Source organism: Triticum dicoccoides, chromosome 6B (genome assembly GCF_002162155.2).
Source record: "Triticum dicoccoides isolate Atlit2015 ecotype Zavitan chromosome 6B, WEW_v2.0, whole genome shotgun sequence".
Classification (NCBI taxonomy): domain Eukaryota; kingdom Viridiplantae; phylum Streptophyta; class Magnoliopsida; order Poales; family Poaceae; genus Triticum; species Triticum dicoccoides.
Genome location: NC_041391.1, coordinates 105,982,186 through 106,054,274, shown reverse-complemented (window position 1 = coordinate 106,054,274; position 72,089 = coordinate 105,982,186).

The following is a 72,089-nucleotide window of genomic DNA, read 5'->3' as shown; positions in this document are numbered from 1 at the left end:
CCTTCTTCTACTCGGAAGGTCAAGAAGGAGGCCCCTTCCTCTGGATCGCCGCCCACAGCCTCCACGACGCCGGCGCCCGAGAAGGCCGTGTCGGCACCCCCGGCTGCCCTTGCGCCGGACTCGCCGCCCGCGCCCAAGCTCAGGCCCGCCCCCACGCCCTACGATGTGCACCACCGGCCGACCAAGTCCAAGACGTCCCCGTCCCCTCCACCGCCGGACTACGCGCCGCCCCGCCGCCTAAGCCCAAGCCGGAGCCTAGGCTATCCAAGCTCGAGGTATCCCCCTTTTTCTTCTCTTGTGTATGATTGCGAATAATTGACTTTGCAATGCTCGTCTCTGTGTTCGTCCGATTGCCTATAATTCTTAGAATAGTCGAATCTGAACTGCATCTAAGAACCCATGGTTGTGCTTATTTCTGAAGATGGAATGAACTATGACCTCCTGATCACAGAAAACAATTTGTGTAGCTGATAGCTTTCTTTCTGAAGACGGAATGAACTATGACCTGATGATCGTAGAAACATATTTCCCTTCAGTTTGGTAGCATGATTTCCCTTTCAGTTTGGTAGTTTCAGTGTCTAGCTAGCTTAGTGCATTTTGATCTTGGAGGTTTCTTTCAGTGTGTAGCTACTGCAGATGCTGAGGTTAGAAAATGTATTCTGTGTTCTCTGTTTTTGTTGAAGGAAAGCTAAATACTCCTTGTTCCCAAACCATCAAGCTGCATTTTACTCCATCTCTCTCCAAACTGTCAACTCAATTTCGCTCACTGAAATTTTACAGTGGAGTACTGTCCAAACTGTATGCACTGTCTAAATTTCAATGATGTCAAATTTTATTTATGTATCAAGTCTGACATCAACTTGTAAGAAGAATAAGGGTGAGTCCAAGATCAGGTGAGCGAGTGAGTGATGTGGTTGCTGAAGTTCAGACATGTTCAATGAGAACGACTACTACGGAGATTAAATTCAATGAGAAAAAATTCAAATACATCCAAATAAAACGATCATGTCAGGATTGTTGATCAAAGACCCACATAGGAGTAGTTTGTCATTGTTAAACACAAGTTTAAAATGAATATGCTTCTTTTGCTGTGATAATCCAAAATGCTACTTTTGAGTACAGTAGCTATAAAATTAAGTCTATCTTGAGCTTGAGCTTGGGAGCTTCTTTAGCAAGATCACTGAATACAGTGATTTGTTGCGTAGGAGTAGCTGTAAATGCTTAAGATTATTTCCCCCACAATGCATAGCAATTGTTTGCCAGCAGTCATGTGGCTTCACGTTGCTGGCATCGGTTGTGTTGTGTCACATGGCCCAGATACGAGTGTTGCTTTGCTTTGAATGTGGTGATGAAGTAGATATAGATAGGCTCTCTGCATTTTGTCACATTTGCTTCAAGTAGATAGGCTTTGCACATTTCGTGTTGTGATAGGTATGTGGTGGCCGTTGTTGCACTTGTTGGATGTACGCAATTCTGTTGGTCTCATGTGTGATGTGTAACGTTCCTCTAGTGAATTGGGCAGCTGTATTGTACTAGTGTGTCTCTTCTTGCCAATCTGAATGCTATTGAATAAGAAAACTAAAAGTCCGGGAACCGATCTTTTGAATTTTACTGCCAATTTGATAATCTGAATGTTGCTGGATAAGAAACATACAAGTTTGGAACTTCTCTCTCTTGTGAGCTTTGTTGTCAAACTGAATGTTGCTAAATAAGAAACGTACTACAAGTTTGGGACTTCTCTTATGAAACACAAGATGCTTCATCTTTTGCTTTGGATCAGATGGAATAACATGATCATGATGTTTCTTTTAAATCAGTAAACCTAGGTGTTCGTCACCTGTGGCCTTAAGATCGATAGAAATGTATGTTGCTATTTTCTATTGATTCTTTCTAGCCAGTTCATTCATCATTTAGGGCTTGATGTATGGAGACTTGTCTACTTGCTGCTAATACAACATAATATTTGATATGAGCAAGGTGAACAACCTTCAGGTCCCGGGAATCTACTCAAGGCTGCAGACACTTCTTGTCTCACTTCTTTTATCATCGGTATAATATTCATATTAAGGAGTTTCTATAAGTTCATTGTTCTTATAAGCATCAGGACTTTTTTAATGGAAATTTACAGTATGTTTGAGGGTGAACATTAAGCAATGTTTGTTGTCAAACAAATTAAGAATTTTTTTAATTTATGTATTTACTATTTTTTTATTTTACTGATCAAGATGGTGTATTTGAGCTCGGGAGCAGAGACTCCACGTCCTGAACTCCTGATTTGTCCCTCTATGCATGGTGTGCGTATACTATTTGCCTATTTGGTTAAAAAACAGTTTAGTTGCCTATTTGGTATGCTTGTCATGTCACTTGTAGTACGAGCTTAGTTAGGAGTACTCCATCTAGTAGTAATTAATTTGTGTGGCTGTGGAAGTCACTTGCCTTGGCATAGTAATGTTTTTATTCCAGTATTATTTTGTTGTGGTGTGGGTAGTAAGGTGCATGCCAGTTGTGATGATGCTACTTGTGATCTTCTGAAATGACCCATTGGGGACTTCATTACGCGGGGATAATGATTTTGCAGGTACCCCGAGAGGCCCTTGAGTGTGCCGGAATTCATCATTTAGGGCTTGATGAAACCTTAGCTTTTAGGGTGCCTCGGTGTCGATGAGAACCTAAATGACGTACGCTTAGGCTTTTAGGGTGCCTCGGCGTCGACAAAACCTAAATGATAAAAGCTTAACTTTTAGGATGCCTCTGTGTCGACAAACCCTAAATGATGAGACCATGATCTTGTTCCTTGACAATAACCAACTTTTTGACCAAACTTTTTTCCTATTTAGAGCGAAACATGGCCCACAACGATGAGGCCGGCGGTTCGGGCGGCAAGCAATTCTGGGAGCTGTCCCAGGAGTTGGAGGAAGAACCTCACTGCTATAAGGACTCCGCGGAAGACACCGATCCTGACTACACAACCACTAGTGGCGTCGGGGATGACACCACTGATGGTGCTGCCGAGGATGCCACCACTGATGATGGCGGCGCACGCACAGATGGCAGCCAACCGAAGAGGCAACGGAAGGACGGGCGCCCGAACATGCTCGGCACCGTCAAGGAGGAATTTACTGAAGTGAACTCCGCTGGGCATCCGACGGCGCCCAAAGAAGTAGTCAAGGGGTACTCGGTTCAGCTCGGGTGCATTCCCCGGAGCACCGTCTCGATCAACACCGAGAACCTAAGGCATAAGGACCGAGGGAATTTGCGCAACCTCCTCTTGACGAAGCTGCAGGAATGATACAAGTTCCCCGCTGAATTTGCAAACACACGCCTCTCAGGGAACAAAGTGAACAATGCCGCCCTCACGAGGATGAGCACGACCCTGTCTACTTGGAGAAACACGGTGAAGGCAATGATTGAAAAAGGTAATAGTTATGAGAAGATCAAGGCGAAATATCCTTTGATGGGCGAAGATGACTACAAGGAGTTTAAGATCAAGTGCGAGAGCAGCGCAACCTCCGAATCAAGTCAGTGGGGGAAAGAAATGCGGCAGTTGAACTTAGGGGTCCACCAACTCGGTCCCGGCGGTTACAGAGTGGCGGAGCCTATATGGGACAAGGAGGACGTGGAGCATGCCGAGCAAGGCCTACTGCCCCGCTTCGAGAAATACCATGACAAGCAGACCAGGAACTTTCTCAGGGCCCGGTACAAGGAGGACCCAGTAACAAAGGAGCTTACCGCGAATCCGAAGACCAGGGCGCTTGAGCTTGTTCTGGTAAGGAATACACCCCCGCGAAATTAGCTCCATATGGTTGCATTCTAATTAATCCCCAATATTTTTAAATGGTTCATGTTCCTTCCGCAGGACACTGAAAGTAGTAGCTCGGGGTCGTGTCAGAGCTCCCCTTTCGACACCCCTTGAATAGGGCATTGAACATAATGAAAAACAAGGATAAGCTCAATAAGCCGACGTCAGCTGGTCGTGTGGCCGGCAAAGGCTTGTCCACAAAATGGTCGTCATACTATACCGCTGGTGGGCGAAAGGAGAAAAAGACCATCTCGGAAAGCCAGTTGCGCGAGGTTGAAGCACTCAAGGCACAAGTGGCGCAGATTCCGGAGATTGTCCAAGAGCAAGTGCAACAACAACTAGGAACAATGCTCACCGCCATGGTGCCTATGTTGATTCATGGGTTGACGACGTGGATTGCGAGCGGCCAATAGGGGCCTCCCCCAGTTCCCAGCTTCACGACCAGCAACTCGCACAACGCGCAGGCGGCGCCATTGGTGTCTCCGGCGGTGCCATTGGTGTCTCCAGCGGAGGCGGTATTTGTGTCTCCGGCGCCGGCACGGGCATTGGAGCTTAATGCACCAGGGTGTACGCTGGCCGGCACCTCGCCAGCAAGCGGCCCCTCCATCAGTTGCACGCCCCCGTTGGCGGTGCCTCGACATTAGCCGAGCTCGACGTCATCACGGTAACTAAGCCTCTCGGCCGATGACTTCATCTCCTTGCCTTTGACTGGGTATCCCTGACACCCTACATGTTTTTGCAGGGTGCCGCCGACATTCCTTGCACTCTCCTGCACTTCGTGGGCAGCGAGTTGGTCGATGTTGCCAAGGGAAGAATCATTCAACCCAGAAACCCCGTGTTCCACGGTAATCCGATGCCACCCACCTTGTATAGGGTTGAACTGGTTCAGGTGCTTCCAGGCTGCGACGAGCTGTTACCTCTGATTCGACCCACTGGGGCCGACGAAGAAGATGAGATGACCCTCAGCGCCTGCATAAGCTGGCCCCTGCTTTGGCCGAAGAGCCAGATTCGTTTGGGGGCGGGGGACACCACCCCACAGACAAGACCGCCAGTCGTGCCATTGCCAAGCCATGGCAAGAATGCCGCAACGCCACCGGACATGTCGGACATCCCTATGGCACAGGATCCGTACATGCATATGGCACTGGATCTGGATGACGATGACAACAACGATGGTACATTTACCAACGCCAATAAGTACTTTGCCGAACATGGGTACGCTGATGAGTTCTGCGGGCCTCCTTCTCAAGAACCCAACCAAGACAACCGCGATCTAGCTGGTACGGCGGAGAAATCCAATTGCAATAGGCGTCATCTGGCGTTCAGTTCTCAGGAGACGCCTCCAGCTCCCGTCTTCACCGAGCCTCAGATAGCTGAGGTGCGAAATATTATCAGCCCCAACACGCTCAAGAAGGCGGTCTGTGAGCAGAAATTAGTCCCATTACAGCTGATCAAGAAGAAGGGACGGAAACGAAAGACTAACAAGGGCGCCGGTGCGAGTCAGCCGGCACCGAGTACGATCTGTGCTTAGGACGGGCCACCTTCACCTAAGGATATCTCGTGGAGGTGCATGTGGCGGGTAGGGCGATGGTACCGACAAATATGCTCAATGCTGCAAATGGTGCTATGCGGAGTCTGCATGACAGTGTTCTTTCTTTGGAGAAGCAGCGTCTCTCCCAGAATGATGTCGTATACCCGGTTTTCGCGACCAAGGTGCCAGAGGGCAAGGGCTTTGTGGATGGCTCCATCGGGGGTACGATCGTCCTGTGTTTTGATGACATCTTTGCTATGTTTAACCTTCATCCGCTGCACTACACCTTCGTTCGGCTGTTTTCGCTAAGTATGGAGATGCGGATCATTCGAGACAAGACCCTGTACATCATGATAGTCAGCCCCTTCTACATGCGTGCCAAGATCTTGGGCAGTGCTGGGGACCGGCAAGTCGCGAGTTCACCCCTCGAAGGCGTCATTCTGGTAAACCCAGATAAGGATAACTTCCTCGTGCCTTACTTTCCTGAGTTAGTCATCCCCTCACCGCCCCGTAACATATGATTTCTTAGATTTCGATCATTTTTTTCTTACATTCCGTGTTCTGTGAAGTTACACACATTGCACACTCATCCTCTTAAGCCCGAAATATTCCACGGCCACGTATTTTGACCCGGACCGTGACTCCAAGATAGACTATACAAATATCAAGAAAGTTCTTGATGATGCTCTCCCCGGCTACGCCAAATCTAGAGCACCTTTAAGAAGCCAGTTCGTAGGTACGGCAGGCACGTGTTCACCCACAATACGATGTTCCCCTGCATCAAAAAGCCGCCTCGCGGTCAGAAGGATGCCTACTACGCCCTCCATCACATGCGGGCGATCGTACGGGAACATAATCACCTTCTTCTACTAAATAATGTCAAAGGTTGGGCCGCAAGCTTGGCAGCAATCCAGGACGCGGACCTCCGACAAGAATTCTTTCGCATCCAGTCAGAGTTTGCAGAAATCATCCATCAAGATGTCCTTCGTACCTCGGGGCAGTTCTACCTCAGATATCAACCGTCCAACACTGAGATAGACACAACGCTACAAATGTAGGCTGGCAACGCCCACGACTTCATGACCATCACGAAAGACAACGACTTCATCCACGCTCCGGTCCCATGAGTCGAGTCGAAAGTAGTGATGCTATTTGTAGTTCTGAAACATCGATTAGCTCATGTTGTAATTAAACATTAATGAACTTGTATGTCTCTTTGGTTTGTACAGTCGTTCAACTTAGATGTAATCGATGCTATTTATTAGTAGGACCATGAATCATGTTATTAATGTCTTGCTTTTCTCTTTCGATCCTTTTGTTGCATACTTATATATTGCTTATGTATCGTCTGTTGTTTGGCTTGTGCATAGAGATGCCGTCGTATGTCATGTACAAGGGTAAGGTTCCCGGAGTCTACGACGACTGGGAGGAGTGTCGGAGACAGGTTCACCGTTTCAGCGGTAACAGTTACAAAGGGTACACCACTAGGGTGGAGGCGGAATCTAGATACACCCGCTATCTAGCGGGAGAGAGGAGGGAGCGTTGGAGGAACCAGATGAAGACCAGTTTCATCTCGATGATGCTCATTGTGATGACCGCGGCTCTCTTCTATGTGATGGTAGTTTAGATGATCGATATTGACTTGTACTGTGAAGACAAACTCGCTACTCGCGGTCTCTGAGACTTGTAATGTTCTGTCTTTGTTCGGTCTTTTGAATTCGGAGACTAATATGATGAATTGTATTCAGAGACTAATCTTCTATTGTATTCGATGAATCTATTGTTGTTGTGTGGTGCTGTCTATATTCTATCCAATAATACATTTTGTAACCTGTGCAAAAATCAGAAAAGTAAAAAAAAACTAATATACATACTAATGGCGCATCACCACAAAGTGCTCCATTAGTATGCCTAAGGATACTAATGGCGCATCACCCTATAGTGCGCCATTAGTATTCCAAAGGATACTAATGGGGCAGTATACCAAAGTGCGCCATTAGTATGCCAAAGCACCTGGGTAAATATGGCCCCCTGGGAGGCATACTAATGGTGCACCGTGGGTTATACTAATGGCGCACCTGTGGTGCGCCATTAGTATACCAGATACTAATGGCGCACCACAGGTGCGCCGTTAGTAAAAAATACTAGTGGCGTGGTACTAGTGGCGCACCAGTAGTGCGCCATTAGTAGGCAAAACTGGTGCGCCACTAGTAGCCCTTTTCCTAGTAGTGTGAGTCTGGTGTATGACCAGGTAGAGTTAGCCGAAAAGTATTCCCAGCAGGATTGTAAGCTAGATAGCCTGTTGGATGGTATAGAGGAGGAATATAGTCAGTCCATGTGACTGTGTAATTTCAATGGACATAAGTAGTCCCTAGCCGGATTAAAATCATTTGTCATGGCGGACCTTTTCGCTTCACACTTCGGATCTGACAGTCCGGGGTGTATCCGAATACCCGCTCAGTTATACAGAACCGGGGTATGCATGGAAACCAGGCATAGGGGTCATAGGTGCTTGAACAGACAAGTACCCAACTAGTTATGTTATACTAAATGGATAGTAAGAAACATCTTCCAGGGAGAATAGTTCCGTTAGGGGTTCCTTTCCCTGGGTACGCATGCGACGATGCACATGTCCGGACTGTGAACAAGGACGCAGGATACAAAACTTCTGGGGATTTGCGTTGTAATAAACGAAAAACATCTGTTGTTCACCGACCGAATACTCCCTTAAGAACGCTAACTTTCGGCTTCACCCAGTCTGAGGTACACATCCGGCTGAACCGGTAGTAACAATCGCAGAGGTGCTCCCCTTATGCCCTAGCCGAATTAACGGGAACGTAGGGCATAAACACAAGAGCCAGGCAACCCAGCATGGCCACATCTTAAGTCATATCGATGCATATAATGGTGAAGAAAAGGCACATATGGAAAAAAGAACGCATATGTGATGGGATAAAGCCGTTAGAGTAATTATATTTAGCTTCCGTATAGGAAGCCCCCAGGTATTTCTTACACAGATAGTGCGGCCGGAGTGATCCGGTCGTCCGTACTGTATTAAATACTTTGTGTGAAGAGGAAAAAAGGTCGAGAAAGGAAAAGGGAGGGAGCATAATTAAAAAGTAGGGGGTAGGGAGACGAACACTAAGTTTGGCGCTAGGCGTAGAATCTCCGGAGTCTGGCCGCGTTCCATGGGTTCGGCTCGAGTCTGTTATCGGATGCATAATGTAAGCGGTACGCTCCTCCGGTGAGAACTTTATCAATGACGAAGGGACCTTCCCACTTAGGTTTGGGCTTGTACTTCTTCTTCTCCGATAGGCGTAGAACGAGTTTGCCAATATTATAAGTTTTGTCCCACACTTCTCTGCTTTGGTACCGTCGAGCCTACTGCTGATAGAATGCGGAGCGGGCTTTTGCGATTTCGCGCTCCTCCTCCAGGGCATCCAAGTTATCCTGCCGATCTAACTCGGCTTCCTTCTCTTCGTACATGCGTACACAAGGTGAATCATGTATTATGTCGTAGGGTAATACTACTTCCGCGCCGTACACCATAAAAAATGGTGTATATCCGGTGGTGTGATTCAGCTTGGTCTGCATCCCCCAGAGTATGGAGTCGAGCTCTTCGACCCAGTGCATGTCCGATTCTGTCAAGGATCGCACTAGTCTGGGTTTGATGCCGCTCATGATGAGACCGTTTGCACATTCGACCTGGCCGTTTGTTTGGGGATGGTAGACGGAAGCGTAGTCGAGCTGAATGCCCATTTTGCCGCACCAAGTTTTCACTTCATCGGCTCTGAAATTTGAGCCATTATCAGTGATGATGCTGTGGGGAACATTGTATCGGTGTAAAACCCCGGATATGAAGTCTATCACTGGTCCGGATTCGACCGTTTTGACTGGTTTAGCTTCTATTCATTTGGTGAACTTGTCCACCATGACCAATAAGTATTTTTTCTTATGGCTTCCCCCTTTAAGAGGTCCGACCATATCCAGCCCCCAGACCGTGAAGGGCCAAGTTATGGGGATTGTTTGGAGAGCGGTAGGGGGCATATGACTCTGATTGGCAAAGAGCTGGCAACTGACGCTGTGTTGGACAAGGTCCTATGCGTCTGCTCGGGCTGTTGGCCAATAGAAGCCTGTACGGAAGGCCTTGCTGACTAGTGTTCGAGCTGCGGCGTGGTTCCCGCCTAGTCCGGCATGGATTTCAGCCAAGAGTTGCCGCCCTTCCTCTTCGGAGATGCACCTTTGGAGCACTCCAGTCGCACTTTTCTTATAGAGTTCCCCTTCATGGAATTTGTAAGCTTTAGAACGCCGCACGATGCAACGTGCATCATTTTGGTCTTCGGGGAGCTCCTGCCTATTTAGGTAGGCCAAGAAAGGCTCAGTCCACGAGGCGATTACAACCATGATTTCGTGGGCCGAAGATGTTATTTCGGTGGTGGAGCCTCCGATTATGTTTGATGGTTCGGAATCTGGGGGTGTATTCGGATCCATGCTAGTGTTGCGGGATTATCTTCCCATACCACGGATGGCTCGAACAGCCTTTCCAGGAATATGTTAGGTGGGACAGGGTCGCATTTAGCGCCGATGCGGGCTAGAATATCTGCCGCTTGATTGTTTTCTTGAGCCACATGGTGGAATTCGAGCCCCTCGAACCGAGCTAACATTTTGAGGATGGCATTATGGTAGGCCGCCATTTTCAGATCCTTGGCATCAAAGTCTCCATTTATTTGTGATATTGCGAGGTTTGAATCCCCGCGCACTTCTAGGCATTGAATGCCCATAGAGACTGCCATCTGAAGACCATGCAACAGAGCCTCGTATTCGGCTGCATTGTTGGAGTCTGTGTATAATATCTGGAGTACGTATTGGACCATGTCTCCGGTGGGAGACGTCAGGACTACACCTACTCCCAATCCGGCCAGCATTTTAGAGTAGTCAAAGTGCATGATCCAGTTAGAGTATGCCCCATACTCTTTAGGGAGTTCGGCTTCTGTCCCTTCGGCAACAAAGTTAGCCAGTACTGGCGACTTGTTGGCCCGCTATGGCTTGTATGTTATGTCAAACGGAAGGAGCTCGATGGCCCATTTAGCAATCCGGCCCGTAGCATCGTCGTTATTTATTATGTCATTGAGTGGTACTTCGGAGGCCACCGTAATCAAACACTCTTGAAAGTTGTGACGTAGCTTCCGGGATGCCATGAAGACCGCGTATGCTATTTTTTGATAGTGTGGGTATCGGGATTTGCATGGGTTGAGGACCGTGGATACGTAATATACCGGCTTCTGGAGCAGGAATTTGTATCTGTTAGCCTCTCGTTCGACGATGAGCACTGCGCTTACAACTTGATGTGTTGCAACTATATACAATAGCATGGGTTCGCCAATATATGGCGCTATTAGGACTGGATTACTGGCCAATAAGGTCTTTATTTCGTCCAGTCCGGCCGCGGCTGCATCCGTCCACACGAAGTGTTCGGTGCACCGAAGAAGGCAGTAAAGAGGTAATGCCTTTTCTCCTAGCCGGGAGATAAAACGGCTTAAGGCAGCTGTCGGTGTCAAAACCGGCGGATCTCGGGTAGGGGGTCCCGAACTGTGCGTCTAGGCGGATGGTAACAGGAGACGAGGGACACGATGTTCTACCCAGGTTCGGGCCCTCTTGATGGAGGTAAAACCCTATGTCCTGCTTGATTGATATTGATGATGTGGGTATTACAAGAGTAGATCTACCATGAGATCAAGGAGGATAAACCCTAGAAGCTAGCCTATGGTATGATTGTTGTTCATCCTACGAACTAAAGCCATCCGGTTTATATAGACATCGGAGAGGGCTAGGGTTACACAGAGTCGGTTACAATGGTAGGAGATCTACATATCCGTACTGCCATGCTTGCCTTCCACACCAAGGAAAGTCCCATCCGGACACGGGACGAAGTCTTCAATCTTGTATCTTCATAGTCTTGGAGTCCGGCCGACGATGATAGTTCGGCTATCCGGACACCCCCTAGTCCGGGACTCCCTCAGTAGCCCCTGAACCAGGCTTCAATGACGATGAGTCCGGCGCGCATATTGTCTTTGGCTTTGCAAGGCGGGTTCCTCCTCCGAATAATTTATAGAAGATTATGAACACCATGATAGTGTCCGGCTCTGCAAAATAAATTCCACATACCACCATAGAGAGAATAATATTTACACAAGTTTGATCTGCTGACGTATTTTGTGGCGCGGCGTCATACCACAGCCAAGTCTTTATTCGAATCATTTTTATTATACCACCTCTGCGCGTTTAGCGAAGCGGTTTCCTTGGCACGTCCTGTCGAAGCAGAGATCGTGTTCCCCTTATTCCGGGATTCTCATCAATACAGACGTGGGTAACCCAACCGCGCCATTGATTGCGGTGCTTGGGTGATAAACGAGTTTTATCAGGCTGGTGGGGACACATGGTTTCATCCGCACATATAAGGGGATAAAGATCCACCCTTTTACCTACGCCTTCTTCCTCCTTTGCCTATCCATCTCTGCAAACTCGAGCTCCAGCGCCCAAGTCCGCACATCTCACCTCAACCTTCTCCAACTATGTCCGGAGCGGGAGGCAAGTGGATGGCCTCCTCCGTTACGGAGGGGCATATCCAAAAGCTGCTCAGTGCCGGATACCTGTCCAGCGACATTGCGTCCCGGCTCCCCGATGAGGGGGAGCTCATCCCCACCCCCAGGCCCCATGAGAGGGTAGTATTTCTTTCCCATTTCCTCCGCGGACTGGGCTTCCCACTCCATCCCTTTGTCCGGGGGCTCATGTTCTACTACGGCCTGGATTTCCATGATCTGGCCCCGAATTTCATCCTCAATATCTCGGCGTTTATCGTCGTGTGTGAGGCCTTCCTCTGCATCAAGCCCCACTTCGGCTTGTGGCTCAAGACCTTCAGTGTCAAGCCGAAGGTTGTGAAGGGCAGCCAAGCGGAGTGCGGAGGCGCCATGGTGGGCAAGATGCCCAACGTTGCTTGGCTTGAGGGCACCTTCGTGGAAGACATTAAGGGGTGGCAATCGGGGTGGTTCTGTTGGAAATATGCCCTAGAGGCAATAATAAAAGTGTTATTATTATATTTCTTTGTTCATGATAATAGTCTTTTATTCATGCTATAAATGTATTATCCGGAAATCGTAATACACATGTGAATACATAGACCACAATATGTCCCTAGTGAGCCTCTAGTTGACTAGCTCGTTGTGATCAACAGATAGTCATGGTTTCCTAGCTATGGACATTGGATGTCGTTGCTAACGGGATCACATCATTAGGAGAATGATGGGATGGACAAGACCCAATCCTAAGCCTAGCACAAAGATCGTGTAGTTCGTATGCTAAAGCTTTTCTAATGTCAAGTATCTTTTCCTTAGACCATGAGATTGTGCAACTCCCGGATACCGTAGGAATGCTTTGGGTGTACCAAACGTCACAACGTCACTGGGTGGCTATAAAGGTGCATTACAGGTATCTCCGAAAGTGTCTGTTGGGTTGGCACGAATCGAGACTGGGATTTGTCACTCCGTGTAAACGGATAGGTATCTCTGGGCCCACTCGGTAGGACATCATCATAATGTGCACAATGTGACCAAGGGGTTGATCACGGGATGATGTGTTACGGAACGAGTAAAGAGACTTGCCCGTAACGAGATTGAACAAGGTATCGGTATACCGACGATCGAATCTCGGGCAAGTAAAATACCGCTAGACAAAGGGAATTGTATACGGGATTGATTGAGTCCTTGACATCGTGGTTCATCCGATGAGATCATCGTGGAACATGTGGGATCCAACATGGGTATCTAGATCCCGCTGTTGGTTATTGACCGGAGAACGTCTCGGTCATGTCTACATGGTTCCCGAACCCGTAGGGTCTACACACTTAAAGTTCAATGATGCTAAGGTTATAAAGGAAGTTTGTATGTGGTTACCGAATGTTGTTCGGAGTCCCGGATGAGATCCCGGACATCACGAGGAGTTCCGGAATGGTCCGGAGGTAAAGATTTATATATGGAAAGTTGTTGTTCGGGTTCCGGAAAAAGTTTGGGTTTTTTCGGTATTGTACCGGGAAGCTTCCAGAAGGTTCCGGAGTCCGGAGGGGTCCAGAGGTCCGGAAATTGTTCCACCAAGTCCAATACAGCAGCATGGGCTGTAAGGGGGCACCCTAGCCTTAATGGGCCAGGGGAACCAGCCCCCCAAGGCCCATGCGCATGGGAGAGGGGAAACCCTAAGGGGGAGGGCCTCCACTTGACTTGGGAGGCACTCTCCCCCCCTTGGCTGCACCCCTTCCTTGGAGAAAGGGGCAAGGCTGCGCCTCCCCCCTCTCCCTTACCCCTATATATAGTGGGGGGAGGGAGGGCAGCCATACCTGAAGCCCTGGCGCCTCCCTCCCTCTCGTGACACCTCCTCCTCTCCCGCAGGTGCTTGGCGAAGCCCTGCAGGATTGCCACGCTCCTCCACCACCACCACGCCGTTGTGCTGCTGCTGGATGGAGTCTCCCTCAACCTCTCCCTCTCTCCTTGCTGGATCAAGGCGTGGGAGACGTCACCGGGCTGTACGTGTGTTGAACGCGGAGGTGCCGTCCGTTCGGCACTAGGATCTCCGGTGATTTGGATCACGATGAGTATGACTCCTTCAACCCTGTTCTCTTGAACGCTTCCGCTTAGCGACCTACAAGGGTACGTAGATGCACTCTCCTTCCCCTCGTTGCTAGTTTCTCCTTAGATAGATCTTGGTGACACGTAGGAAAATTTTGAATTTCTGCTACGTTCCCCAACAGTGGTATTAGAGCCAGATTTATTGCATAGATTCTTTGCACGAGTAGAACACAAAGTAGTTGTGGGCGTTGATTTTGTTCAATATACTTACCGTTACTAGTCCAATCTTGTTTCGACGGTATTGTGGGATGAAGCGGCCCGGACCGACCTTACACGTACTCTTACGTGAGACAGGTTCCACCGACTGACATGCACTTGGTGCATAAGGTGGCTAGCGGGTGCCAGTCTCTCCCACTTTAGTCGGAACGGATTCGATGAAAAGGGTCCTTATGAAGGGTAAATAGCAATTGGCATATCACGTTGTGGTTATGAGTAGGTAAGAAACGTTCTTGCTAGAAACCCATAGCAGCCACGTAAAACATGCAACAACAATTAGAGGACGTCTAACTTGTTTTTGCAGGGTATGCTATGTGATGTGATATGGCCAAGAAGAATGTGATGAATGATATGTGATGTATGAGATTGATCATGTTCTTGTAATAGGAATCACGACTTGCATGTCGATGAGTATGACAACCGGCAGGAGCCATAGGAGTTGCCTTAATTTATTGTATGACCTGCGTGTCATTAAACAACGCCATGTAAATTACTTTACTTTATTGCTAAACGCGTTAGCCATAGAAGTAGAAGTAGTCGTTGGCGTGACAACTTCATGAAGACACGATGATGGAGATCATGATGATGGAGATCATGGTGTCATGCCGGTGACGATGATGATCATGGAGCCCCGAAGATGGAGATCAATGGAGCTATATGATATTGGCCATATCATGTCACTACTATTTGATTGCATGTGATGTTTATCATGTTTATGCATCTTGTTTACTTAGAACGACGGTAGTAAATAAGATGATCCCTTACAACAATTTCAAGAAGTGTTCTCCCCTAACTGTGCACCGTTGCTACAGTTCGTCATTTCGAAGCACCACGTGATGATCGGGTGTGATAGATCCTTACGTTCACATACAACGGGTGTAAGACAGATTTACACATGCAATACACTTAGGGTTAACTTGACGAGCCTAGCATGTACAGACATGGCCTCGGAACACGGAGACCGAAAGGTCGAGCATGAGTTGTATAGTAGATACGATCAACATGAAGATGTTCACCGATGATGACTAGTCCATCTCACGTGATGATCGGACACAGCCTAGTTGACTCGAATCATGTAATCACTTAGATGACCAGAGGGATGTCTATCTGAGTGGGAGTTCATAAGATGAACTTAATTATCCTGAACATAGTCAAAAGACCTTTTTCAAATTATGTCGTAAGCTCGCGCGTTAGTTCCACTATTTAGATATGTTCCTAGAGAAAATATAGTTGAAAGTTGATAGTAGCAATTATGCGGACAGTAGAAAGCTTATGTCCTTAAGGCACCACTCAGTGTGCAGAACCCCAAACGTCGTCTGTGGATGTTGCGAACATCGGACATACACGTTTTGATAACTACGTGATAGTTCAGTTAAATGGTTTAGAGTAGAGGCACCAAAGACGTTTTCGAAATGTCGCGGAACATATGAGATGTTTCGAGGGTTGAAATTGGGATTTCAGGCTCGTGCCCATGTTAAGAGGTATAAGACCTCCGACGATTTTCTTAGCCTGCAAACTAAGGGAGAAAAGCTCAATCATTGAGCTTGTGCTCAGATTGTCTGAAGTGCAACAATCACTTGAATCGAGTGGGAGTTGATTTTGCAGATCAGATAGTGATGTTTCTCCAAAGTCATTGCCACAAAGCTGCTAGAGCTTCGTGATGAACTATAACATATCAGGGATAGATATGATGATCCTTGAGGTATTCACGATGTTTGACACCGCGAAAGTAGAAATCAAGAAGGAGCATCAATTGTTGATGGTTGGTGAAACCACTAGTTTCAACAAGGGCAAGGGCAAGAAGGGATACTTCATGAAACGGCAAATCAGCTACTGCTCTAGTGAAGAAACCCAAGGTTGAACCCAAACCCGAGACTAAGTGCTTCTGTAATAAGGGGAACAACCACTGGAGCAGAATTACCCTAGATACTTGGTAGATGAGAAGGCTGGCAAGGTCGATAGAAGTATATTGGATATACATTATGTTAATATGTACTTTACTAGTACTCCTAGTAGCACCAGGGTATTAGATACCGGTTCGGTTGCTAAGTGTTAGTAACTCGAAAGAAAAGCTGCGAGATAAAAGGAGACTAGCTAAAGGTGAGCTGACGATATGTGCTGGAAGTGTTTCCAAGTTTGATGTGATCAAACATCGCACGCTCCCTCTACCATCAAGATTAGTATTAAACCTGAATAATTGTCATTTGGTGTTTGCGTTCAGCATAGACATGATTGAATTATGTCTATCGCAATACGGTTATTCATTTAAGGAGAATATTGGTTACTCTATTTTTTGAATAAGACCTTCAATGGTCTTGCACCTAAAGGAATGGTTTATTGAATCTTGATCATAGTGTTACACATTTTCATGCCAAAAGATATAAGATAGTAATGATAGTACCACTTACTTGTGGCACTGCCATGTAGGTCATATTGGTATAAAACGCACGAAGAAGCTCCATGTTGATGGATCTTTGGACTCACTCATTTTGAAAAGTTTGAGACATGCGAACCATGACTGTTGGTGTATAAGCATGAAGAAACTCCATGCAGATGGATCGTTTGGACTCACTTGATTTTGAATCACTTGAGATAAGCAAATCATACCACAAAGGCAAGATGACTAAAAAGCCTCGGTTTCAGTAAAATGGAACAAGATAGCAACTTGTCGGAAGCAACACATTTTGATGTGTGCAGTCCAATGAGTGCTGAGGCATGCAGTGAATATCGTTATGTTCTTACTTCACAGATGATTCGAGTAGATGTTGAGTATATTTACTTGATGAAACACAAGTCTGAATTATTGAATGGATCAAGTAATTTCAGAGTGAAGTTTAAGATCTTCGTGACAAGAGGATAGAATGTCTATGATATGATCATAGAGATGAATATCTGAGTTACGAGTTTTGGCACACAATTAAGACATTGTGGAAATTGTTTCACAATTAATACTGCCTGGAACACCATAGTGTGATGGTGTGTCCAAACATCATAGTAGCACCCTATTGGATATGGTGCATACCTTGATGTCTCTTATCGAATTACCACTGTCGTTCATGGGTTAGGCATTAGAGACAACCGCACTCACTTTATATAGGGTACCACGTAATTCCGTTGAGACGACACCGTTTGGAGAAACCTAAGTTGTCGTTTCTTAAAATTTTGGGGCTGCGACGCTTATGTGAAAAAGTTTCAGGTTGATAAGCTCGAACCCAAAGCGGATAAAATGCATCTTCATAGGACACCCAAACAGTTGGGTATACCTCCTAATTCAGATCTGAAAGCAATAGGGATTAATTCTTGAATCGGGTCCTTTTTCGAGGAAAGGTTTGTCTCGAGAATTGAGTGGGAGGATAGTGGAGACTTGATGAGGTTATTGAACCATCACTTCAACTAGTGTGTAGCAGGGCATAGGAAGTTGTTCCTGTGGCACCTACACCAATTGAAGTAGAAGCTTATGATAGTTATCATGAAGTTTTCGATCAAGTCACTACCGTACCTCGTAGGACGACAAGGACGCGTACTGCTTCGGAGTGGTACGGTGACCCTGTCTTGAAGGTCATGTTGCTAGACAAGAATGAACCTACGAGCTATGGAGAAGCGATGGTGGGCCCAATATCTGAAATATGGTTAGAAGCCATGAAATTCGAGATAGGATCCATGTATCATAACAAAGCATGGACTTTGGTGGACTTGCCCAATGATCGGCAAGCCATTGAGATAAATGGATCTTTAAGAAGAAGACGGACGTGGATGGTAATGTCACCGTCTATGAAGCTCGACTTGTGGCGAAGAGTTTTTCACAAGTTCAAGGAGTTGACTACGATGAGATTTTCTCATCCGTAGCGATGCTTAAGTCCGTCGGAATCATGTTAGCATAAGCTGCATTTATGAAATCTGGCAGATGGATGTCAAGACGAGTTTCCTTACCAGTTTTCGTAAGGAAAGGTTGTATGTGATACAATCAGAAAAGTTTTGTCGATCCTAAGGATGCTAAAAGGTATGCTGGCTCTAGCGATCCTTCTAAGGACTGGAGTAAGCATCTCAGAGTTGGAATGTGCGCTTTGATAAGATGATCAAAGATTTTGGGTTTATACAAAGTTTATGAGAAACTTGTATTTCCAAAGAAGTGAGTGGGAGCACTATAGACTTTCTGATGAGTATATGTTGTTGACATATTGATGATCGGAAATGATGTAGAATTTCTGGAATGCATATAGGGTTATTTGAAAGGTGTTTTTCAAGTGAAAACCTGGATTAAGCTACTTGAACATTGAGCATCAATATCTATGAGGATAGATCAAAAACGCTTAATGGTACTTTCAAATGAGCACATACCTTGACATGATCTTGAAGGTGTTCAAGATGGATCAGTCATAGAAGGAGTTCTTGCCTGAGATGTAAGGTATGAAGTTAAGACTTAAAGCTCGACCACAGCAGAAAAGAGAGAAAGGACGAAGGTCGTCCCCTATGCTTGAGACGTAGGCTCTATAGTATGCTATGCTGTGTACCGGACCGGAAGTGTGCCTTGCCATGAGTCAGTCAAGGGGTACAAGAATGATCCAGGAATGGATCATTAGACAGCGGTCAAAATTGTCCTTGTAACAAATAAGGACATGTTTCTCGATTATGGAGGTGATAAAGAGTTCGGCGTAAAGGGTTATGTCGATGCAAGCTTTAACACCTATCCGAGTGACTCTGAGTAGCAAACCGAATACGTATAGTGGAGCAACCATTTGGAATAGCTCCAAGTGGAGCGTGGAAGCAACATTTACAATATGACCTAGAGATTTGCAAAGGACATACGGATCTGAATGTTGCAGACCCGTTGACTAAAACCTCTCTCACAAGCAGAACATGATCAAACCCCAGATCTCATTGAGTCTGCATCACATGATGATGTGAACTAGTTTAATGACACTAGTAAACTCTTTGGATGTTGGTCACATGGTGATGTGACCTGTCAGTGTTAATCACATGGTGATGTGAACTAGATTATTGACTCTAGTGCAAGTGGGAGACTGTTGGAAATATGCCCTAGAGGCAATAATAAAAGTGTTATTATTATATTTCTTTGTTCATGATAATAGTCTTTTATTCATGCTATAACTGTATTATCCGGAAATCGTAATACACGTGTGAATACATAGACCACAATATGCCCCTAGTGAGCCTCTAGTTGACTAGCTCGTTGTGATCAACGGATAGTCATGGTTTCCTGGCTATGGACATTGGATGTCGTTGATAACGGGATCACATCATTAGGAGAATGATGTGATGGACAAGACCCAATCCTAAGCCTAGCACAAAGATCGTGTAGTTCGTATGCTAAAGCTTTTCTAATGTCAAGTATCTTTTCCTTAGACCATGAGATTGTGCAACTCCCGGATACCGTAGGAATGCTTTGGGTGTACCAAATGTCACAACGTAACTGGGTGGCTATAAAGGTACATTACAGGTATCTCCGAAAGTGTCTGTTGGGTTGGCATGAATCGAGACTGGGATTTGTCACACCGTGTAAACGGAGAGGTATCTCTGGGCCCACTCGGTAGGACATCATCATAATGTGCACAATGTGACCAAGGGGTTGATCACGGGATGATGTGTTACGGAACGAGTAAAGAGACTTGCCGGTAACGAGATTGAACAAGGTATCGGTATACCGATGATCGAATCTCGGGCAAGTAAAATACCGCTAGACAAAGGGAATTGTATACGGGATTGATTGAGTCCTTGACATCGTGGTTCATCCGATGAGATCATCGTGGAACATGTGGGAGCCAACATGGGTATCCAGATCCCGCTGTTGGTTATTGACCGGAGAACGTCTCGGTCATGTCTGCATAGTTCCCGAACCCGTAGGGTCTACACACTTAAGGTTCGATGACGCTAGGGTTATAAAGGAAGTTTGTATGTGGTTACCGAATGTTGTTCGGAGTCCCGGATGAGATCCCGGACGTCACGAGGAGTTCCGGAATGGTCCGGAAGTAAAGATTTATATATGGAAAGTTGTTGTTCGGGTTCCGGAAAAAGTTCGGGTTTTTTCGGTATTGTACCGGGAAGCTTCCAGAAGGTTCCGGAGGATTCCGGAGGGGTCCGGAGGTCCGGAAATTGTTCCACGACGTCCAATACAGCAGCATGGGATGTAAGGGGGCGCCCTAGCCTTAATGGGCCAGGGGAACCAGCCCCCCAAGGCCCATGCGCATGGGAGAGGGGAAACCCTAAGGGGGAGGGCCTCTACTTGACTTGGGAGGCACTCCTCCCCCCCTTGGCCGCACCCCGTCCTTGGAGGAAGGGGCACGGCTGCACCTCCCCCCTCTCCCTTACCCCTATATATAGTGGGGGGAGGGAGGGCAGCCATACCTGAAGCCCTGGCGCCTCCCTCCCTCCCGTGACACCTCCTCCTCTCCCGCAGGTGCATGGCGAAGCCCTGCAGGATTGCCACGCTCCTCCACCACCACCACGCCGTTGTGCTGCTGCTGGATGGAGTCTTCCTCAACCTCTCCCTCTCTCCTTGCTGGATCAAGGCGTGGGAGACGTCACCGGGCTGTATGTGTGTTGAACGCGGAGGTGCCGTCCGTTCGGCACTAGGATCTCCGGTGATTTGGATCACGATGAGTACGACTCCTTCAACCCCGTTCTCTTGAACGCTTCCGCTTAGCGATCTACAAGGGTACGTAGATGCACTCTCCTTCCCCTCGTTGCTGGTTTCTCCTTAGATAGATCTTGGTGACACGTAGGAAAATTTTGAATTTCTGCTACATTCCCCAACAGGTTCTACATCACCGAGCCGCGTGACCCTGAATGGGCAGTAGCCCCCGAATTCAGATCTGGCATCCCCATACGGCTCACCTCCTGGAAGGAGAGTGGCCGGATATGGGGTGATTCGGAGGAGGTAACGGACTTCAAGCCTGCATCCAAAAGCTAGTGAAAAAGAAGCTCAAGCTTGTCAACGTAGTCCAGGTCATGCTCATCCGCCGGATTCTCCCGTGCCAACAACGGGACTTCAATATGTGGGAGTTCAATCCGGTGCAGCACCATACTTTGAGAGGGCTCTTTGACACTACGTACGAAGAGGCCTGGAGGGTGCTGTTTAAGGGCGCCGAGGTTCCCGCATCCGACACCGAAAATCGCGGATTCAGCTCGCAGCGTCCGGCTAGCGAGGTAAGCGATTTTGCCCTTTACGGGATACTTTTTCCGTAGTTTGACTCTATGCGGGATCTAAACTCCCTCTCCTTTGACATGACTGGATGAAGAAGGCCGAGCAGACTATCTGTCCGGCCCCATTGCCAGAAGACCCAGTGGACACCCGCTTAACGGGGCTGCTGGCTCCGGCACCCCATGTGGTGCCGGAGAAGAAGGCCAAGAAGAAGGCCATGGGTACTCGAAAGAGTTCCCGTTTTCAGGTGTCATCGGACGATGACACCGAGGCGGACTCCTCCCACGAAGGAGAGGAGGAGAAGAAAGAGGCCTCTCCCCCAGCAGGGGGAGGGAAGAAAAGGAAGGCCTCCCCAACGAGGGAGGCCGATGGGTCCAAGAAGGGAAGGACTCTTCCCCCGGACTGCTCTGCCAACGCCAGCAACGACGACGAGGATTGGCGTCCAAGGGCCAAGCCCTTGGCGAGATTGTAAGTATCCGGACTCCCGAATAACTTCATGATTTTTATTTTCGCCACGTGGTGTCTTTCTAATGCCGCATACAACCCTGTAGTACGCCCAAGGAGGATCTTCCCGCTTCGTCGAGCGGGTCCTTGGGTGCGTCGGATATGGATTCCCTTCCGACCACCTCCTCCCCTCGTGATGCGGACGATGCCGAGGTGGGATCCCGGGAAGGGACCTTCCAGGAGGAGGAGGCCCCGGAGGTGCCGCAAGGAAACCTCCCGGACTTTGCACCGGACTCCGCACCGGAACCTGTAGTGGCTCCGGAGTCCGGAGGGCGGCCCCTTCGTAAGAAGGGCAAGACCGTGATGCCGGTGGCCTCCGTCAAACCGGAGGCGCTGGATAGCTTGTTGGAGGCGCTCAACGGCGCTTCCATTGAAGAGGAACATCGCACCGTCATGGGTGCAGTGATTCAGAAGGTTCAGCTCGCCCAGAGCGGGCTGACCGAAGCCTGCAGCAGCCTTCTAACAGGCTTTGAGGTAAGGATTGTGATGTATGTAAAATAGTACCGCATAGACAGTAGCCCCTGATGCTTGGTTCGGTGTTCGTAAGGAAAAGCCGGATTGAGGATCTAAAACGATATACGCAGGAGTCATAAAAATATGTCAATATGGGATTGCAGGCTGTGCTGCTGACCTCTGCCGCACTGACTGCGGAGGTCAATACTTTGAAGCAAAGCCTCGAGCGGTCTGAGAACGAGCTCGACCGTGCCAAGAAGCAACTCGAGGACAAGGAAGGTGAGTAACACCTTCTTAAAATTGTACCTTACAGAAAACGATTTGGTTGCAAGAAAAATGACAAGGATAACGTGGGTATTGCAGGGGCCACGAACGAGGTGGCGACCCTGAAGGAGGCGGTGGCCGTGGCCGAACGCAATGCGGCCGCAGAGCGCACCGAACGAGAGAAGCAGGAGGCACGGGTGGCGGAGGTACAGCAAGAGCTCCAGGCTCTCATGGAAAAACATGAGAGTTTGGGGCGCGACTCAAAGACTCGAGAGTCCGAGCTTGCAAATCGGCTCTTGAGAGTGCCAAAGCCGCTAAGGACGAAGCCTACAAGGCCCTCCAGGAAATCGAGGCGTTGAAGAAAATAGCGGCGGGTAAGGCATTTTTCATGCAAAGTAAGCATGTGAGTGTGAAGTACCTGTCACTTACCCGAATTCGAAGCTCTCCAGGAGCGTTCGCAGATCTGTCCTGCAGCGTGTCCGATGCTGCCGCTTTCTACAGGGCCGAGGAGGGGAGCACGACGGAGAAGGTCTTCTGGTCTCAGTATGCTGAGGCCGGTCATCCGGTGCCCCTTAGCGACCAGCTGAAGCAGCTGGTCGAGCTCCACAAGGTGGCCGAATAGGCCATGAAGGGCCTCATAGTTCGGCTGTGGCCCAAGGAAGCCATGCCTGGGAGCTACTTCGGCCTGGTGCGGTGGCTGGTGGATGCGTGTCCATGGGTTGAAGTCATCAAGCACTCCGCCTGTATTGAAGGTGCCCGTCGGGCCCTTGCCCATGCAAAGGTGCAATGGGGCAAGATGGATGCTGAGAAGCTTGTGACGGACGCGCCACCGCCGGGCAAGGAGTATCGCACGCCCGAGATGTATTATAAGAGTGTCCTGAAGGGTGCCCGCATTATTGCGGGTGAGTGCTCCAAAGATGTAATATTTGAGTAGACTCGCATTTGGTTATCCTGTGTGCTGAAAACTTTGTTCATATGCGCTAAGCAACGCTTGTTAATTTAAAATATTACCTTCTGTGCGGCTGTTTATCAAATCTAAGAGATGGCAAGTCGTCGGCTTCAGCCCCCATGCCACGAGTGCTGGGGTGTTCGGGATAAATTTGAGCAATCTTGTTCCCATTTTTGGGTCCATCTAGGGAGGCGCTTAGCACAACGAACAAGGCAACCGTACTTATAATGCTTGAAAACTCTCACTTAGCCATAGAATTCTATAATTTTAAATTTCGGCGAAGCCCCTAGTCTTTGGAAGGCCGAATTTGGGGCGCTATCCACGCCTGGGCTGGACAAAGCCGGTTCCACGCTCTAAACGGCATAAGTCTTTAGGGACTCGAATAAAAAAACCTCTCGAACAGCGACCGGCTCTCGCCTCATCATGACGGTCAGTTTTAGCTTTCTCCACTGAGGCGCTCGCCAAGCTCAACCAGGGCGCAATCGCAGTGGTTCTCCTAGTGCTACCTTAGCCGATACAACGGAACGTAAGGTACCAAAACATGGGAGCTGGGCAAACCCAACTATTTACCCAAGACATGATTCGGAGCCGATGCATATAATGCTATAAGTTCGGGGTGCCGCACTTGTGAAAGTGTTCGGACTTATCACACCATGATGCGGGAAACATAAGCCCCTGGTGTTATTTAGCCGTACCAAAGTGTATGGATGCAACATGTCATAAATGAACATATGTATGATAAAGAAATGCAATTATGGGCAAAAAGGTGCATTGTTTATTCAAGTAATACTGCTGTGAATGCAGAACGATACAAATAGTGTGATAAGCAAGGGATGGGACTATTAAACATGTCCCCCTCCAGGGGTAGGCTGCGGGATGGTGTATAAAACAGATTTAATGCTCGTAATGGAGACCACCTGGATATTCGTCGTAGCCTTTATCCTTCCCTGGCTGTTGCATCATGAGTTCGGCAGGTCTACTGCTGGACAGGGCCTCTGATGAACGGAGTCCTGTGGGTAAAAAAAGTAAAATAAAAAAAGAACGACACACTTGAGAGCCCCTGGTGTGGTTAAGCCGCATTCTGGGCCTATCGTGGTCGTGCCCCATGGTATCTTCAGAGCATAATGATGTACGTGAAGGGCCAGTCTTGCAATTTTGCAGGGGCTGGGGATGGGGCCGCCTTGCTACGCATGCTCGGAACACGCCGGGTGGTCTTGTTGTAGGTTACTCCGGGCGCGTTTAGCCGTGTCCGGTTTATCGGCCAGACTCGAGAATTGCCTTAAGAGGCTGCACTGTACTTCTGCCGTTCGGAGAGAGCGTTCAGTGTTTCCGTTGACCGTGATGACTCCTCGAGGGTCTGGCATCTTGAGCTTCAGGTATGCGTAGTGCGGCACCGCGTTGAACTTTGCAAACGCGGTACGTCCGAGCAGAGCATGATAACCGCTGCGGAACGGAACTATGTCGAAGATTAACTCCTCGCTCCGAAAGTTATCCGGGGATCCGAAGACCACTTCTAGTGTAACTGAGCCTGTACAATTGGCCTCTACACCTGGTATGACGCCTTTAAAGGTCGTCTTTGTAGGTTTAATCCTTGAGGGGTCTATGCCCATTTTGCGCTCTGTATCCTGATAAAGCAGGTTCAGGCTGCTGCCACCGTCCATCAGGACTCTGGTGAGGTGAAATCCATCGACGATTGGGTCTAGAACCAATGCGGCAAATCCGCCGTGGCGGATGCTGGTGGGGTGGTCCCTTCGATCAAAAGTGATCGGGCAAGAGGACCATGGGTTGAACTTCGGGGCGACTGGCTCCATCGCGTATACATCCCTAAGTGCATGCTTCCGCTCCCTCTTGGGTATGTGGGTTGCTTATATCATGTTCACCGTCCGCACTTGTGGGGGGAAACCCTTCTGTCCTCTATTGTTCGGCGATCGGGTCTCTTCCTCGTCATCGCTATGCAGCCCCTTGTCGTTGTTTTCGGCAATTAGCTTGCCTGCCTGCTTGAATACCCAACAGTCCATGTTGGTGTGGTTAGCTGGCTTGTCGGGGGTGCCGTGTATCTGGCACGAGCGATCGAGTATTCGGTGCAAATTGGACAAACCCGGAGTAGTTCTTTTGAATGGCTTTTTCCGCTGACCGGATTTAGAGCCTCTGAATCCGGCATTGACTGCCGTATCTTCATTATTGTCGCCGTTAATGCGGCGTTTGTTCTTGTTGCGACATGACCTGCCATTGTGGTCCTTGATATCCGGACTGCCAGAATTTTTGCTGAGGTTGTTGCTGTGGGCTAGCCAGCTGTCTTCTCCCGCGCAGAAGCGGGTCATGAGTGATGTGAGGGCTGCCATGGATTTCGGCTTTTCCTGCCCCTGGTGCCGGGAAAGCCACTCGTCACGGATGTTATGTTTGAAGGTCGCGAGGGCCTCTGAATCCGGACAGTCGGCGATTTGATTTTTCTTAGTTAAGAACCGTGTCCAGAATTGTCTGGCTGATTCGTCTGGCTGCTGAATTATGTGGCTTAGGTCGTCAGCGTCTAGTGGTCGCACATACGTGCCCTGGAAGTTATCAAGGAATGCGACTTCCAGGTCCTCCCAACTCCCAATTGATTCTGCTGGTAAGCTATTAAGCCAATGCCGAGCTGGTCCTTTAAGCTTGAGTGGGAGGTATTTGATGGCGTGGAGATCATCACCGTGGGCCATGTGGATATGGAGATAGTCTTCGATCCAAACAGCAGGGTCCGTTGTGCCATCATAAGATTCAATATTCACGGGTTTAAACCCTTCGGGGATTTTATGATCCATTACTTCATCTGTGAAGCATAGTGGGTGTGCGGCGCCTCTGTATTGGGCTATATCACGACAAAGCTCAAAAGAGTTTTGTCTATTGTGTTCGGCCTGGCCGGACTTGCTGTGTCCGGTGCGACGGTTGTTGTCACGTATCATGGGGCGCCCCCGCGACCCGTAGATCGATCTTGATTGTCTTGCCTTATCCACCAATATATCTTGCAAGTCCAGAGCGTTCCCCTATAGTCTTGTGCTTTTCGAGTGATGCCAGGGTACGGTTCTAATGGAGGGCCTAGAGGCCTCTCTGTCGCAGCCACGGGGTGGCCGGTCAGCCGTATCGTGCTCTGGTGATGCGGGTTTATATGCCTCCTCCTCTAATCGGGGTAGCAGCTTGCGTTTGGGGTAGCTTTTGGAGGGGCGTTCAACCTCATGCTCTTTGGCTGCAAGGACTTCAGTCCATCTGTCGGCTAGCAGATCTTGATCAGCTCTAAGCTGTTGCTGCTTTTTCTTGAGGCTATTTGCCGTGGCCATAAGCCTGCGTTTAAAACGCTCTTGTTCGGCGGGATCCTCAGGCACGACAAATTCGTCGTTGTCGAGGCTTTCCTCGTCTCCGGAGGGAGGCATGTAATTATCATCCTCTACCTCTTCGTCTGCCGCTCTCTCGTAAGGGCTGGCGTCTCCGTCCTCCTGTGCTGAATCTTGCTGCAGGGGGTTGTCTTCGGCACTGTCTGGGGTGTTATTATCTCCGGTGCCGGAATCTCCATTCTTGCTTTGGCGGGATTTAGAGCGGCGCCGCTGACGCCGGCGTTTGGGCTGTTTCTTGGAGGGGTCATCCCCCTCTGTTCCTCTGCCTTTCCCATCCTTTGGGATATCCACCATGTATATGTCATATGATGAGGTGGCTTTCCCGTGCCTAGTAGGCGCTGGTTCTTGGTCGTCTCCGGCATCGTCGTCCATACCATCGATGTTTTCGGAGTCGAAGTCTAGCATGTCGGTTAGATCATCGACAGTGGCTACTAAGTGGGTGGTGGGTGGGTTTTGAATTTCTTCGTCGTCCGCATCCCAACCGTCCTGACCGCAATCCGGCCAGGTCTCTCTTAATAACGAGAGATACTTTAGCGAACTCAAGATGTCGCCGAAAGGTGAGTGTTGAAAGATGTCCGCAGCGGTGAACTCCATGATCGGCGCCCAACCGGATTCAATTGGAGGGGTCGCGGGAGGTACGGAGTCCGGCGAGGAGTCCGGCACCTCGGAGTCACGAGCTTCACAGGGGACAAGGCCAGTATTTGGCTCCATCGCCGTAGAGGTTGCAGCCCCCGAGGCGGTGTCTAACCATCCGTCCTCGATCTACGCAGCCGGCTCCGAATCGATGGTCGGAGCGGGCTGGTTGAAGGAAATATGCCCTAGAGGCAATAATAAAGTTATTATTTATTTCCTTATATCATGATAAATGTTTATTATTCATGCTAGAATTGTTTTAACCGGAAACATAATACATGTGTGAATACATAGACCAACATAACCTCACTAGTATGCCTCTACTTGACTAGCTCATTAATCAAAGATGGTTATGTTTCCTAACCATAGACATGTGTTGTCATTTGATTAACGGGATCACATCATTTGGAGAATGATGTGATTGACTTGACCCATTCCATTAGCCTAGCACTTGATCGTTTAGTATGTTGCTATTGCTTTCTTCATGACTTATACATGTTCCTGTAACTATGAGATTATGCAACTCCCGTTTACCATAGGAACACTTTGGCTACTACCAAACGTCACAACGTAACTGGGTGATTATAAAGGAGTACTACAGGTGTCTCCGAAGGTACATGTTAGGTTGGCGTATTTCGAGATTAGGTTTTGTCACTCCGATTGTCGGAGACGTATCTCTGGGCCCTCTCGGTAATGCACATCACTATAAGCCTTGCAAGCAATGTAGCTAATGAGTTAGTTACGAGATGATGTATTACGTAACGAGTAAAGAGACTTTCCGGTAACTAGATTGAACTAGGTATTAGATACCGACGATCGAATCTCGGGCAAGTAACATACCGATGACAAAGGGAACAATGTATGTTGTTATGCGGTTTGACCGATAAAGATCTTCGTAGAATATATAGGAACCAATATGGGCATCCAGGTTCCACTATTGGTTATTGACCAAGAATAGTTCTAGGTCATGTCTACATAGTTCTCGAACCCGTAGGGTCCGCACGCTTAAAGTTACGATGACAGTTTTATTATGAGTTTATAAGTTTTTGATGTACCGAAGTTTATTCGGAGTTCTGGATGTGATCACGGACATGACAAGGAGTCTCGAAATGGTCGAGACATAAAGATTGGTATATTGGAAGCCTATGTTTGGACATCGGAATCGTTCCGGGTGAAATTGGCATTTTACCGGAGCACCGGGAGGTTACCGGAACCCCCCGGGGGGTTATTGGGCCTACATGGGCCTCGGGAGAGAAGAGGGAAGGAGGCAGGAGGGGGCCGCACGCCCCTCACCTTCCTAGTCCGAATAGGACAAGGGAAGGGGGGCGCCCCCACCCCCCTTTCCTTCCCCTCTTCCTCCTCTTTCCCCCCTTCTCCTATTCCAAGTAGGAAAGAAGGGAGTCCTACTCCCGGTGGCGCGCCCTCCTTGGCGCGCCCTCCTTGGTCGGCCGCCTCCTCCCCCCTGGCTCCTTTATATACAGGGGCGGGGGGGCACCCCATGGACACACAAGTTGATCTACGGATCGTTCCTTAGCCGTGTGTGGTGCCCCCCTCCACCATATTCCACCTCGGTCATATCATTGAGGAGTTTAGGCGAAGCCCTGCGCCGGTAGAACATCATCATCATCACCACGCCGTCGTGCTGACGGAACTCATCCCCGAATCTTTGCTGGATCGGTGCTCGGGGATCGTCATCGAGCTGAACGTGTGCTGAACTCCGAGGTGCCGTACGTTCGGTACTTGGATCGGTCGGATCGTGAAGACGTACGACTACATCAACCGCGTTCTGCTAACGCTTCCGCTTACGGTCTACGAGGGTACGTGGACAACACTCTCCCCTCTCGTTGCTATGTCATCACCATGATCTTGCGTGTACGTAGGAAATTTTTTGAAATTACTACGTTCCCCAACAGTGGCATCCGAGCCTAGGTTTTATGCGTTGATGTTATATGCACGAGTAGAACACAAGTGAGTTGTGGGCGATATAAGTCATACTGCTTTCCAGCATGTTATACTTTGGTTCAGCGGTATTGTGAGATGAAGCGGCCCGGACCGACATTACGCGTACGCTTACGCGAGACTGGTTTCACCGCTACGAGCACTCGTGCTTAAAGGTGACTGGCGGGTGTCTGTCTCTCTCACTTTAGTTGAACCGAGTGTGGCTACGCCCGGTCCTTGCGAAGGTTAAAACAGCACCAACTTGACAAACTATCATTGTGGTTTTGATGCGTAGGTAAGAACGGTTCTTTCTAAGCCCGTAGCAGCCACGTAAAACTTGCAACAACAAAGTAGAGGACGTCTAACTTGTTTTTGCAGGGCATGTTGTGATGTGATATGGTCAAGACGTGATGCTATATTTTATTGTATGAGATGATCATGTTTTGTAACCGAAGTTATCGGCAACTGGCAGGAGCCATATGGTTGTCGCTTTATTGTATGAAATGCAGACGCCCTATAATTGCTTTACTTTATCACTAAGCGGTAGCGATAGTCGTAGAAGCAATAGATGGCGTAAACGACAATGATGCTACGATGGAGATCAAGGTGTCGCGCCGGTGATGATGGTGATCACGACGGTGCTTCGAAGATGGAGATCACAAGCACAAGATGATGATGGCAATATCATGTCACTTATATTGATTGCATGTGATGTTTATCCTTTATGCATCTTATCTTCTTTTGATTGACGGTAGCATTTTAAGATGATCTCTCACTAAAAATTATCAAGAAGTGTTCTCCCTGAGTATGCACCGTTGCCAAAGTTCGTCGTGCCCAGACACCACGTGATGATCGGGTGTGATAAGCTCTACGTCCATCTACAACGGGTGCAAGCCAGTTTTGCACACGCAGAATACTTAGGTTAAACTTGACGAGCCTAGCATATGCAGATATGGCCTCAGAACACGGAGACCGAAAGGTCGAGCGTGAATCATATAGTAGATATGATCAACATAGTGATGTTCACCATTGAAAACTACTCCATCTCACGTGATGATTGGTTATGGTTTAGTTGATTTGGATCACGTGATCACTTAGATGACTCAAGAGATGTCTGTCTAAGTGGGAGTTCTTAAGTAATATGATTAATTGAACTTAAATTTATCGTGAACTTAGTCCTGGTAGTATTTTGCAAATTATGTTGTAGAACAATAGCTTGCATTGTTGCTTTCATATGTTTATTTTGATACGTTCCTAGAGAAAATTGTGCTGAAAAATGTTAGTAGCAATGATGCGGATTGGATCCGTGATCTGAGGTTTATCCTCATTGCTGCGCAGAAGAATTATGTCCTTAATGCACTGCTAGGTGACAGACCTATTGCAGGAGCAGATGCAGATGTTATGAACGTTTGGCTAGCTCAATATGATGACTACTTGATAGTTTAGTGCACCATACTTAAACGGCTTAGAATCGGGACTTCAAAGACGTTTTGAACGTCATAGACCATATGAGATGTTCCAGATATTGAAGTTAATATTTCAAGCAAATACCCGAGTTGAGAGATATGAAGTCTCCAACAAGTTCTATAGCTAAAAGATGGAGGAGAATCGCTCAACTAGTGAGCATGTGCTCAGATTGTCTGGGTACTACAATCGCTTGAATCAAGTGGGAGTTAATCTTCCAGATAAGATAGTGATTGACAGAATTCTCTAGTCACCATCACCAAGTTAGTAGAACTTTGTGATGAACTATAGTATGCAAGGGATGACGAAAACGATCCCGAGCTCTTCGTGATGTTGAAATCAACAAAGGTAGAAATCAAGAAAGAGCATCAAGTGTTGATGATTGACAAGACCACTAGTTTCAAGAAAAGGGCAAAGGGAAAGAAAGGGAACTTCAAGCAGAATGGCAAGCAAGTTGTCACTCCCGTGAAGAAGACCAAAGCTAGACCAAAGCCTGAAACTGAGTGCTTACACTGCAGAGGAAATGGTCACTGGAAGCAGAAATGCCCTGAATATTTGGTGGATAAGAAGGATGGCAAAGTGAACAAGGGTATATTTGATATACAGGTTATTGATGTGTGCCTTACTAGTGTTTATAGTAGCTCCAGAGTATTTGATACTTGTTCGGTTGCTAAGGTTAGTAACTCGAAACAACAGTTACAGAATAAACAGGGACTAGTTGAAGGGAAAGTGACGATGAGTGTTGGAAGTAGTTCCAAGATTGATATGATCATCATCGCACACTCCCTATACTTTTCGGGATTAGTGTTAAACCTAAATAAATGTTATTTGCGTTTGCGTTGAGCATGAATATGATTTGATCATGCTTATTGAGATACGGTTATTCATTTAAAGTTAGAGAATAAATTGTTATTCTGTCTACATGAATAAGACCTTCGATGGTCATACACCCAATGAACATAGTTTGTTGGATCTCGATCGTAGTGATACACATATTCATAATATTGATGCCAAAAGATGGAAAGTTAATAATGATAGTGTAACTTATTTGTGGCACTGCCATTTGGGTCATATCGGTGTAAAGCGCATGAAGAAACTCCATAAAGATGGATTTTCGGAATCACTTGGTTATGAATCTTTTGATGCTTGCGAACCGTGCCTTTTGGGCTAGATGACTAAAAACTCCGTTCTCCGGAACAATGGAATGAGCTAGTGACTTGTTGGAAATAATACATACCGATGTATGCGATCCGATGAGTGTTAAGGCTCGTGGCAAGTATATTTTCTAACCTTCACAGATGATTTGAGCAGATATGGGTATATCTACTTAATGAAACATGAGTGTGAAATAGTTGAAAAGTTCAAAGAATTTCAGAGTGAAGTGGAAAAATCATCATAACAAGAAAAATAAAGTTTCTACGATCTGATCGTGGAGACGAATATTTGAGTTATGAGTTTGGTATTCATTTGAAACAATGTGAAATAGTTTCGCAACTCACGCCATCTGGAACACCACAATGTATTGGTGTGTCCAAACATCGTAATCGTACTTTACTAGATATGGTGCGATCTATGATGTCTCTTATCGGTTTACCAATATCGTTTTGGGGTTATGCATTAGAGACAACTGCATTCACGTTAATAGGGCACCATCTAAATCCGTTGAGATGACACCGTGGTTTAGCAGTAAACCTAAGTTGTCGTTTCTTAAAGTTTGGGGCTGCGATGTTTATGTGAAAAAGTTTCATCCTCATAAGCTCAAACCCAAATCGGAGAAGTGTGTCTTCATAGAATACCCAAAAGTAACTATTGGGTACACCTTCTATCACAGATCCGAAGGCAAGATATTCGTTGCTAAAAATGGATCCTTTCTAGAGAAGGAGTTTCTCTCGAAAGAAGTGAGTGGGAGGAAAGTAGAACTTGATGAGGTAACTATACCTGCTCCCTTATGGAAAGTAGTTCATCACAGAAACCGGTTCCTGTGACACCTACACCAATTAGTGAGGAAGCTAATGATATTGATCATGAAACTTCAGATCAAGTTTCTACTGAACTTCGAAGGTCTACCAGAGTAAGATCCGCACCAGAGTGGTACGGTAATCCTATTCTGGAAGTCATGTTACATGACCATGATGAACCTACGAACTATGAGGAAGCGATGATGAGCCCAGATTCCGTAAAATGGCTAGAAGCCATGAAATCTGAGATGGGATCCATGTATGAAAACAAAGTATGGACTTTTGTTGACTTGCCCGATGATCGGCAAGCCATTGAGAATAAATGGATCTTTAAGAAGAAGACTGACGCTGATGGTAATGTAACTGTCTATAAAGCTCGACTTGTTGCTAAAGGTTTTTGACAAGTTCAAGGGGTTGACTACGATGAGATATTCTCACCTGTAGCGATGCTTAAGTCTGTCCGAATCATGTTAGCTATTGTTGCATTTCATGATTATGAAATTTGGCAAATGGATGTTAAAACTGCATTCTTGAATGGATTTCTGGAAGAAGAGTTGTATATGATGCAGCCAGAAGGTTTTGTTGATCCAAAAAGTGCTAACATAGTGTGCAAACTCCAGCGATCCATTTATGGACTGGTGCAAGCATCTCGGAGTTGGAATAAACGCTTTGATAGTGTGATCAAAGAATATGGTTTTATACAGACTTTTGGAGAAGCCTGTATTTACAAGAAAGTGAGTGGGAGCTCTGTAGCATTTCTAATATTATATGTAGAAGACATATTATTAATTGGAAATGATATAGAATTTCTGGATAGCATAAAAGGATACTTGAATAAAAGTTTTTCAATGAAAGACCTCGGTGAAGCTGCTTACATATTGGGCATCAAGATTTATAGAGATAGATCAAGACGCTTAATAGGACTTTCACAAAGCACATACCTTGATAAAATTTTGAAAAAGTTCAAAATGGATCAGGCAAAGAAAGGGTTCTTGCCCGTGTTACAAGGTGTGAAGTTGAGTCAAACTCAATGCCTGACCACGGCAGAAAATAGAAAGAGAATGAAAGTCATTCCCTATGCATCAGTCATAGGTTCTATAAAAGTATGCCATGCTATGGACCAGACCTATTGTATACTCTGCCCTGGTTTGGCAAGGGAGTACAATAGTGATCTAGGAGTAGATCACTGGACATTGGTCAAAATCATCCTTAGTAGAATAAGGATATGTTTCTCGGTTATGGAGGTGATAAAAGAGTTCGTCGTAAAGAGTTACATCGATGCAAGCTTTTACACCGATCCAGATGACTCTAAGTCTCAATTTGGATACATATTGAAAGTGGGAGCAATTAGCTAGAGTAGCTCCGTGCAAAGCATTGCAGACATAGAATATTTGCAAAATACATACGACTCTGTAATATGACAGACCCGTTGACTAAACTTCTCTCACGAGCAAAACATGATCATACCTTAGTACTCTTTGGGTGTTAATCACATAGAGATGTGAACTAGATTATTGACTCTAGTAAACCCTTTGGGTGTTGATCACATGACGATGTGAACTATGGGTATTAATCACATACAGATGTGAATATTGGTGTTAAATCACATGGCGATGTGAATTAGATTATTGACTCTAGTGCAAGTGGGAGACTGAAGGAAATATTCCCTAGAGGCAATAATAAAGTTATTATTTATTTCCTTATATCATGATAAATGTTTATCATTCATGCAAGAATTGTATTAACCGAAAACATAATACATGTGTGAATACATAGACCAACATAACGTCACTAGTATGCCTCTACTTGACTAGCTCATTAATCAAAGATGGTTATGTTTCCTAACCATAGACATGTGTTGTCATTTGATTAACGGGATCACATCATTAGGAGAATGATGTGATTGACTTGACCCATTCCATTAGCCTAGCACTTGATCGTTAAGTATGTTGCTATTGCTTTCTTCATGACTTATACATGTTCCTGTAACTATGAGATTATGCAACTCCCGTTTACTGGAGGAACACTTTGGGTACTACCAAACGTCACAACGTAACTGGGTGATTATAAAGGAGTACTACAGGTGTCTCCGAAGGTACATGTTGGGTTGGCGTATTTCGAGATTAGGTTTTGTCACTCCGATTGTTGGAGAGGTATCTCTGGGCCCTCTCGGTAATGCACATCACTATAAGCCTTGCAAGCAATGTAGCTAATGAGTTAGTTACGAGATGATGTATTACGTAACGAGTAAAGAGACTTTCCGGTAACGAGATTGAACTAGGTATTAGATACCGACGATCGAATCTCGGGCAAGTAACATACCGATGACAAAGGGAACAACGTATGTTGTTATGCGGTTTGACCGACAAAGATCTTCGTAGAATATGTCGGAACCAATATGGGCATCTAGGTTCCACTATTGGTTATTGACCGAGAATAGTTCTAGGTCATGTCTACATAGTTCTCGAACCCGTAGGGTCCGCACGCTTAAAGTTACAATGACAGTTTTATTATGAGTTTATAAGTTTTTGATGTACCAAAGTTTGTTCGGAGTTCTGGATGTGATCACGGACATGACGAGGAGTCTCGAAATGGTCGAGACATAAAGATTGATATATTGGAAGCCTATGTTTGGACATCGGAATCGTTCCGGGTGAAATCGGCATTTTACCGGAGCACCGGGAGGTTACCGGAACCCCCCGTGAGGTTATTGGGCCTACATGGGCCTCGGGAGAGAAGAGGGAAGGAGGCAGGAGGGGGCCGCGCGCCCCTCACCTTCCTAGTCCGAATAGGACAAGGGAAGGGGGGCGGCGCCCCCCCTTTCCTTCCCCTCTTCCTCCTCTTTCCCCCCTTCTCCTATTCCAAGTAGGAAAGAAGGGAGTCCTACTCCCGGTGGGAGCGCACCCTCCTTGGCCGGCCGCCTCCTCCCCCATGGATCCTTAATATACGGGGGCGGGGGGCACCCCATGGACACACAAGTTGATCTACGGATCGTTTCTTAGCCGTGGGCGGTGCCCCCCTCCACCATATTCCACCTTGGTCATATCGTCGCGGAGTTTAGGCGAAGCCCTGCGCCGGTAGAACATCATCATCGTCACCACGCCGTCGTGCTAACGGAACTCATCCCCGAAGCTTTGCTGGATCGGAGCCCGGGGATCGTCATCGAGCTGAACGTGTGCTGAACTCGGAGGTGCCGTACGTTCGGTACTTGGATCGGTCGGATCATGAAGACATACGACTACATCAACCGCGTTGTGCTAACGCTTCCACTTACGGTCTACGAGGCCACGTGGACAACACTCTCCCCTCTCGTTGCTATGTGATCACCATGATCTTGCGTGTATGTAGGAATTTTTTTTGAAATTACTACGTTCCCCAACACTGGTGTGCGGCCTCCAGGGCACTGTCCGGCTGCAGAGCTAAATCATGCCCATCGTGACAGTGCGGCACACTCGGCTATGGTTCGAATCCATCAAAGATCAAGTCTTCGCGGATGTCAGCCATGAAGTTCAAACTTCCAAATCTGACCTGATGGCCAGGGGCATAGCTTTCGATCTGCTCCAGATGGCCAAGCGAATTGGCCCGCAGTGCAAAGCCGCCGAATACGAAGATCTGTCCGGGGAGAAAAGTCTCACCCTGGACTGCGTCGTTGGTGATGACCGAAGAAGCCATCGAGCCTATCGGTGACGACACAAAGGAACTCTCAATGAAAGCACCAATGTTGGTGTCAAAACCGGCGGATCTTGGGTAGGGGGTCCCGAACTGTGCATCTAGGGGGATGGTAACAAGAGACGAGGGATACGATGTTTTACCCAGGTTCGGGCCCTCTTGATGGAGGTAAAACCCTACGTCCTGCTTGATTGATATTGATGATGTGGGTATTACAAGAGTAGATCTACCACGAGATCAAGGAGGCTAAACCATAGAAGCTAGCCTATGGTATGATTGTTGTTCGTCCTACGGACTAAAGCCATCCAGTTTATATAGACACCGGAGAGGGCTAGGGTTACACAGAGTCGGCTACAACGGTAGGAGATCTACATATCTGTATTGCCATGTTTGCTTTCCACGCCAAGGAAAGTCCCATCCGGACACGGGACGAAGTCTTCAATCTTGTACCTTCATATTCTTGGAGTCCGGCCGATGATGATAGTTCGGCTGTCCGGACACCCCCTAGTCCGGGACTCCCTCAGCAGCCACGCAGCCAGCTCGTTTCTGGATATGCTTGAGGTCTGTTGGGATAGCCAACTGCGACAGAGCTCTAATCTTTGTCGGATTCGCATCAATTCCTCTATTGGAAACAATGAAGCTGAGCAGCTTCCCAGAGGGTACGCCGAAAAGACATTTTTCCGGGTTTAGCTTCATGTCGTATGTTTGGAGGTTGTCGAATGTAAGCCTCAAGTCATCTATTAGGGTTTCAACATGTCTTGTTTTTATGACCATGTCATCCACATATGCCTCCACTGTTTTGTCGATTTGCTTTTCCAGGCATGTCTAAATCATGCGCTGATAGGTTGCACCGGCATTTTAAAGCCCGAAAGGCATAGTGTTGAAGCAGACGGGACCATATGGCGTTATGAAAGCCGTTGAAGCTTGGTCTGACTCTGCCATCTTTATTTGATGGTATCCAGAGTATGCGTCGAGGAAACACAATGAGTCGTGTCCTGCGGTGGCGTCGATGATTTGATGGATGCGAGGGAGGGGGAAGGGGTCTTTGGGGCAAGCCTTATTGTGGTCTTTGAAGTCGACGCATAGGTGCCAGGATTTTTCCTTCGTTGGTACCATTACCAGATTTGCCAGCCAGTCCGGATGCTTGATATCTCTGATGAATCCGGCCTCGAGTAGCATGGCCAATTCTTTCCCCATGGCTTGCCGTTTGGGCTCTGAAAAGCGCCTTAGAGTCTGCTTGACAGGCTTGTATCCTTTTATTATATTGAGGCTATGTTTGGCCAGTCTGCGTGGGATGCCCAGCATGTCCGAGGGGTTCCAGGGGAAAATGTCCCTATTCTCGCACAGGAAGTCTCGCAGTGCGGCGTCCATTGTGGGGCTCAATTGTGTCCCGATGGAAGCTGTCTTCATGGCGTCCTCCTCACGACAGTCCTCGACCTTGTTTAGCACAAGGAGGAATCTGGCCCAGTAGTGATGTACTATATCTTGGGGCTCTTGTCTGATATGGGAGAGAGGGTTTAAGTACGGGTGGGTGGGTGGGGCTGAATCTAGATTCTGATCCGATCTAACGCCCTAGGGTAGGGGAGTTTCCGGGCTTGACAGCTCGGGATCCGGGGTGCTGCCCAATTTTTCCGGCCCGATACCCGATTCTAAATCCGGGATTTGGGTCATGTCTTCCCTTGAGCGGGTGTCCGGCTCAGAGAGGTCGGTGATCCGGACATAATTCGTCCTTAAAATAAAGGGGTAATCAGTATGTGGCTCCTCCACTACCGCTATCTCGTGGATGACCAGTGGAGATTTAATATCCCTTTGGTCGGGTTTAAGCCCGATCCGGTCATAGTCTGTGGCGACTCCCAAAGCAGCGATGCGATCCAAGATCTCATTAAGGGAGGAAAGCTCCATTGGATCCATCTGTTCGGCGAGTTCCGAATTACCGTGGAGGCTATGCGTGATGACCCGAGAGGTCACCGTTGGCGCGACAGTCGATGGGGCAGCCATGGTGAAGCCGCCTAGTCGGAGAGTTCGGCCTACATCCAGCGCTCCCCAGAGGTGATGTTGTCCTTGAAAACGAGCCGAGCCATCGAGCCTTGCAGCGACGACACAGAGGAACTCTCAATGAAAGCACCAATGTCGGTGTCAAAACCGGCGGATCTCGGGTAGGGGTCCCGATCTGTGCGTCTTAGGCTAATGGTAACAGGAGGCAAGGGACACAATGTTTACCCAGGTTCGAGCCCTCTCGATGGAGGTAAAACCCTACTTCCTGCTTGATTGATATTGATGATATGAGTAGTACAAGAGTTGATCTACCACGAGATCGTAGAGGCTAAACCCTAGAAGCTATCCTATGATGATTATGATTGTGATCGTCCCTCTAAGGACCAACCTCTCCGGTTTATATAGACACCGGAGAGGGCTAGGGTTTACATGGAGTCGGTTACAAGGAAGGAAATATAATATCCGGATCACCAAGCTTGTCTTCCACGCAAAGGAGAGTCCCATCCGGACACGGGACGGAGTCTTGAGTCTTGTATCTTCATGCTCCAACAGTTCGGACTAAGTATATAGTCCGGCTGTCCGGATACCCCCTAATCCCTGACTCCCTCAGTCGGCCCATGAACGGATTATTCCAACTCTAGCCCGTTTACGTCCATAATGCGGTCTGTTATTGGCCCATGTTTGGCCAATGCATCATATAGCCCATATAAGGCCCATTGATGATACGGCCCATAGAAGTCCCATTGTGTCTACGGCCCGTAGAAGGCCCATTGTTTCTATAGCCCGTAGAAGGCCCGTTGTTTCTACGGCCGGTAGGAGGCCCAGTGTCACTACAGTAAATATGTAGCCCATGGTTATTGTGGCCTAGTTTTAGAAAATAGGGTATTGTGGCCACTAGCAAACCGCGGAAAAAAAACTAGACTGACTACAAGCAAACAAATAAACAAGACAACAAGGAAATAAATAAGCAAGCAACTAACACTAGGCTATCACGGCTATTACATATATTACATCCACTGGGCATCAAAGTTTGCTACTAGTGCAAATATAGGGAACAAAGCAGCATATCATATACACTGGTTGTCAAAGTCGGCGACCAGCGCAAATAATCGCCACAGAAAAACAAATCCAGAACTAAAACCACTTTATAAGATCTCAAGAAACAATATCCTGGCTGGGCAAGATGCTTAGCAAGCTTATTAACTTTCTCTTGTTTGGCGCTCAAATCCTCAAGTGCTTGCTGTTGCACTAGGAAGTATGCATCTGAATTCTGCAGGGACTTCCTTAGTCCTTCAGCTTGTTGTCGCAGCACATCTGATCAATGTCTTTCAACTTGAAGTTGAGACTCAAGAAGACGAATTGATTCAGGCCGCGAGTTCGAAGAGCTTGTGCCAGCAGTGGTGGCCAGTAACTCGAACACTACATCAAGACAGGACTTTTGGGTTTTCTCACTGTCGTCAAGATAGTTTTTATCAGCTTTCTTGGAGACCAACAGGGATGTCTCACTATATTGAACCTTCTCTGCATTACTTCCTTTACCATTGCATAACACGGTACTGTTTTCTCCACATTCTATATATATGATGCCTGGCTAAACAAGATGGTGTTGCATAATTCACATAAATGATGAATAAACTAAACAGATGGAATTCATACAAAGGATGTCTAAACTAAGTAGATGACATATTTGATGTATAAAGTAAGCAATGCAAGGCACCATATGCATGATATAACCAACATCAGCATGCCAAGTTAGAGCGAAGACCTCAGGGGGTAAATAGGAGTTGTCTTCTCCTTCTGAATCCCCCTCAGAACAGATATCTTCCTCTCGATTACAATCTGAAATGGGTGGAGGGGGGCTGCCTTTGCGCCTACCATGGAGCAACATCTGCATGAAACTTTATTGCCATGCAAGGCTCGTCTCTTTTGCTATACATGTTCAGTTCCATTGTTTACAATAACTGTCATGCATAGGAATAAAACATAGTGAGATTATGTAAGGAGTGCATGCAGAAATCCAGAGTGATGGTAGCAACCTGTGGATAGACCCAAAACCAATAATAGGAGGTAGATAATGGCTTCAGTTAAAAAATACAGATAATGGCTTTACTGTTTGTTTCCCACCCAACATGAAACTCATAGTAGACACCAGAGATTAACCAGATAGTAGATAGATACCATTGATTGCGGCCCTGATATGTACCCCACAACCATTTAAAAACTCAAGTTTGACCATTAGTTTGGAGCTGACTCAGAATCTAATCGGTGAACAGGACGATAAAGTAGCATGTAATATTAAGCGATGCACAATGTAAGCAGACATGAAAGAGTGCCACCTCTCTTGCGGACCCGTGTAGTCCTCCAGGTCATCTGCTCGGTTGATGATGGTAATGCAGTTTTCATGGCTGCCGGCGGTGGGGAAGAAGATCTGAGGTGGCGAAAAATAGTCTGGAGGCCAGATCCCTGCTGTCCTGGACCCTTCTATCGTTGGAGGAGCTGAGCTGGGGTGGACGACGGCTCAGCAGGAGCGGGACAAACCACGCACGGTTTTATTTGACAACTATCTGTAAGAGAAGTAGTTCTGTAAGGGCTCGTTTTAATTGGAGGATTCCAACAATGCAGGGATAGGAAATAGACAGGAATAGGATAGGAATGCACGTGCAAAATAGAGAATTTAAAAACACAGGATTTCTGCCAATCTGGGTGTTTGATTCACAAGAATTGGAAGATCACAGGATGCAAAGAAGCATGGTGAGATTAAGTCAAACCACAAGAAAATGTATGGTTATAATGCTATTATGCTACTATCTCTTAGTCTTGTGCTTCATGAATAGGAATTTGAAAAGGAGGACAAGTGAAAATTAAAATTCCTACGTTTTTTCTTTCAAGGAGACACTAAAGGAACAAATCCTACAGTTTTCCTTTACTCCATTCCTTTGAACCAAATTCATGAATAGTAGTACCATAGGAAACTTTCCAATTCCTATGTTTTTCATTCACTTTTCCTTTCAAGCACTGGCGATTCTAGTAGGCAGGCTTGAGCAAGGAAAATCCTACACTAAAAAATGTTTTTGTGCTACTTCTATTACTTTGGACCCAGGCCACTGCCCTACTTGCTCAACTCCCAGGGCCATCGACAAATGCATAGCTTAAATGCACAAAGATAAATAATGACGGCATTCAAGAGAGTCCATCACGGATAGCTAAGTTGCCTGGTACCTCACTGCTTGTCATATAGTAGGACAAAATAATTGTATTTCCCATTAATACATGTGGTCAGTGGACAATATATATAACATGTAGAGTAAAAAAGAGATGCAACAAGTGTACAACCTCTTTAGCGAAGCCATGTTGATCTTAGCGTGATTGGGTTGGCCGGTGAGGATGCTCTGGCTGACTTGGCTGTGGGAGGAGGGGAAGAAGATCTTAGGCGTCTGGAGATGGAGCCCGAGGTACTGCTTCGCTGTGATGGAGGGTTTCATCCTTGGAGTAGCTCCGGTGAGTTGTACGACGCCGAGGCTGAAGCAGGATAAGAGAGACAACGTTAATCTGAGTGGAATTCTAATAGCATCTCCAATAGATGACATAAATACATAACCACAAAGTGCTAGATGTAAAATACATCAGCCGCTCATCTCTGAACTTAACTGTCGAAACTGAATTTAACTGTCGGAACTGAACTTAACTGTCGAAACTGAATTTTGCTGTCGAAACTGAACGCACTAGCAAGGTGAGGCTACACGTCAGTAGACTGACTTTTTCATCTCTGGTCAGTCGATTTTGCAGCCGTTGGATACGAAATCAAGGGCCTGCAGTTCATCTTCAACCTCCACCCCCATGAGCCGCCAGCCACCACCGGTCAAACAGCAGGCCCCAGCAGCCCGCGGCCGGCGGTGTGCCACCCCGCCTGCCCCAAAAACACTCCCCACCGCCGGCACACCACCGCCCCGGCCATACCTCTAGGCCCCCCCGTGCCGACCTTTTTCTCCCATGATCCCCACGCCTCCACCCCACCACCGCCGGCGACCACCGCCCCCACCCTGAACCCTAAGATAGATAGTGGGGTACCTCTCCGACGAGCCCCCCATCCCGCTGCGGCTGGTTCTTCCTTCACTCTGGCGAGCCCCCTGTCAGTGTCAAAACCGGCGGATCTCGGGTAGGGGTTCCCGATCTATGCGTCAAGGCTGATGGTAACAGGAAGCAAGGGACACAGATGTTTACCCAGGTTCGGGCCCTCTCGACGGAGGTAAAACCCTACTTCATGCTTGATTAATATTGATGATATGGGTAGTACAAGAGTAGATCTACCACGAGATCATAGAGGCTAAACCCTAAGAGCTAGCCTATGATGGTATGAATGTAATTGTGATCGGCCTTCTAAGGACCAACCTCTCCGGTTTATATAGACATCGGAGAGGGCTAGGGTTTACATGGAGTCGGTTACAAGGAAGGAAATATAATATCCGGATCGCCAAGCTTGCCTTCCACGCCAAGGAAAGTCCCATCCGGACACGGGCCGAAATCTTGAGTCTTGTATCTTCACGCTTCAATGGTCCAGACGTTGTACACAGTCCGGCTGTCCGGATACCCCCTAATCCAGGACTCCCTATGTAGCCCCTGAACCAGGCTTCAATGACGATGAGTCCGGCGCACAGTATTGTCTTTGGCATTGCAAGGCGGGTTCCTTCTCCGAATACCCCAAAGTACCTATTACGACGAATTATGTCCGACCTCCAATCCATGTTGTGCTGCTCGGCTTCAGCGCCTTAGTAATGACCATCTCCACGTGTCGAGCGAATGTGAGGAGTCGAGGCATTTTTGCATTGGCCACCCTCGATCCTCCAGGCCAACTGTCTATTTGATGGGGCAGGGATTCTCAGATCCAAGCCTCACTCTTCTCCCTCGGGCTAGCATCCTAGAGCGTTCCGCAAAAAACCATCCCAGCATGGCCGGTCGCCGCAACCCTTCTGCTTGCCCCCCTCACTCTAAGTCGGGGGATTGGGGAGAGTGCTTAGTTCCTCATAGCCATTTGGTAAAGCTACAGACCCAAGGGTTTCTCCCACCGGTGTTCATGGTCTCCGTCCGAGCTGGAATAGCCACTTATGACGGAGGGGAACAGGCTGGGGGATCCCTAACCCATCTCCGGACGAGCGGATATGCCTCATCTCCCATCTGCTAAGGGGTGTCGGGTTTCCTATCCACCCGTTTCTTCGCGGGCTCCTGGAGTTTTACGGCCTCTAGTTACACAATCTTACCCCAGCCTCTATTCTGCACATAGCGGGGTATGTCGCCCTTTGCGAGCTGTGTTTAGGCTGCGAACCACACTTCGGATTATGGAGGAAGCTGTTTTGCCTTGTCCACCGCACCCAGGGAGAGTCCCTATGTCAAGTGGGCGGGGCCAAAGTATGGCGCATCGCCGAAACCATATACCTGTCCGACACTCCTGAGAAGGCACCAGAAAACTAGCCTTTAGAGTGGTTCTATATAAATGGTGTTCCCCTTCGGGATCCAGTCCGGATCGGTCTCCCCAAGTTCAGCAACGCCCCGCCGAGGGCACGCTTAAGCTGGCGCCCCCGGGGCCCTCAAGAAGAGGACACGAAGGAGGAATACCTCCTGATGAATAGGATAAAGTCGCTGGCCAAATCCGGACTGATGATAGTCGAGGTCATGGTGATATGCATAAGGCGAGGAGTGCAACCGCTCCAATATCGGGGGAAGCCCATGTGGCATTTCAACGGGGAAGACCACGCCACCCGTTGTGTCCGTAAGGGTCCGGATTCTGCTGCTGCTTTGGCGAGGATATTGTCCGATTTGTACAAAGGGGAAGAGGAGGAATTCGTCCGCAACGCAGGACGGATTCTCCATGTACAAACCCCCAGAGTGGGTAAGTTGCCATTCTTTTCCCCGCTTTGCTTACTCTATCGTCCTTCCGCTGAGATTACTTGCATCAATACTTTTTGAGCAGGAACTGAGGAGGGTCGTAGAGGGAATCTTCAGTCCCTCCCCGCAACCAGAGGACCCTGGAAGGGCCCTAGATCTGAGACTCAAGGTAGACCCGGATATTACAGTGGAGCTTGTCAATGGGGTATTTTATCAAGCAAGCTAGGATGGCGCCCTAGTGGCCATTACGGCCGACTACCCCGGACTGCTCCCTGCATCGCGTGTAAGCTGGGCTAAAAAACCCTATCCTCCGAAGAGGATTCCCCCCAGGTATTGTAATTTACCCTTGAGGCGTTGTTCTATTTGCATAAGCGACGGCCGGAGCGAAGGGCCGAGCCCCTAGGGACTCGTCAACCATGGGCGTCCAGATCGGGTAGGCTCAAGAGGAAGGCGGTGAGGGTTGAGACACCGCTACAGAGGTAAAGTAATGACCTGCCCTGCAATTTACAGAGTTTGAAATATGACCACGCCCTTTGTGTCTGGCAGGAAGAGGAATATTCGGACTATATCCGGGGACCCAACCAATCATGCCTCCACCAGCCGGGTTCTAGAACAAGCTTCGGGAGCGGAGGCAGACACGGGGCCAACACCGCATAGCCCCCCGACGGAGGATGCCGATATGTGTTCGGCCACGAACTCCGAAGTGGAGAGCGCCAAGAATCACCGGCGCCGGAGGGCCGTGCTCCGGAACAACATCTTTTCCGAAGAGGCTTTTAATGCCTTCATTTCGGCGGACGCGTATGTCCGAGATGCCCGAGGCGGGCTTGCCCAAGCGACAAACCAGTATACCAAAGACATACGGGTAAGAAATTTTGATAAGTATGTATAGTAGTAGCCCCTGAGACTTGGAATAGTTGGGACAACTGTTTGAAGGATCAATATACGCACAGGTACTTGTGGAAAAGAATGAACAATTGGCATGGGAGCTGGAGGCATGCAAAGCCCAGTTGACTGATGCGGTGGCCAAGTTAGAGGGATCCCGACGGCCCCCTCTGGTAATAATTGTTTGCATTATACGCGGATGTATCAGTTAGTAAATGGCTGGTGCGGTTAGTCTAACAGAAGATTCTGCAGACAATCCCAGGGTGAATCCGGAGGGCGTAATGGGTGACGATTCGCATCTCCATCGGCAGCTAAAGGCCGGCGAGCGCATTCTTACGCAGGTGACCCGAGAGAAGAATAAGCTACAAGATGCCAATATCCGTCTGGACGTGAAATTAAAGGACGTCCGCGCTCAACTGGCGGACTCCGTGAAGGAGAACAAAAAGCTTCGATGCGGCATTTATGGTAAGAGCTCAAGCGAACTGTGTGATAGTTCGGCGAGGAAGTCTCAATGAAAATTTTTGCCTGCAGGAATGTTAACAGGTCGCCCTGAAGAGGAGATGCCCTCATCTGCAGGTGATTTGCTGCAAAAACTTTCGCAGTTGCACGAGCGTGCTCGGCAGGTGATGCACGGCGTTGCTCAGGCCTTGTGCCCATCGAGCCTCCTGCCGAATGGCATGGGGGAGCTTGCGGTCCTGCTTCAAGGAGCCCGGCGGTGCTTCCGTCTGTGGAAGATATCAGCATGCCGACAAGGAGTAAGAGAAGCCTGGGAAATGGTGAAGACGCGCTACACCAAGCTGGACCCAAACCACATGGCCGAAGTAGGACCGGCGGGGCCGGATGGGCAAGAAATTCCAGTGAGTCTGGTATATGACCAGGTAGCGGTAGCCGCTAAGTGTTCTCAGCAAGATTGTAGGCTAGATAGCCTGTTAGATGGTATAGAGGAGGAGTATAGTCAGTCTAAGTGACTTTGTAATTTAATTGGCATAAACAGCCCCTAGCCAAATTGAAATCATTTGTCGTCGCGGACCTTTTCACTTCAGCCCCCGGACCCTATAGTCCGGTGTGTGTCCGAGTACCCACTCGGTTATGCAAGAACCAGAGTATGCGTGGAGACCAGGCGTAGGGGTCATAAGTGCTTGAATAGACAAGTACCCAACTAGTTATGTTATATTGCATGGATAGCAAGAAACATCTTCCAGGGAGAATAGTTTCGTTAGGGGTTCCTTTCCCTGGGTATGCATGTGTCAATGCACATGTCTGGACTGCAAACTATGGCGCAGGATAAAAAGCTTCTGGGGTTTTATTGTAACCAACAAATACATCCTTTGTTCACTGATCGAATATTCTCTTAAGGAAACTAGCTTTCGGCTTCACCCAGTCTGAGGTACACATCTGGCTTAAGCGGAAGTAACAATTGCAGAGGTGCTCCCCTTATGCCCTAGCCGAATTAACGGGAACGTAGGGCATAAACACAAGAGCCAGGCAACCTAGCTTGGCTACATCTTAAGTCATACCGATGCATAAAATAGTGAAGAAAGGCACATATGGAAAAGGAACGCATATGCGATGGGCAAAAAGCCATTTAAAGTAATTATGTCTAGCTTCAGAATAGGAAGCCCCCAGGTATAGCTTACCCACATAGTACGGCCGGAATGATCCAGTAACCCAAACTATATTAAATACTTTGTGTGAGGAGAGAAGGAAAAAGAAAAAAGAAAAAGTCTAGAAAGGAGAGGAAAAGAGGTGGAGCATAATTAAAAAGAAGGGGTGAGGAGACGAACACTGAGTTCGACGTTAGCCGTAGAATCTCCGGAGTCTGGCCGCGTTCCATGGGTTCGGCTCGAGTCTGTTATCGGATGCATTACGTAGACGGTATGCTCCTCCGGTGAGAACTTTGTCAATGACGAAGGGACCTTCCCACTTGGGTTTGAGTTTGTCCTTCTTCTTCTCTAGTAGGCGTAGAACGAGTTCACCAATATTGTAAGTTTTGGCTCGCACTTCTGTGCTTTGATATCATCGAGCCTGCTGCTGATAAAATGTGGAACGGGCTTTTACGACATCGCGCTCCTCCTCCAGGGCATCCAAGTTATCCTGCCGATCTAACTCGGCTTCCTTCTCTTCGTACATGCGTACACGTGGCGGATCATGTATTATGTCGCAGGGTAGTACTGCTTCCGCACCGTACACCATAAAAATGGCGTATATCCAGTAGTTCTATTCGGTGTGGTCCGCAGCCCCCAGAGTACGGAGTCTAGCTCCTCTACCCAGTGCGTATCCGATTCGGTTAAAGCTTGCACTAGTCTGGGTTTTATGCCGCTCATTATGAGACCATTTGCACGTTCAACCTGGCCCTTTGTTTGGAGGTGGTTGACGGAAGCGTAGTCGAGCTTAATGCCCATTTTGCCGCACCAAGTTTTCACTTCATCGGCTGTGAAATTTGAGCCATTGTCAGTGATGATGCTATAGGGGGACACCATACCGGTGTACAACCCCGGATATGAAGTCTATTACTGGTCCGGATTCGGCCGTTTAACTGGTTTGGCTTCGATCCATTTGGTGAATTTGTCCACCATGACCAACAAGAATTTTTTTCTTATGGCTTCCCCCTTTAAGAGGTCCGACCATATCCAGCCCCCAGACCGCGAAGGGCCAAGTTATGGGGATTGTTTGGAGAGTGGTGGGGGGCATGTGACTCTGATTGGCAAAGAGCGGGCAGCCGACGCAATGTTGGACAAGGTCCTGCGCGTCTACTCGGGCCGTCGGCCAATAGAAGCCTGTATGGAAGGCTTTGCTGACTAGTGCTCAAGCAGCGGCATGGTGTCCGCCCAGTCCGGCATGGATTTCAGCCAGGAGTTTCCGCCCTTCCTCTTCGGAGATGCACCTTTGGAGCACTCCGGTCGCGCTTTTCTTGTAGAGTTCCCCTTCGTGGACTTTGTAAGCTTTAGAACGCCGGACTATGCAGCGTGCTTTGTTTTTGTCTTCGGGGAGCTCCTGCCTACTTAGGTAGGCCAAGAAAGGCTCAGTCCACGGGGCGATTACAGCCATGATTTCGTGGGCCGAAGATGTTATTTCGGTGGCAGAGCCTCCGATTGTGTCTGATGGTTCGGAGTCTGGGGGTGTATTCGGATCCGTGCTGGTATTGCCGGACTCCCCTTCCCATACTACGGATGGCTTGAACAGCCTTTCTAGGAATATATTGGGTGGGACAGGGTCGCGTTTAGCGCCAATGCGGGCGAGGACGTCTGCCGCTTGGTTGTTTTCTCGAGCCACAAGGTGGAATTCGAGCCCCTCGAACCGAGCTGACATTTTTAGGATGGCATTACGATAGGCCGCCATTTTCGGATCCTTGGCATCAAAGTCTCCATTTTTTTGTGATATTGCGAGGTTCGAATCCCCGCGCACTTCCAGGCGTTGGATGCCCATAGAGACTGTCATCCGAAGACCGTGCAACAGAGCCTCGTATTCAGCTGCATTGTTGGAGTCTGTGTACAATATTTGTAGGACGTATTGGACCGTGTCCCCGGTGGGAGATGTCAGGACTACCCCTGCTCCCAGTCCGGCCAGAATTTTGGAGCCATCAAAGTGCATGATCCAGTTAGAGTATGCGCCGTACTCTTTAGGGAGTTCGGCTTCAGTCGATTCGGCGACAAAGTCAGCCAGTACTTGTGACTTGATGGCTCGCCGTGGTTTGTATATTATGTCGAACGGGAGGAGCTCGATAGCCCATTTAGTGATCCGGCCCGTGGCGTCGCGGTTGTTAATTATGTCATTGAGTGGTACTTCGGAGAACACGGTAATCGAACACTCTTGAAAGTAGTGCCTTAGCTTCCGAGATGCCATGAAGACCGCGTATGCTATTTTTTGATAGTGTGGGTATCGGGATTTGCATGGGGTGAGGACTGTGGATATGTAATAAACCAGCTTTGAAGCGGGAATTTGTATCCGTTCTCCTCTCGTTTGACAATGAGCACTGCGCTTACCACTTGATGTGTTGCAGCTATGTATAGTAGCATAGGTTCGCCTACGTTTGGCACTGTTAGGACTGGATTACTGGCCAATAAGGTCTTTATCTCATCGAGTCCGGCCGCGGCTGCATCCGTCCATACAAGGCGGTAAAGAGGCAGTGCCTTTTCTCCTAGCTTGGATATAAAGCGGCTCAAAGCAGCCACGCATCCAGCTAGCTTCTGGATGTGGTTGAGGTCTGTTGGTATAGCCAACTGTGACAGAGCTCGGATTTTTGCTGGATTCGCTTCGATTCCTCTATGGGAAACAATGAAGCCTAGCAACTTCCCCGAGGGGACACCGAAAACGCATTTTTCCGGATTTAACTTGATGTCGTATGTCCGGAGGTTATTGAATGTAAGCCTCAAGTCATCTATTAGGGTCTCGACGTGTCTAGTTTTTATGACTACGTCGTCCACATATGCTTCCACTGTTTTGCCAATTTGTTTTTCCAGGCATGTTTGAATCATGCGTTGATAGGTTGCGCTGGCATTCTTGAGCCCAAAAGGCATAGTGTTGAAGCAAAAAGGGCCATATGGCATTATAAAAGCTGTTGCAGCTTGATCAGACTCTGTCATCTTTATTTGATGGTATCCGGAGTATGTGTCGAGAAAACACAGCGAGTCGTGTCCAGCTGTGGCGTCGATGATTTGATCGATACGAGGGAGGGGAAAGGGATCCTTGGGGCAGGCCATGTTGAGGTCTTTGAAGTCGACGCATAAACGCCAAGATTTGTCCTTTTTTGGTACCATTACCAAATTTGCCAGCCAATCCGGATGTTTAATATCTCTGATGAATCTGGCCTCAAGCAGCTTGGCTAGCTCTTCCCACATGGCTTGCCGTTTGGGTTCTAAAAACCGCCTTAGGGTTTGTTTGACCGGTTTGTATCCCTTCAGTATATTGAGGTTGTGTTCGGCCAGCCGACATGGCATGTCTGGCATGTCCGAAGGGTGTCAGGCAAAAATGTCCCAATTCTCGCATAAGAAATTTCGCAGTGCGGCGTCCATAATGGGGCTCAACTGTGTCCCGATGGATGCTATCTTGGTGGGGTCCGTTGGGTGGACTTGGAACTTGACAATCTCGTCTGCAGGTTTAAATGAGGTGGACTTGGGTCATTTGTCGAGTATCACATCGTCCCTGTCTACGGTGGCCCGCAGTGTCGTTAACTCTTCGGCCGCTAGGGCTTCAGATAGTGCTTCTAGGGCTAGTGCTGTGGTTTTGTTTTCAGCGCGAAGTGCGACATCCGGATCACTGGCTAGAGTGATGATTCCGTTGGGCCCACGCATTTTAAGCTTCATGTACCCGTAATGGGGCACAGCTTGAAAGCTTGCAAACGCGTATCGCCCTAGAAGGGCGTGGTATCCCCCTGCTAAAGGAGCCACTTGGAATGTGATTTCTACGGACCTGTAATTCTCCAGGGTGCCGAATACTACATCGAGTGTGATTTTTCCCGTGCACCGCGCTTCCCTAGTAGGGATGCTTCTCCTGAAGGTGGTATCACTTTGCTCAATGCGGCCCTTATCAATTTCCATTTTATTGAGCGTTTCTTCATAAATCAAGTTTAACCCGCTTCCGCCGTCCATGAGTACTTTGGTGAGCCGAAAGCCGTCCATGATTGGGCTGAGGACCAGAGCGGCCGGTGCCCGGACAGTCTGGAATCGAGGTTCATCACTGGCATTGAAAGTTATGGCAGTGTCGTTCCAGGGGTTTATCTTTGCCACATGGCAAATTTCTGCAGAGCTTCGATGAGCCCGCTTGCACCTGTTGTTCAAGGCAAAAGTCTCAAAGACTGTTAGTACCGTATTGTGTTTGCTGGCAGGATGTTGTTCCGCTTTATGGCTTACAAGAAGATCCTTGCCACTTTTTGCCACCTGCCGGGGTATCCAACATGCCCTAAGGCTATGAGCTGGCATTGTATCCGGAGTACTGTGGAGCTTACATGGCCCGTCGAGCCATTCCTCCAATACGGATCCCCGCCCTGGGGCGGGCCTTGGTTTCTTTGGGATTGGATCGGACGACTTACGAGAGTTTGTCCCTTTAGTTCGGATAAAGGTCTTGGTGAGAGCAGTACTATCCCAAAATTCCGTTCGGGTCTTCCAAGCGCTCTCCATCGCACAGTACTTCCGTACTATGTTTGTTAAGTCCGTGAAGCGTACTATGTCGCGGCGGCTTATAGCATTAAGGAGCCCTTTGTCCGTGCAGTTTTTGCAGAAGAGTGAGACCATGTTCTCCTCGCGGCAGTCCTTGACCTTGTTAAGCGCAAGGAGGAATCTAGCCCAGTAATGGTGTACCGTCTCCTGGGGCTCTTGCCTAATGCGGGAGAGATAGTTTAAGTCCAGGTAGGTGTTGCTAGCAGAATATGGATTTTGATCCGATCTAACACCCAAGGGCGCGGGCGGTTGCGAGCTTAACAGCTCGGAATCCAGGATACCACCCAGTTCCTTTGGCCCGGTGCCCGATTCTAAGTCCGGGGCCTGGGTCGTGTTTCTCTTTGAACAGGTTTTTGGCTCAAGGAGTTCAGCAGTCCGAACATATTTCATCCTCAAAGTTGAGGGACAATCTGCGTGTGGTTCCTCCACTATCGCTACCTCATGGGTGGCCGGCGGGGACCTGATGTCCCTTCGGTCGGGTTTAAGCCCAATCCGGTCATAGTTTGTAGCGACTCCCAAATACATATAATTTGGAAGAATAGGCTAGGACTAGCGACATGGAGACCAGACCCATGAACGGACGGGAAACAGATGACCATCTGATTACACGCCGGATCCGCCCACAGCCGCCTCCCGCCTGGTCTCAGTAGGTTCTGAAGTCATATTTCTTTTTATCACATTACCTGTACTCATACGCATCGACGTGTTATTCAATTACAACATGTGGCTTTATATGACGCTTATCTGTTGTTCTCTCTTATTGACACTCCTTGTCAAATGGCATTTGTACACTGCGATATGCCTTAATATGCCAGGGGCTTCGTTGTACCCATAATACATCAGTAAAGTCCGAACATCTTCACGGTCGTTCGGCACCCCGAACTTATAGCATTATATGCATCGCCTCCGAATCATGTCTTGGGTCAATAGTTGGGTTTGCCCGGCTCCCATGTTTTGCTGCCTTACGTTCCGCTATATCGGCTAAGGTGGCACAGGGAGAACTACTGCGATTGTATCCCGGTTCTTCCGGACGAGAACCTCAGTAGAGAAAGCCGAAAACTTACTGTCATGATACGGCGAGAGCTGGTCAGCTGTTCGAGAGGTTGTAAAATCTTTAAGAATTTCTTCTGCATTATGCGATAACTAATGCAGTGTGCGATGGATCGGCTTTTCTTCCGATCAGGTGCTTATAGAGCCCCTCGTGCAGTCTTCTGAACACCAGGGGCTGCGCCTACCTTCCTTTTCTCAAACTCCTATGGCTAAGTGAGAGTGATAAAGCCTTATAGTCCGATTGCCTGGTTCGTTGCGCTGAACACCTCGTTCAAGGACCCAAAACTGGGATAAAGAGTGCTCAGGTTTATCCCGAACACCCTCGTACTTCCTACGTGCAGGTGATACGTCAATTTTGCATCATGCTTTGATATCAATATTTATTGCATTATGGGTTGTTATTACACATTATATCTCAATACTTATGGCCATTCTCTCTTATTTTACAAGGTTTACCATGAAGAAGGGGAATGCCGGCAGCTGGAATTCTGGCTGGAAAAGGAGCAAATATTGGAAACCTAATCTGCACAGCTCCAAAAATCCTGAAACTCTAGGGAAGTCAGTTTTGGAATTAATAAGAATTATTGAGTGAAGAAACTACCAGAGGGGGCCCACACCCAGGCCAGGCAGGTGGGGGCGCGCCCACCCTTACTGGGCGCGCCACCCTATCTCCTGGGCCCCCTGGTGGCCCTCCGGTGCCCATCTTCTGCTATATGAAGGCTTTTACCCTGGAAAAAAATCAGAGGCAAGCTTACGGGACGAAATTCCACTGCCACGAGGCGGAACCTTGGCGGAATCAATCTAGGGCTCCGGCGGAGCTGTTCTGCCGGGGAATCTTCCCTCCGAGAGAGGGAAATCATCACCATCGTCATCACCAACGATCCTCTCATCGAGAGGGGGTCAATCTCCATCAACATCTTCACCAGCACCATCTCCTCTCAAAACCCTAGTTCATCTCTTGTATCCAATCTTGTATCAAAACCACCAATTGGTACATGTGGGTTTCTAGTAGTGTTGATTACTCCTTGTAGTTGATGTTAATTGGTTTACTTGGTGGAAGATCATATGTTCAGATCCTTAATACATATTATTACTCCTCTGATTATGAACATGAATATGCTTTGTGAGTAGTTATGTTTGTTCCTGAGGACATGGGAGAAGTCTTGCTATTAGTAGCCATATGAATTTGGTATTCGTTCGATATTTTGATGAGATGTATGTTATATCTCCTCTAGTGGTGTTATGTGAACGTCGACTACATGACACTTCACCATTATTTGGGCCTAGAGGAAGGAATTGGGAAGTAATAAGTAGATGATGGGTTGCTAGAGTGACGGAAGCTTAAACCCTAGTTTATGCGTTGCTTCGTAAGGGGTTGATTTGGATCCATATGTTTAATGTTGTGGTTAAGTTTACCTTAATACTTCTTTTGTAGTTGCAGATGCTTGCAATAGGGGTTAATCATAAGTGGGATGCTTATCCAAGTAAGGGCAGTACCCAAGCACCGGTCCACCCACATATCAAATTATCAAAGTACCGAACGTGAATCATATGAGCGTGATAAAAATTAGCTTGACGATAATTCCCATGTGTCCTCGGGAGCTCTGTTCTGTTTATAAGAAATTGTCCAGGCTTGGCCTTTGCTACAAAAAGGATTGGGCCACCTTGTTTCTCTTTATTTACTTTCATTGCTTATTACCCGTTACAATTTATCTTATCACAAAACTATCTGCCTGCAATTTCGGTGCTTGCAGAGAAAATCTTACTGAAAACCGCTTGTCATTTCCTTCTGCTCCTCGTTGGGTTCAACACTCTTACTTATCGAAAGGACTACGATAGATACCCTATAATTGTGGGTCATCAAGACTCTTTTCTGGCGCCATTGCCGGGGAGTGAAGCGCCTTTGGTGAGTGGAACTTCGTAAGGGAACATATATATAGTGTGCTGAAATTTTCTGTCACTTGTTACTATGGAAACTAATCCTTTGAGGGTCTTGTTCGGGGTATGTTCACCCCGACCAGTAGAGCAAAGAGTTTCTCCTCAACCTACTGAACCTACTGAAAAATATTTACTTTGAGATTCCTTCGGGGTATGATAGAGAAACTGCTAGCTAATCCCTTTGCAGGAGATGGAACATTGCATCCCGATTTACACCTTATCTTTGTGGATGAAGTTTGTGGATTATTTAATCTTGCAGGTATTCCAGATGATGTTGTCAAAAGGAAGGTCTTCCCTTTATCTTTGAAGGGAGATATATTGACATGGTATTGGCTATGAGATGATACGGGATCTTGGAATTATAAACAACTGAAGTTGGAATTTCACCAGAACTTCTATCCTATGCATCTTGTTCATTGTGATCGTAATTACATATATAATTTATGGCCTCGTGAAGGAGAAAGCATCGCTCAAGCTTCGGGGAGGCTTAAGTCAATGTTATATTCATGCCCTAATCATGAGCTCTCCAGAGAAATGATTATTCAAAAAATTTATGCTCGGCTTTCTCCCAATGATCGCAATATGCTCGATAGTTCCTGTGCTGGTTCTTATATGGTGAAGACTATTGAATTCAAATGTGACTTATTGGAAAGAATTAAACGCAACTCTGAAGATTGGGGTTCCGACGATGGTAAGGAGTCAGGTATGACACCTAAGTTTGATTGTGTTAAATCTTTTATCGATACTGATGCTTTTTTGGATTTAGCGCTAAGTATGGACTTGACTCTGAGATAGTAGCTGCTTTTTGTGAATCTTTTGCTACTCAAGTTCATCTCCCTAAGGAGAAGTGGTTTAAATATAATCCTCCCATTGAAGTAAAAGTAGTTGCACCTATTACAGTTGAAGAAAAGACTGTCACTTATAGTGATCCTATTGTTCCTACTACTTATGTTGAGAAACCTCCTTTTCCTGTTAGGATAAAGGATTATGCTAAAACTTCGACCGTTGTTCGTAAGAGTAATACTAGGACTTATACACCTCCTAAGAAAATCAAAGTTGAACCTAGTATTGCTATGGTTAAAGATCTCTTGGATGATAATTTAGATGGGCATGTTATTTATTTCTGTGGTGAGACTACTAATATTGCTAGACCAGATGCTAAGATACATACACCTGTTGTAGGCATGCCTGCTATTTCTGTTAAAATAGGAGATCATTGTTATCATGGCTTATGTGTATGGGTGCTAGTGCTAGTGCAATACCCTATGACTTATATGAAGAAATTATGCATGATATTGCACCTGCTGAAATAGAAGGTATTGATGTTACTATTAAGCTTGCCAATAGGGACACCATTAAGCCGGTTGGGATTGTTAGAGATGTTGAAGTTTTGTGTGGGAAAGTTAAATATCCTACTGATTTTCTTGTTCTTGGTTCCCCACAAGATGACTTTTGTCCCATTATTTTTGGTAGACCCTTCTTGAATATTGTTAATGCTAGGATTGATTGTGAAAAGGATACTGTTACAATTGGCTTAGGGGATATGTCTCATGAGTTTAATTTTGCTTAGTTTCGTAGACAACCCCGTGATAAAGAATCACCTAGTAAGGATGAGATTATTGGTCTTCCTTCTATTGCCGTGCCTCCTACTGATCCGTTAGAACAATATTTGCTAGACCATGAAAATGATATGTTTATGAATGAAAGAAGGGAAATAGATGAAGTGTTCCTTCAACAGGAACCTATTCTGAAACACAACTTACCTGTTGAAATCCTAGGGAATCCCCCTCCACCCAAGGGTGATCCCGTGTTTGAGCTCAAACCATTACCTGTTCATCTTAAGTATTCTTATCTTGATGAAAAGAAAATATATCCTGTTATTATTAATGCTAACCTTTCAGAGGAAGAAGAAGAAAGGTTATTGAAAACTCTGAAGAAGCACGGTGCTGCTATTGGATATACTCTGGATGATCTTAAGGGCATTAGCCCCACTCTATGCCAACACAAAATTAAATTGGACGAAGGCGCCAAACCAGTTAGAGATCCTCAACAATGATTAAATCCTAAGATGATAGAAGTGGTAAGAAAGGAGATACTAAAGCTCCTTGAGGCAGGTATAATTTATCCCGTTGTTGATAGTGATTGGGTAAGCCCTGTCCATTGTGTTCCTAAAAAGGGAGGTATTACTGTCGTTCCTAATGATAAAGATGAATTGATCCCGCAAAGAATTATTACAGGTTATAGGATGGTAATTGATTTCCGTAAATTAAATAAAGCTACTAAGAAAGATCATTACCCTCTACCTTTTATTAATCAAATGCTAGAAAGACTATCCAAACACACACATTTCTGCTTTCTAGATGGTTATTCTAGTTTCTCTCAAATACCTGTGTCAGCGGGGGATCAATAAAAAACTAGTTTTACTTGCCCTTTCTGTACTTTTGCTTATAGATGTATGCCTTTTGGTTTATGTAATGCACCTGCTACCTTTCAAAGATGCATGATGGCTATATTCTCTGACTTTTGTGAAAAGATTTGTGAGGTATTCATGGATGATTTCTCCATTTATGGATCCTCTTTTGATGATTTCTTGAGCAACCTTAATCGAGTTTTGTAGAGATGCGAAGACACTAGTCTTGTCTTGAATTAGGAAAAGTGCCACTTTATGGTTAATGAAGGCATTGTCTTGGGGCATAAGATTTCTGAGAGAGGTGTTGAAGTTGATAAAGCTAAATTTGATGCTGTTGAAAAGATGCCATGTCCCAAGGACATAAAAGGTATAAGAAGTTCCCTTGGTCATGCCAGTTTTTATAGGAGGTTCATTAAGGACTTTTCTAAAATCTCTAGGCCTCTGACAAATTTATTGCAAAAAGATATTCCTTTTGCCTTTGATAATGATTGTGTAGAAGAATTTGAAATACTTAAGAAAGCTTTGATCACTGCACCTATTGTTCAACCACCTGATTGGAATTTACCCTTTGAAATTATGTGTGATGCTAGTAATTATGCTGTAGGTGTTGTTCTAGGGCAAAGAGTTGATGAGAAATTGAATGTTATCCAGTATGCTAGTAAAACCCTTGATACTGCCCAGAGAAATTATGCTACTACTGAAAAAGAGTTCTTAGCAGTTGTGTTTGCATGTGATAAAGTTTAGATCTTATATTGTTGATTCCAAAGTTACTATTCTCACAGATCATGCCGCTATTAAATATCTTATGGAAAAGAAAGATGCTAAGCCTAGACTCATTAGATGGGTTCTCTTGCTCCAAGAATTTGATTTGCATATTATTGATAGAAAGGGAGCCGAGAACCCCGTTGCAGATAACTTGTCTAGGTTAGAAAATGTTCTTGATGACCCACTACCTATTAATGATAGCTTTCCTGATGAACAATTAGTGGATATTAATGATTCTCGTACTGCTTGGTATGCTGATTATCCTAATTACATTGTTGCTAAATTTATACCAACTAGTTTCACATACCAGCAAAAGAAAAAGTTCTTTTATGATTTAAGACATTACTTCTGGGATGACCCACACCTTTATAAAGGAGTAGATGGTGTTATTAGACGTTGTGTACCTGAGCATGAACAGGAATAGATCCTACGTAAGTGTCACTCTAAATCATATGGAGGACACCACGCTGGAGATAGAACTGCACATAAGGTACTGCAATCTGGTTTTTATTGGCCTACTCTCTTCAAAGATGCTCGTAAGTTTGTCTTATCTTGTGATGAATGTCAAATAATTGGTAATATTAGTAGACGTCAAGAAATGCCTATGAATTATTCTCTCATTATTGAACCATTTGATGTTTGGGGCTTTGATTATATGGGACCTTTTCCTGCCTCTAATGGTTACACACATATTTTATTTTCTATTGATTACATCACTAAATGGGTAGAAGCTATTCCAACTAGTAGTGCTGATCATAACACTTCTATTAAAATGCTTAAAGAAGTTATTTTTCTGAGGTTTGGAGTCCCTAGATATCTTGTGACTGATGGTGGTTCACATTTTATTCATGGTGCTTTCCATAAGATGCTTGCTAAGTATGATGTTAATCATAGAATCGCATCTCCTTATCACCCACAGTCTAGTGGTCAAGTAGAGTTGAGCAATAGAGAGCTCAAATTAATTTTGCAAAAGACTGTCAATAGATCTAGAAAGAATTGGTCCAAAAAACTTGATGATGCATTATGGGCCTATAGAACTGCATACAAAAATGCTATGGGTATGTCTCTGTATAAGATGGTTTATGGAAAAGCATGTCACTTACCTCTAGAACTTGAACATAAAGCATATTGGGCTATTAAAGAGCTCAACTATGACTTCAAACTTGCCGGTGAGAAGAGGTTATTTGATATTAGCTCACTTGATGAATGGAGAACCCAAGCCTATGAGAACGCCAAGCTATTCAAAGAAAAAGTCAAACGCTAGCATGACAGAAGGATACAAAAGCGTGAGTTGAACGTAGGTGATTATGTGTTATTATTCAACTCTCGTTTAACTTTTTTGCAGGAAAACTTCTCTCTAAATGGGAAGGTCCTGATGTTATCGAGGAGGTCTACCATTCCGGTGCCATATAAATCAACAACTTCGAAGGCACAAGTCCGAGGGTGGTGAACGGTCAGACAATTAAACATTATATCTCAGGTAATCCTATCAATGTTGAAACAAATATTGTTGAGACCGTAACCCTAGAGGAATACATAAGGGACACTTTCCAGAATGTTCTAGACTCCAAAAAGGAATAGGTATGTGGTACGATAAGTATACCGACTCCAAAACAATTCTAATGGCAATTTTTGTCCGTTTTGAAATATTTAAGAATTTTGGAAAGAAAGAAGTAGTCCGGGAAGGACATGAGGCCTCCACAAGGGTGGAGGGCGCACCCACCCTTCCTCGGCGCGCCCCCCTGTCTCGTGGGCACCTCGTGTGCCTCCCGGACTCTGTTTTCTTGCATGTTACGTATTTTGGTCGGTAAAAAATCATTATATAATCACCCGAAGGCTTTGACCACCGTATCACGCAAATATACTCTGCTTTCGTTTCGAGATGTTTCTACCGCAGGTTAGAGCAATATGTCGTCCCAGGATTCGGAGGGAGAGAGCTATGTAGCTGATTTCCTTGCAGACTCTAAGGTCTACAGGGACTTGGAGCATGGTGGCTGGACCACTGAAGAAGAGGAAGACTATGAGCCTAAGGGAAAGGAGGAGACGAGTTCAGACAAAGACGAAGCCCCATTACCTCAACCTGGGGATATGCATGTGGAGTTTAAAAATTCAAGCCTCCCTTAACGAGCAAAGAAGCCAAAGATCGAGTTTATCCCTTTTCGTCTCTTGCAGGAAAACAAACAGGAACTATGCAAAAGAATATTAAGCCTTGAGCAGGAGATCGATGATCTGAAGGAGCAAAATACTATCCTTAAGTGTAAATTGAGGAAGAAGTCTACACTATCACCTCCGAGGACATAATCACATGGGTATGGGCACTCCCCTTGGCAACTGCCAAGCTTGGGGGAGGTGCCCCGGTATCGTATCACCATCACACTCCTATCTTTACCGTTTTATTTAGTTCGACCCTTTTAGTACGACCTTGATCTAGTAGATTGAAGTTTTAGTATCAATTAGTTTTAAGTTTGCTTTGTGATCTCTTTATGAGGTTTTCACATATAAATATACTATCTTGGACATCTTTTTATGATTGTGAGCACTCATTAAGTATGACATGCTAAAAGAGTTGATGTTGGACAAGGAAGACAATGTAATGGTTTATGTTTTCTCACATCTCAGTTAAAGTATATTGTCATTGATATTCCCAACATGTTAAGCTTGCCTTTCCCCCTCATGCTAGCCAAATTCCTTGCACCAAGTAGAGATACTACTTGTGCTTCCAAATAACCTTAAACCCAGTTTTGCCATGAGAGTCCACCATAGCTACCTATGGATTGAGTAAGATCCTTCAAGTAAGTTGTCATGTTGTAGGCAATAAAAATTGCTCCCTAAATATGTATAACTTATTAGTGCAGAGAAAATAAGCTTTATACAATCTTGTTATGGAAGCAATAAAAGCGATGGACTGCATAATAAAGGTCCATATACAAGTGGCAATATAAAGTGATGTTCTTTTGCATTAAGATTTTGTGCATCCAGCCCTAAAAGCACATGACAACCTCTGCTTCCCTCGGCAAAGGGCCTACCTTTTACTTTATGTTTTTACTTTATGCTTGAGTCAAGGTGATCTTCACCTTTCCCTTTTTCATTTTATCCTTTGGCAAGGTCCTCGTGTTTGAAAGATCTATATATATCCAATTGGATGTACGTTAGCATGAACTATTATTGTTGACATCACCTAAACGTGAATACGTTGGGAGGCAACACAGTAAGCCCCTATCTTTCTCAGTGTCCGATTGAAACTCTATAACCACAAGTACTACGTGAGTGTTAGCAATTGTAGAAGACTATATAATAGTTGAGTATGTGGGCTTGCTGAAAAGCTCTATTCTTGACTCTTTCTGATTTTAAGATAAATTGCAATTGCTTCAATGACAGAGATTATAGTTTGTTAGTTCCCAATGAAGTTTTTGAACCATACTTGACATTGTGAATTGATCGTTACTTGAGCATAGGAAATTATATGATAAAATCTATTTATGTTGTTGTTATAAGAATGATCATGATGCCCTCATGTCCGTATTTTATATTTATCGACACCTCTATCTCTAAACATGTGGACATATTTTTTGATTTTGGTTTCCGCTTGAGGACAAGCGAGGTCTAAGCTTGGGGGAGTTGATATGTCCATTTTGCATCATGCTTTTGTATCAATATTTATGGCATTATGGGCTGTTATTATACATTATATCTCAATACTTATGGCTATCCTCTCTTATTTTACAAGGTTTACCATGAAGAGGGGGAATGCCGGCAACGGGAATTCTGGCTGGAAAAGGAGAAAATATTGGAAACCTATTCTGCACAGCTCCAAAAATCCTAAAATTCCACGGAAGTCAGTTTTGGAATTAATAAGAATTATTGAGCGAAGAAACTTCCAGAGAGGGCCCACACCTAGGCCAGGAGGGTGGGGGGAGCGCCCACCCCTACTAGGCGCGCCCCCTATCTCCTGGGCCCCCTGGTGGCCCTCCGGTGCCCATCTTCTGCTATATGAAGGCTTTTACCCTGGAAAAAAATCAGAGGCAAGCTTACGGGACGAAACTCCGCCACCACGAGGCGGAACCTTGGCGGAATCAATCTAGGGCTCCGGCGGAGCTATTCTGCCGGGGAATCTTCCCTTCGGGAGGGGGAAATCATCACCATCGTCATCACCAACGATCCTCTCATCGGGAGGGGGTCAATCTCCATCAACATCTTCACCAACACCATCTCCTCTCAAAACCCTAGTTCATCTCTTGTATCCAATCTTGTATCAAAACCACTAATTGGTACATGTGGGTTGCTAGTAGTGTTGATTACTCCTTGTAGTTGATGCTAATTGGTTTACTTGGTGGAAGGTCACATGTTCAGATCCTTAATACATATTATTACTCCTCTGATTATGAACATGAATATGCTTTGTGAGTAGTTACGTTTGTTCCTGAGGACATGGGAGAAGTCTTGCTAAAAGTAGTCATGTGAATTTTGTATTCGTTCGATATTTTGATGAGATGTATGTTGTCTCTCCTCTAGTGGTGTTATGTGAACGTCGACTACATGACACTTCACCATTATTTGGGCCTAGAGGAAGGCATTCGGAAGTAATAAGTAGATGATGGGTTGCTAGAGTGACAGAAGCTTAAACTCTAGTTTATGTGTTGCTTCGTAAGGGGCTGATTTGGATCCATATGTTTAATGTTGTGGTTAGGTTTACCTTAATACTTCTTTTGTAGTTGCGGATGCTTGCAATAGGGGTTAATCATAAGTGGGATGCTTGTTCAAGTAAGGGCAGTACCGAAGCACCGGTCCACCCACATATCAAATTATCAAAGTACCAAACGCGAATCATATGAGCGTGATGAAAACTAGCTTGACGATAATTCCCATGTGTCCTAGAAATTGTCTAGGCTTGTCCTTTGCTACAAAAAGGGTTGGGCCACCTTGCTGCACTTTATTTACTTTCATTTCTTATTACCCGTTACAATTTATCTTATCACAAAACTATCTGTTACCTACAATTTCAGTGCTTGCAGAGAAAACCTTACTGAAAACCGCTTGTCATTTCCTTGTGCTCCTTGTTGGGTTTGACACTCTTACTTATTGAATGGACTAGATAGATACCCTATACTTGTGGGTCATCAGGAGGCAGAAGCCGACGACTGGCAGCCTCTCAGGATTAATATATAAAACGGCCGCGCGGGACGAAAAACTTTCAAATAACAGGCAATCAATAATAGAAACAACCTTGTTTAACATTACAAAGGACAACATGACTGTATTCATGGAAATATAATGACCTTGGTGCATTGCTCCACCGCAAGGTGGCATCCTTTTAAGACACTATTATAATATAATTCGGGCTTGTGGTGCTCCTTCCCCACCGGCGGTCCCTCGGTCATCAGCTTTTGACCATCCATCTTCGCCCAGTGCACCTTTGCGCAGGCGAAGGCCATCAGCGCACCCTCCATACAGACCGACTGCTTCATGACTTCAAGTCGAGGGCAGGCGCTCACAAGCCACTTTACGAGCCTGAAGTAACTACTGGGAATTGGCTCGGCAGGCCATAGCCGGATAATTAAATCCTTCATGGCTAGTTCGGCCGCCTTATGCAGTTCGATCAGCTGTTTCAGTTGATCGGCAAAAGCCACTGGATTATTTTGTGCCAGATACTGCGACCAGAAGAGCTTCTCCGCAGTATTCCTTTCTTCAGCTCGGTAGAATTGGGCGGCATCACATATGTTGTGTGGCAGCTCTGCAAATACCCCTGGAGAAATCCGAACTCAAATTAGAAACGTGATTTTCTCCTCAAATACTTGCTTTACATAGAAAAAGCCTTACCCACCACGATCTTCCTCGCCTCCTGGATTTCCTCCAGGGTGCCTTGGGTTTCCCCCCAAGCATCGTGTGCAGCTTGATGAGCCTTGGTGAGTTCGGATTCTTTCTCTGTTAAGCTATGCTCCAAGGTCTCGCATTTCTTCATGGCCTCTTGAAGCTCTTGCTCAGCTTCAATAACCATGGCCTCATGCTTCTCACGAAGAGCCTGCTCTACGGCTGCCTTTTTCTCGGCCTCGGCCACAACCTTCTTAAGAGCCTCGACTTCTGTCATTGCCCCTAGAGCAAACCATGAACATATTTTTATCATACTAAATTGTCGTTCGCGCTGAACACGTGCAAGGTATTTTGCATACCTTGTTTATCCTCCAACTGCTTTTTCAGTTGGCCAAGTTCCTCTTCGGCCCGCTCTAGACTCTGCTTCTGTCCGGAGACTTCTGCAATATGAGAGGCGGCAGGTGCTACAGATGCCTGCTTACAAAGAAAAGGAGGGAGAGATGCCATTAAGTGAGTCTACTATGAACATTTATTGGATCCTTTGTCCGATTCTTTCTTTCACCAAACAGTGTATCGGGGGCTACTACCTATACTAGGACACTCTTCGAAAGCTCACAAGACATACCTCAAAGCCCATTATAAGGCTAATGCAGGCTTCATTTAGTCCAGTCTCCGTAGACTGAATCTTCTCAATCACCACACCCATAAGGGCACGGTGTTCTTTAACGATGGAGGCACTCTTTAGCGCCGCCAATAAAGTATCCGGCACCTCTGGTTGGACAGAGGTTGCCGACAGAACAGGCGCACCCCATCCAGCCAAGGGAGGATGCCTACCTAATTCTGGAGCCGTATCGGTCTCCGGAATTGTACTCGGCCGGGGGCCGAATTCGAGATAGCCCCCACCGTCGACGTCCATGGGAGCTGTCAGTGTCAAAACCGGCGGATCTCGGGTAGGTGGTCCCGAACTGTGCGTCTAGGTGGATGGTAACAGGAGACAAGGGACATGATGTTTTACCCAGGTTCGGGCCCTCTTGATGGAGGTAAAACCCTACGTCCTGCTTGATTGATATTGATGATGTGGGTATTACAAGAGTAGATCTACCACGAGATCAAGGAGGCTAAACCCTAGAAGCTAGCCTATGGTATGATTGTTATTCGTCCTATGGACTAAAGCCATCCGGTTTATATAGACACCGGAGAGGGCTAGGGTTACACAGAGTCGGTTACAATGGTAGGAGATCTACATATCTGTATTGCCAAGCTTGCCTTCCACGCCAAGGAAAGTCCCATCCGGACACGGGACGAAGTCTTCAATCTTGTATCTTCATAGTCTTGGAGTCCGGCTGATGATGATAGTTCGGCTATCCGGACACCCCCTAGTCCAGGACTCCCTCAGTAGCCCGTGAACCAGGCTTCAATCACGACGAGTCCGGAGCGCATATTGTCTTCGGCATTGCAAGGCGGGTTCCTTCTCCAAATAATTTATAGAAGATTGTGAACACCAGGATAGTGTCCGGCTCTGCAAAATAAATTCCACATACCACCGTAGAGAGAATAATATTTACACAAGTTCAATCTGCTGACGTATTTTGTGGCGTGACGTCACACCACTACCAAGCCTTTACTCGAATTGTTTTTATTGTACCACCTCAGCGTGTTTAGCAAGGCGGTTTCCTTGGCACGTCTTGTCGAAGCAGAGATCGTGTTCCCCTTATTCCGGGATTCCCATCAATACGGACGTGGGTAACCCAACCGCGCCATTGATTGCGGCTCTTGGGAGATAAGTGAGTTTTATCAGGCCGGTGGGGACGCATGTTTTCGTCCGCCCATATAAGGGGATAAAGATCCAACCCTTTTACCTACGCCTTCTTCCTCCTTTGCATATCCATCTCCGCGAACTCGAGCTCTAGCGCCCAAGTCCGCACATCTCACCTCAACCTTCTCCAACTATGTCGGGAGCGGGAGGCAAGTGGATGGCCTCCTCCGTTACGGAGGGGCACATCCAGAAGCTGCGCAACGTCGGATATCTGTCCAGGGACATCGCGCACCGGCTCCCCGACAAGGGGGATCTCATACCCACTCCCAGGCCCCATGAGAGGGTAGCATTTCTTTCCCATTTCCTCCGCGGACTGGGCTTCCCACTCCATCCCTTTGTCCGGGGGCTCATGTTCTACTACGGCCTGGATTTCCATGATCTGGCCCCGAATTTCATCCTCAATATCTCGGCGTTTATAATCGTGTGTGAGGCCTTCCTCTACATCCAGCCCCACTTCGGCTTGTGGCTCAAGACCTTCAGTGTCAAGCCGAAGGTTGTGAAGGGCAGCCAAGCGGAGTGCGGAGGCGCCATGGTGGGCAAGATGCCCAATGTTACTTGGCTCGAGGGCACCTTCGTGGAAACCATTAAGGGGTGGCAATCGGGGTGGTTCTACATCACAGAGCCGCGTGACCCTGAATGGGCAGCGGCCCCCGAATTTAGATCTGGCATCCCCATACGGCTCACCTCCTGGAAAGAGAGTGGCCGGACATGGGGTGATTCGGAGGAGCTGACCGGACTTCAAGCCTGCATCCAAAAGCTAGTGAACAAGAAGCTCAAGGTTGTCAACGTAGTCCAGGTCATGCTCATCCTCCGGATTCTCCCGTGCCAACAACGGGACTTCAATATGTGGGAGTTCGATCCGGCACAGCACCAGACTTTGAGAGGGCTCTTCGACACTACGTACAAAGAGGCATGGAGGTTGCTGTTTAAGGGCGCCGAGGCTCCCGCATCCGCTACCGAAGATCGCGGATTCAGCTCGCAGCGTCCGGCTAGCGAGGTAAGCGATTTTGCCCTTTACGAGACACTTGTTTTCCATAGTTTGACTCTATGCGGTATCTAAACTCCCCCTCCTTTGACAGGACTGGTTGAAGAAGGCCGAACAGACTATCTGTCCGGCCCCATTGCCAGAAGACCCAGTGGACGCCCGCTTAACGGAGCTGCTGGCTCCGGCACCCCATGTGGTGCCGGAGAAGAAGGCCAAGAAGAAGGCCACGGGCACTCAAAAGAGTTCCCGCTTTCAGGTGTCATCGGACAATGACTCCGAGGCAGACTCCTCCCACAAAGGCGAGGAGGAGAAGAAGGAGGCCTCTCCCCCAGTGGGGGAAGGGAAGAAAAGGAAGGCCTCCCCAATGAGGGAGGCCGAAGGGTCCAAGAAGGGAAGGACTCTTCCCCCAGACTGCTCTGCCAACGCCGACGACGACGACGAGGATTAGCCTCCAAGGGCCAAGCCCCTAGCGAGATCGTAAGTATCCGGATTCCCGAATAACTTCATGATTTTTCTTTTCGCCACATGGTGTCTTTCTAATGCCGCATACAACCCTGCAGTCCACCCAAGGACGATCTTCTCGCTTCGTCGAGCGGGTCCTTGGGTGCATCGGATATGGATTCTCTTCCGACCGCCTCCACCCCCCGTGATGCGGACGATGCCGAGGTGGGATCCCAGGAAGGGACCCGCCAGGAGGAGAGGCCCCGGAGGTGCCGCAGGGCAACCTCTCGGACTTTGCACCGGACTCCGCCCCGGAACCTGTAGTGGCTCCGGAGTCCGGCGGGCGGCCCCTTCGTGAGAAGGGCAAGACCGTGACGCCGGCGGCCTCCGTCCAACCGGAGGCGCCGGATAGCGTGCTGGAGGCGCTCAACGGCGCCTCCATCGAAGAGGAACACCGCACTGTCATGAGTGCGGTGATTCAGAAGGTTCAGCTCGCCAAGAGCGGGCTGACCGCAGCCTGCAGCAGCCTTCTAACAGGCTTTGAGGTAAGAATTTTGATATATGTAAAATAGTACCGCATAGACAGTAGCCCCTGATGCTCGGTTCGGTATTCGGAAAGAAAAGTCGGACTGAGGATCTAAAAAGATATACGCAGGAGTCATAAAAAAAGTATGGCACTATGGGATTGCAGGCTGTGCTGCTGACCTCTACGCCCTGACTGCGGAGGTCAATACTTTGAAGCAAAGCCTCGAGCGGTCCGAGAACGAGCTCGGCCGTGCCAAGAAGCAGCTCGAGGATAAGGAAGGTGAGTAACACCGTATTAAAATTGTACCTTACAGAAAAGGATTTGGTTGCAAGAAGGATGACAAGGATAACATGGGTATTGCAGGGGCCACGAACGAGGTGGCGACCCTGAAGGAGGCGGTGTCCGCGGCCGAACGTAATGCGGCCACGGAGCACACCAAGCGAGAGAAGCATAAGGTGCGGGTGGCGGAGGTACAGCAAGAGCTCTAGGCTCTCGTGGAAAAACATGAGAGTTTGGAGCGTGACTCGAAGACTCGAGAGTCCGAGCTTGCATCGGCTCTTGAGAGTGCCATAGCCGCTAAGGCCGAAGCCTACAAGGCCCTCCAGGAAATCGAGGCATTGAAGAAAAGAGCGGCGGGTAAGGCATTTTTCATGCAAAGTAAGCATGTGAGTGTGAATTACCTATCACTTACCCGAATTCGGAGCTCTCTAGGAGCGTTCGCAGATCTGCCCCGCAGCGTGTCCGATGCTGCCGCTTTCTATAGGGTCGAGGAGGGGAGCTCAACGGAGAAGGTCTTCTGGTCTCAGTATGCTGAGGCCGGACATCCGGTGCCCCTTAGCGACCAGCTGAAGCAGCTGGTCGAGCTACACAAGGTGGCCGAACAGGCCATGAAGGGCCTCATAGTTCGGCTGTGGCATAAGGAGGCCATGCCTAGGGGCTACTTCGGCCTGGTGCGGCGTCTGGTGGATGCGTGTCCATGGGGAAGTCATCAAGCACTCCGCCTGCATTGAAGGTGCCCATCGGGCCCTTGCCCGCGCAAAGGTGCAATGGGGCAAGATGGATGCTGAGAAGCTTGTGACGGACGCTCCACCGCCGGGCAAGGAGTATCGCATGCCCGAGATGTATTATAAGAGTGTCCTGAAGGGTGCCCGCATTATTGCGGGTGAGTGCTCCAAAGATGTAATATTTGAGTAGACTCGCATTTTGTTATCCTGTGCGCTGAAAACTTTGTTCATATGCGCTAAGCAATGCTTGTTAATTTAAAATATTACCTTCTGTGCGGCCGTTTATCAAATCTGAGAGATGGCAAGTCGTCGGCTCCAGCCCCCATGCCACGAGTGCTGGGGTGTTCGGGATAAATTTGAGCACTCTTGTTCCCATTTTTGGGTCCATCTAGGGAGGCGCTCAACACAATGAACAAGGCAACCGGACTTATAATGCTTGAACACTCTCACTTAGCCAGAGAATTCCATAATTTTAAATTTCGGCGAAGCCCCTAGTGTTCGGAAGGCCGAATTTGGGGCGCTATCCATGCCTGGGCCGGACAAAGCCGGTTCCTCGCTCTAAGCGGCATAAGTCTTTAGGGACTCGAAAAAACCTCTCGAACAGCGACCGGCTCTCGCCTCATCATGACGGTCAGTTTTAGCTTTCTCCACTGAGGCGCTCGCCCAGCTCAACTGGGGGGCAATCGCAGTGGTTCTCCCAGTGCTACCTTAGCCGATACAACGGAACATAAGGTACCAAAACATGGGAGCCGGGTAAACCCAACTATTGACCCAAGACATGATTCGGAGTCGATGCATATAATGCTATAAGTTCGGGGTGCCGCACTTGTGAAAGTCTTCGGACTTATCACACCATGATGCGGGAAGCATAAGCCCCTGGTGTATATAGCCGTACCAAAGTGTACGGATGCAACATGTCATATATGTATAAGAAAGAAATGCAATTATAAGCAAAAGGTGATGCATTGTTTATTCAAGAAATACTGCTGTGAATGCAGAACGATACAAATGGTGCGATAAGCAAGGGATGGGACTATTAAACATGTCCCCCTCCAGGAGTAGGCTGCGGAATGGTGTATTAACAAGATTTAATGATCGTAATGGAGACCACCTGGATATTCGTCGTAGCCTTTCTCCTTCCCTGGCTGTTGCATCGTGAGTTCGGCAGGTCTACTGCTAGGCAGGGCCTCTGATGAACGGAGTCCTGTGGATAAAAAAAAGAAAAAGAGAGAAAAAGAAAGAACAACACACTTGAGAGCCCCTGGTGTGGTTAAGCCGCATTCTGGGCCTATCGTGGTCGTGCCCCTCCCCCTATGCCCATGGTATCTCCAGAGCGTAATGATGTACACGAAGGACCTGTCTTGAAATTTTGCAGGGGCTGGGGTTGGGGCCGCATTGCTACGCGTGCTCGGAATGTGCCAGGTGGTCTTGTTCTAGGTTACTCCGGGCACGTTTAGCCGTGTTCGGTCGCTTAACGGCCTTACTCGAGAATTGCCTTAAGAGGCTGCACTGTACTTCCGCCGCGAGAGCCGCTGTATGTTCCTCCGTTCGGAGAGAGTGTTCAGTGTTTCCGTTGACCGTGATGACTCCTCGAGGGCCTGGCATCTTGAGCTTGAGGTATGCGTAGTGCGGCACCGCGTTGAACTTTGCAAACGCGGTACATCCGAGCAGAGCATGATAGCCACTGCGGAACAGAAGTATGTCGAAGATTAACTCCTCGCTTTGGAAGTTATTATCCGGGGATCCGAAGACCACTTCCAGTGTAACTGAGCCTGTACAATTGGCCTCTACACCTGGTATGACGCCTTTAAAAGTCGTCTTTGTAGGTTTAATCCTTGAGGGGTCTATGCCCATTTTGCGCACTGTATCCTGATAAAGCAGGTTCAGGCTGCTGCCGCCGTCCATCAGGACTCTGGTGAGGTGAAATCCATCGACGATTGGGTCTAAAACCAATGCGGCGAACCCGCCGTGGCGGATGCTGGTGGGGTGGTCCCTTCGATCAAAAGTGATCGGGCAGGAGGACCATGGATTGAACTTCGGGGCGACTGGCTCCATCGCGTATACATCCCTGAGTGCACGCTTCCGCTCCCTTTTGGGTATGTGGGTTGCGTATATCATGTTCACCGTCCGCACTTGTGGGGGAAACCCTTCTGTCCTCTATTGTTCGGCGGTCGGGTCTCTTCCTCGTCATCGCTATGCATCCCCTTGTCGTTGTTTTCGGCAATTAACTTGCCTACCTGCTTGAATACCCAACAGTCCCTGTTGGTGTGGTTAGTTGGCTTTTCGGGGGTGCCGTGTATCTGGCACGAGAGGTCGAGTATTCGGTCCAAATTGGACAGACCCGGAGTAGTTCTTTTGAATGGATTTTTCCGCTGACAGGGTTTGGAGCCTCTGAATCCGGCATTAACTGCCATATCCTCACTATTGTCGCCGTTAATGCAGCGTTTGTTTTTGTTGCGACGCGACCTGCCATTGCGGTCCATGATATCCGGACTGCCAGAATTTTTGCTGAGGTTGTTGCTGCGGGCTAGCCAGCTGTCATCACCCGCGCAGAAGCGGGTCATGAGTGATGTGAGGGCTGCCATGGATTTCGGCTTTTCTTGTCCTAGGTGCCGGGCAAGCCACTCATCGCGGATGTTATGTTTGAAGGCCGCGAGGGCCTCCGCATCCGGACAGTCGACGATTTGATTTTTCTTAGTTAGGAACCGTGTCCAGAATTGTCTGGCCGATTCGTCTGGCTGCTGAATTATATGGCTTAGGTCGTCAGCGTGTGGTGGTCGCACATACGTGCCTTGGAAGTTATCGAGGAATGCGGCTTCCAGGTCTTCCCAACTCCCAATTAACTCTGCTGGCAAGCTGTTAAGCCAATGCCGGGCTGGTCCTTTAAGCTTGAGTGGGAGGTATTTGATGGCGTGAAGATCATCACCGCGGGCCATGTGGATATGAAGGAGATAGTTTTCGATCCAAACCGCGGGGTCTGTTGTGCCATCATAAGATTCAATATTCACGGGTTTAAACCCTTTGGGGATTTGATGATCCATTACTTCATCTGTGAAGCATAGTGGGTGTGCGGCGCCTCTGTATTGGGCGATATCACGACGAAGTTCAAAAGAGCTTTGTCTACTGTGTTCGGCCCGGCCGGACTTACTGTGTCCGGCGCGACGGTTGTCGTCACGTATCATGGGGCGCCCAAGCGATCCATAGATCGATCTTGATTGTCTTGCCTTATCCTCCAATAGATCTCGCATGTCCAGTGCGTTCCCCTGTGGCCTTGTGCTTTTCGAGCGCTGCCGGGGTACGGTTCTAGTGGAGGGCCTAGGGGCCTCTCTGTCGCCGCCACGGGGTGGTCGGTCAGCCGTATTGTCTGCTGGTGATGCAGGTACATATGCCTCCTCCTCTAATCGGGGGAGCAGCTTGCGTTTAGGGTAGCTTTTGGAGGGGCGTTCGAGCTCATGCTCTTCGGCCGCAAGGACTTCAGTCCATCTGTCGGCTAGCAGATCTTGATCAGCTCTAAGCTGCTGCTGCTTTTTCTTGAGGCTGTTTGCCGTCGCCATAAGCCTGCGTTTAAAACACTCTTGTTCGATGGGATCCTCAAGCACGACGAATTCGGCATCGTCGAGGCTTGCCTCGTCTCCGGAGGGAGGCATGTAATCCTCTACCTCTTTGTCTGCTGCTCTCTCATGAGGGCTGGCATCTCCGTCCTCCTCTGCTGAATCTTGCTGGAGGGGGTTGTCTTCGGCACTGTCTGGGGTGTTATTATCTCCGGTGCCGGAATCTCCATTCTTGCTGTGGCGGGATTTAGAGCGGCGCCGCTGACGCCAGCGGTTGGGCTGTTTCTTGGAGGGGTCATCCTCCGTTGT